The sequence below is a fragment of the Archocentrus centrarchus genome, unplaced genomic scaffold, assembly GCF_007364275.1.
Source record: "Archocentrus centrarchus isolate MPI-CPG fArcCen1 unplaced genomic scaffold, fArcCen1 scaffold_35_ctg1, whole genome shotgun sequence".
Taxonomy (NCBI): Eukaryota; Metazoa; Chordata; class Actinopteri; order Cichliformes; family Cichlidae; genus Archocentrus; species Archocentrus centrarchus.
Genome location: NW_022060262.1, coordinates 1 through 72089, shown reverse-complemented (window position 1 = coordinate 72089; position 72089 = coordinate 1). Strand labels below are relative to the sequence as shown.

Sequence of the window (72089 nt, the reverse complement as noted above, 5' to 3'; positions counted from 1 at the left end):
CATTAACGTAGAATAAAACTATCCAGTTATGATGCTTAACTTTAATTTCAGGCAAACCGATTTGCTCAGGAACAAATGAAACACTGAAACAAACCAAACATCAGCCGTTAGAGATCATCTGAATGAGTTATATCTGTGCTTAACTTCCACTCAGTGGTGAAAGCCAGCGGGGGTTTGAAAAGGATGTGCCGCAGTCGGGCGTTCTCTCTGGCTAAAGCGAGCCTCGATAGCCCGGTCAGCTGACAGCTAGTGCTTTTTACAAATAAGCGATATCTTGATAAAACGAGCTGATATTTGAGGTTTACACATTTACATTCTCACCTCAAAACATCTTAAAAGTTTATTTTATGTCACAGAATCATTTTTCAAACGTTTTGGCCGCTATCCTCCGCTCTGTCCGCCACTCCTGACCAGTAGTGGTGGGCGGATCGATCCAAAATATCGATTGTATTGATACAATGCTGGTATTGGTATTGAACAATACCAGCGTGATAAGATCGATACTTTAGTTTGTTTGTCTCCTATAAGTTCAGTGTGTTTCTCCTGTTCATCAGAGAGTAGATATGTCTGTGCAAACACAGCTCCTCTCATGCAGGCACTCTTTGCTCCGCCCCCTCCTCTCCAAGTCTCTGCACTGCTGTGATTAGCTGTCTGCTGACTCGTGACTCAGCGGCACTGAGCAGTCGTGTCGGCTGCAGCGAGTGAGAAAGCGGAGCGACGTGCAGATGTACTTTACAGCTGGAAATGAAAACAGTGTAAATAGTGATGTGTTTTGGGAGGAAATTCTCTACTGTGCCAACACCATGGACTTATTTAAATACGTGAAAGAGCACGAAAAAGAAAAATATTTGTTCTCGAGGAGCAGGAGGAAGGGTATCGCTCAGACCCAGACCCCGACACGGAGACAGAGCCCACTGTCACAGTCCTTTCAGAGAGGCTAAAAATAACCAGGTAGCTCATATAGTGGTGAAAGTGATGTTTCTGTCATCACTCATGTTGGTTCTTCAGGATTCGTTAATGTTAAAATGTAACTTATCATCTTAGCTGTTACTTCAGCAGACTGATTTCCTATAGACAATATTCAGGCAGTCAGATATATATTCAGCCCATTAAACTATGTTAAATTACTTTATTGAAACTAACCCTTTGTGCGGACTCATCAACTCTGTAACAGACTAAGTCTATGATTTAATTGTTTTAATATTTTATCTTTATTCTCGATCGAGTCTGCAGTAGGAGAATAAAAACTCAAACTGTGGGGAGCAGGTTATCTTCAGAGTTTCACTTTCTAATCAGCTGGAAGCGCCATGATTTGTGTGAAACGCCCCTCTTAGATTGGTTAGATGTGGCCAACACCACCCTTTCATGTTAACCTGTAGGACAAACCTGCTATTAACTAGTTTAACCTAGCCGGTTAACTTAAGATGATAACCATTGTTTATCCTGATCGCCAGTGTTAGGCTAAGTTAATCCTGATAACCAAAAGATACCCTGAGTATGTTGAACTCCCTTCATAGTGCAGGTCCCTGGTTTCCAAAGAAAATCCAGTTTCAAAATACATGAAAAAGCTGAAAGGTGTGATTTATTGTGTTAACGAATTATTGTGGAAAGTGAAAATCAGAGTGATTTAGTGATCATTAAAATGTGTTCAGATTTGGCGAAGTGATGATGATTCATGTCAAATCATGACACAATGCTCTCCCCTACATAAGCAGCCTCTATAAGTCAAAAGTATCGGTATCAATATTGGTATCGTCAATACTGGTCCTGTATTTACTTGTATCGGATCGATACCAAAATTTGCAGTATCGCACACCACTACTGACCAGCGCCGCCCCACAGATAAAACTCCGCCCCCTCATTTGATTATAAGAATGTCAAATAAAAAGAGCTTCAAATAAAAAACAGGGTTAAAAAATAAAAGTCACTGAAATACGTAAAGTAGTTTTACAAAATAAAAGTGTCACAAAATAAAACTCCATAATGAAATAAATGAATAGATAGATAGATAGATAGATAGATAGACAGATAGATAGACAGATAGACAGATAGATAGATAGATAGATAGATAGATAGATAGATAGATAGATAGATAGATAGATAGATAGATAGATAGAAATAAGTTAAAATAAAATAAGATAAAAATTCATTTGAAGAATATTTTGTTTTATTTCATGGGGATATTTATTCATTTCATGGAATATTTATTAATAATTTATCAATAGCAGTATTTATTTATTCATTTATTTATTTATTTCATTTTGAATGAAACGGCTCTCCATATGCAACAGCCAGACATTGTGATGATATCACTTGTAAATCACCTTTAAAGCTGAGCAGTCTTCTTGTTCTTATTGATCTGAATGGAGTAACAGTTCACTTCCGTTGCCAAAATGCGCGCATCCTTTGATGACGTAGGCTGTAAAAGGGTCTATATTAGTGTTTAATTCTAAAGTTATTGTTAGGAAATTTTTTTTTACTGTTATAGCAGTAGTAGTTATAGTATTAATTTAAAGTATAATTTATTAGTAGTAACAGTGGTCACATACACTGGATTGATGGACACTGTATGTTTACAATACTAGTTTATCCATGAGGCCTCATATTCATTTATACACATATCATATTATGTTATATCTCACTCTCCACCTGTATACCTTTTGAAATATGATTAAGCAGACTGACCATGTTTGGATAATGTAAAATATTAGGATGATAAATTAATGATGATAAATTTAATTAGGTGGGTTTTTGTGTAGAAGTTTCAGTGTGTCAGATGTCTTTAACCTGGGGAGCATCACATTGTTTACTGTGCCTGTCAGATTTGTCATAAAGTGAGGGGAACTACGGGGACAGGTGTGTATTTTTAGTGCACTTCAGAAAGCAGCTGGAAATGCCAGAATTTAGTCATTTTGGTGATCAGGTTTCAAAAAGGAACAGAGGACACAAATTGACAGAGGTCAAAGGTCAGTTAGCTTCCTCAATTTCAGCAAATCAGATTCTCTGTGAACGTCGAAAAAAAGGAAATTGGAGTTAGAGCTGAAAAGTTTCCCTGTTCTATTTTCTCTCTCAAAGTAGAGGCGGTTTCTATTGAGATAATTTAATGAATTTACAGCACAGTGCGCTGCTCTCTCTCTCTGCTGACACAAATCAGTGGCGCTCACCCAGCAGTCAGTTTCCCCCCCTCACTTTCTCTCTTTTCTCTCATCATCATCAAATATGACAATATTTAATTATACTTGGATAGCCCATAATGGGCTTCACAATCCACAGCAGGAATAGTAATGAGACACATGCTCGCTTGTAGCAAATAGAAGTGATATTATTAAAAACATAAATTAAGTAACTGTAAGGCCCAGCCTGAATTAGTTTGGCCTGTCTTAAATGCTGCAGGTAAGCCACTCATTGAAAGTGTGATGAAATGTTAGCCTGAAAAATCTTCAGTTTTCTTTTCCGTGACCAAATCTCTCCCATTTAAATAATCCTGGAAATGTCCCCGTGAAAGGAAATGTCCCCATCCCACAATTTGTAGTGTCAACCTGTCTCATTATTAAACATTACAGTGTAATGACTCAGAGTCTCCATCTAAGGTCGGTAAATTGAAGTCATATTTGACTTCAAGCTTTGCTGCTCCAAATAAAACTGAATAATTTCCATGCTGAGCAGCTTCCACAGAGCTGTGTCTGTGCAGGTTCTCAGTCCTCACAGCAGTTTGCAGAACTAACGAAGCCTTTTGGATGATCAGTGAAACGAAAAGAAGTCCAGACACTTTTTTCAAGCTCCAGAGATTACATTATTCTTATTAGACATTATTTACCTCCCCATCATTTTTTAGTTATAGAGGAATAAAAATATGAACATATTCTGTTTCACTCACCTACAGATGCAGCAATTAGAGACAAACAGAGGAGAGCCTCGAGAGAATCCATCTGTGACAGCAGGCTGCAGACGGTGGCTGCAAACTAAACAGAAAGAGTTTTACGGTCACCTGAGGGACGCTTTATGAAGCTGGGGGGAGGGGGGCAAAGAAAGGGAGAACTAGTTTCCTCTGCAACGAAAGGTAAAGTGAAAAAAATCTCACATTTAGCATCAGTTTAGGTTGCACACCACCACAGTGGATTCTAAATGTGTCTGAATTACTTTGAGCTTTGAATCGATCCGCACTGATAATCTGAATGCAGTTACTGAATACTTTTAAATAATTTTACAAAATCCATATATGTTGAGTCTTCATCACTCATGTGAGAGCAGCCTGGCACTTTATGATGAAATGAATCACTTTTAGCAGACAATGCGCTCACTCCTCTCCTACATGTTCTTTGGAGCACTGATGTTTCAGGCTACCCTTTATTTCACTGAGGTCGCTACAATAATCACTATAATCAGTCACTTCCTGTCTGCACATTGATATGATTTGTTGGACTTTATTTCTTTTCTTTTTTTTTTTGCATTCTTTATACTAATTTTTATAGTTATTTTTTGTATGTTTTTCTGTACCATTTTTCTGTTTGTTTTTACACCACTATTTTTGATGGGTTTTAGTGATAATAAGCATACTCTGGATTATTGAAATGTTTGATTACTGAATTAAGACACTACTGATTTGAATGGGCTACTGATTACTAACCTGATTGACTATCGATTTAATTCGGTTTTGATTATACTGTTTGACTTATTCTGACTTATTTTGATTATATTGACAGACAACTGTTGATTTAAGTGGTGTGATTCATGACTGTCTTCAGTTGTATTGTTTGATTGATTTATACTTACTCCTGATAAGTTTATGTTGCACTTAAAAAAAGAGGTTATGTGTGATGGAGTCTCACTCTTGGGTTGATTGCCTGGCAGATCAATGTGCAGGTGGAGGTCATAAATCAAAAGGATTTGACACTTTTCAAAGACTACCTGGAGAAGTTGGGGATTTTCCATGAGATAATACTTTTTACAGATGAGGTAATGGAGCTGTCAACGAAATCCTGAGCAAGCATCACATACACATGTGAGGGGAAAATACCAAGAAGGTCATAATAATAAAAGATTAGACCACCCTTTGAGTGATAAATAGCAGCTCTCAGAAGCCTCGAGAACTTTTCACCTCTGCCTGCGACTTCGACCTGTGGATCTGCTTAAAGCTGCAACCACCAGGGGAGCTTTGCTTTTTCCTCTTTATCTTTTTTTGTGTTTTTGCTGAACTCTTTGTTCAATAAACCGACAGGCAACGATTTTGTGGATTTCTCCTCAAAGTGTTGATTCCAATTGGAACTGAAAAACCTGGGAAGACAGCCTATCGGCCTGAAGGGGGAGGATTTTTCTCATTAAATTTTTGACCCGACAGACTCCAGAATGGACCCTTATTTGAGTTTATAGAAAAGCTTTTATGTTCACTGTGAGGTGACATGAAGCCCAAGTTAGTAAGAGAATGTTTTATTCATGGGAGAGGTAAATATTTTATTGTTGCATGTTTCTACTGCTGGTCAAACTGTGGGTGAGTAATGCCGCCTTCTTAGGTTACACCTTTGTGTCATAGTGAGGTGTGTTTCACACATACACCCTCTGCAAAGTGTTGACTTATTTTGAACCACGCTGGAACCCAGCAATACTTTCCTTATTTAAAAGGTCACGACCTCTACTTCAGAGCCTCTGAAAATGGGGCTCTGTATTAAAATTGCTGTAATTCTTCAACATTTGAAGCTAAATTTTTATAAAACCTCATGAATTAAAGCTGAAAGTCTGCACTTCAGTCACATTATTAATTGGTGGATTTACAATCCAGTGCAGTGGTGTACAGAGGGAAAACTGCAAACCCTGTGTCTTTGTTCAAATAATTATGGAGGACACTGTGAGGACACTGTGAGGACGCTGTGAGGACGCTGTGAGGACACTGTGAGGACACTGTGAGGTCTAATGAGGACAAATTGGTCTCGGACATTTGACAGAACAAAGTCAAGAAAAATGAAGCGAGTGCAGAGATTCAAATCTGACCTGGTTCAAGAATTTTGGTGTAAACTGTGAACATGAAAATAAATGAAATCAAAAACTTTTTATCTTGCAGTCAAATTCAAAGGTCTCTAAATTATCTTCACACAATCACATAAATCTGTTTCTGAATGATATAAAAGTCCAACTCATCTCAGAGGTTCTTGTTGTAAAGTAACTGAAACTTTAACGATGACACTTATTAGACACTGTTTTAGGACACAGAAGGAATCCCGGCTAGAATAAGATCCTGGTGTCCAGGTGGATGTAAAAATGAGTCCCACTCATCCCTCATGGCTATAAGAGCCTTCAGATTTGACCAATAATGCACTTCTTGAGGTTTACACCAGTGAATTATCAGAAAAAAGATCTAACATCCAGAGCACCAATGTTTGTTTCTGTTCATCTTTATCAGACATTTATTAAAGAAGTACAGGTTAAAATATTTTTATATTTAACAGATACACGCTGGGAGGAAGACACCAGACTTCCTGATTAAAAGGTTGAGTTTGGGAAGTTATCAGGTTCAGAGAAACTTCAACTTTTTAGAACATTTCACTCATTTGTCTCTTCTTGTTGTTCAGTAATTGCTTGATGTTCATTTTCTGCCTTTTTTTGTTTCTCTCTCTTTTGTTTTGACAGCATTGCTCAGGTGTCCTCATCTCAGGAAACAGTTATTCTGAGCTGCGGTGAATTTGATCAGCGCAGCTGCATCAACATGAAAGAGACGAGTAAATGTAGCCCCCGGGTACAGAGGGGGAATGGGTGTGTGAGTGTGAAAAGATGCATACATCAAAGATGCACGCATGTAACACCTTTATCTCGTTTCTACAGTTTTGAAAAGTTTCCAACAGTTACAGGAACAATAGAGGTGTGAAAGAAAAAAAAAGGTGATGCACAATTCTGACAGTTTCTATAAGAGAGCAGAGCTATAGATCATGTTTAATGAGTTATCGAGCCTAAAGTCAAAGTTTCTGTCATCACCATTGTAACTTATGCTGAACACATAATCTGGTCATGTTGTCGTTATGTTCAGCATTTTGGTTTAAAATTAGCAGCACTGAGAGATTTAAGTGAACTACAGACTGACTGCTGGGTAAATACTTTGTATACTGTAACATGTTAAACTGTCCTTTACTAACATGACAAATGAAGCCCACCTGTAAAGGTAGAGTAAAGTTCACCTGACCTAAATCCAGTAGATCACCTCTGGGTCATTGTGTGTCAGTCCCTCTGAGCTGCACCTCAGACTGACCAGGAGTTCAGTGACCTCGTGGTCCAGATCTGGGAGGAGATCCCCCAGGACACCAGCAGTCATCTCATTAGGAGCCCTGATGCTGTCAGGCATGCATACAAACACGTGGAGGCCACACAAACCACTGAGTATGACTTTGAGTTGCTGCAATGAGATTTTAGCCTTCTGCATCTTTTTTATCACTTTGATATTCAGGATGTGTTTGAATTCAGCTTCTGTTGATAATTTTCATTTCCATCAAGCGATGTGGTATCCTTTCATTCCTAACAATCACCCAGACATCACCCAGACCATATTAGTATAGAGATGAGCATGATTGTTTTCCGCATTGAGATCTGATGTTAGCTTTGTGTTAGCATGCTAGTAAGTAACTGGATAAGAAATACTTTTTTTCTTAACAGTTTATCAGCATATTTTAACTTCCGTACTGCAGTTTTTCACCGTGTGAACAAACAGGTGGACGGAGCAGCTACAAAGTTCTCTTTTCTTCACCTTAACACTTGCTGATCAGGTGGTTGATGAAGGACCTTTTGCAGAGTTTAAGCGAAGCATCGAAACAGTAAATTTGTGTCAATAATTTTTTAGAATTGAATTATTTGAGTTAATCGATGAATTGTTGCAGCCCTAATTGTTATACATTATTATAGCGCGATGGTGAAATGCAGATTGCACTGAGCAATAAAAATAAAACTAATGCTGATGTCTTCACTCCTCAAAGGTTGTAGTATTTGCCTCGAGGAGCACACACACTCTGACTCTGACACACAGCAGGAACAGAAAGATAACATGACCTAAAATATTTCACAGATGTTAAATGATCAGGATACAGACATTCTTCAGTTCACAGAATAATATGTGCAGGAGCCTAAATGCAGTTCTGTGATATTTAGTTAAAAAGGGTTACCAATAAATAATTAGTTATGTTTTAAAGGACAGTTTAAGTTCACATTAGTATAAGTTAATTGATTTAGAAGGGATTAAGAGGCTTTTTTTTTGTTTTTGTTTTTACAGGTATTTTAGGTTATTTGTGTGTTGTAATAAGTTGATCTCTTAAAAGGGCATTTGAATTGTTCAGTTACATTAGAAGGATATTTATCACCGATAGTGTTCAGTCAGTAAAACTCGGGTCTGTTTGGCTTGAATCTGTGTCCTCAGACCTGAACGCTCTGAGCAGCCTGCAGCAGATCCAGTTTCAGAGCTCTGATGAGCGGCAGCACTGAGAGCGCACAGAGTGCTGCGATTAATACACGAACTCGTTCATTCAAGATATAAACAGTTTCCTGCAGCTCTGCTTTCTTGTCTTGTTTGCAACATAGCGCCGCATTTCTTTACAGGCTCCCCATCAGCTGATCTCTGATCCTGTATCTGCGTGAAGCACTCGTTTATGTGCAGAACAGAAAAACAAACCCTGTGAGCGCGCACAGACAGACTTCAAAAGCCTGCACAGGAAGGCTTTACACAATAAACATGAGCAAAGCTCTTACATGACTGCTGGATTCAGAACAAGTTAAATGCTCACCTGCAGCTCAGCTCCAGCAGCCATTTCCGCCTCATTTTTCTGTTGATGCGAATCTTCAAAGTTTTCTAAATATCCAAAGGATGCTGGGATTCCCGAGGACAGCAGAATATCCAAGATTAAAACCGGACTAGTTTTTAAATAAAGCCGAAAGTCTCCGAGTGTGACAGCAGGTTGTTTACAGCTGCTCGCTCTGATTGTTTTTGTTCTTCCTGAGGGTGGGGCCATAAACACGTGCGCGATAACAAAGGAGCTGAAGTTACTGAAAGAAAAAAGCTTGTCGGGCTCCGTGTTTCAGAGCTGATCACCAACAAACGGATCATGAATCAATCATCAGTCACCTTAAAACCACCCTGAAACTTTTATAGCTCCACTGCAGCGTTTCTATTTCATCTCTCATCCTCATGAGCCTCAAACTGAGACGATGTCTCGGTGCTCTCACAGAGACGGACACACACAGGTGCAGCTTTGAGGTGTGGCTCAGGCTGCAGTGACAGCACATAAATTAATCAATAACTGATCACATGATCAGATTTTAGAAGGCCTCAAACAATAGAGAGCATCTCAGCCTCATCTTTATTCAATTTAATTTTCAATGCAGTTCAATTTTACATCTCGGTGAATAAATATTGCACATTAAGGGTGACAGATGTTGTTCAGTATGAATAATATAAATATTGCACAGAGATGCGGGTATTGCACAGTATGTAATGCTGTAAATTTAAAATAGAATCTAACTTGTAGCTACTGTCAGCTGCTTCCTCTCCAAGACAACAAAGATACTAAAATTGTACAAATTATTTCTCGAAGAAAACAGGAAACAAAAAGCTTTCAGCAGGTAGCAGGAAGTGACTATATAAGGAAATAAGTGCTCGTGTGAATAAAGGACAAAAACATTTATGTTACATTAGTTGTCTGTGTCAGTTTAGATTGACTGTGTGTGAATGTTAGATAGAAAGCACTTAGATGTAGAAAAGTGCTTCTGTGTGAATATGTTGTATAAAGTGCTTTGAGTGCTCAACCAGAGCAGAAAAGTGCTGAATAAGAACTTGTTCATTTAGCAGTTACCTTTTAGCTGCTCCAGGAGCTCTCTTATAGTCCAGTAATAATCACTATCAGTAATAATCACACATCAGCATAGACAGCTTTGATCATCTGGTTACTCTGAGATCATATTAACGTCACTGCACATTTTAGGCCACTAGGTGGCAGCAGAGCAGCTTCACCACAGAAGATACAAAAAGGCAAAATTCATCAAAAAAATCTGTCACACTTTCTAGAAGGCTTTAAAAAAAACTGATTTGTGTCTTTATCTGTTACTGCAGAGAAACAGGAAGTCTGCAGGAGGAGACCTCTGCTCATTTGATGTACAGCATTCCTGCTGTTATGGTACATGCAGGCTGCTGGACCTTTAACATAATTTTGCAAGTATTTCATCACAGTCTCCACTTGAGGTTTAGTAAAGCCAGATAACATAAATCTATCCTGACTGTGGTATATCAGTGAAGTAATATTGGTGACATATCAAAGTATCTATAGATCAGCTGTGATGTATCAAAGTGTTGTATATAGACAGTGGTGTGTGTTTATGGATAAACAGTTACAGGAAAGTGCTTGTGGGACCTGGATATAACTGCGATCGGGTGAGTTGAGTTTATCAATTTTTTAGTCAGGAATAATATATATTTTAAACAGTATTGAGGCTCAGGAGTTTCCACCTTTTTGATTTAAGTTCCCCAGCCTCTCTCACGGGGCTCTGAAGCAGCAGGTACACAGAAACTGAAGTGCCAGTTTGATGCTTCTGATCATGTTTTTGTTTTGTTTTTGTCTTTTTGGTTTCAGAAAACGGGACCTTGTTTGTCTTTTGTCACGTGATGTTCTGATAAACGATACCTGGGCCACAACACAGTTGGTCCCAGCAACTCTTTTTTTCCCCCAAAGTGACTAGCGACAAATTTAGCGTCTTTTTTCCGGTGACTTCGGCGACTTTTCAAGAGCGCAGAAATCTGAAATCCTCGACTGTCGCAGCGTTTTCTGTACAGCCCTCGTACAGCATCCTGTTGGACACTTCGGCAAGGAGGGGGACCCCCTTTAGCAACTTTTGAGGCAGCTGACAGTGTGTTTTCTTTCACAAAACTTGGCAACAGCGGACACTAGTGTGTGATACTGCAAGATTTGGTATCCAATACTGAGTAAATACAGGGCCAATATCACCCATACTGATACTTTTTAATAACTATGAAGAATATTCATAAAGTTTAAGTGTTTTGTGATTTTTTTTTTCTTCCTTTGGATCATTAATTAGTTAAAACTCGGGATAGAATTGGGCAAAGTTTATGGGTAAATAGAAAATACTTTATCAAAATAAAAGTTTTTGTTCTAAAACAATAACAAAACAATTTTCCCCAAGAACAAAGTAAAACTTTTCTCAGGTATTCAGAAAGTATAATACAAAAATCTAATAAAAATATCTCTTAATTAACTAATTTTCTGGATTTTTTTCTTAAATAAACAAGATGTACAAAATTATCACTCCACAACGTTATAAAACATTTAAAGCAATTTTTTCTCAAGTAAAATATGTCACATTTCACGTGATGTATAACATCAAAACACTGTGAGAAGGGGAGGAGCTAAGTTTGTCTGCTCTGTGGTGTAACAGGAGCTCAGCTCAGCTTTGATGGAACTGCAGCAATGCATACAGGAGAGAAACTGAAGCTAAAGTATCGATATCATTACACTGGTATTGATCATATCAATATATCATAATCAACATTATCAATATTTGGATTGATCCCACCACTAGCAGACACAGGCTTCATTTGAAAACGCCCCCTTAGCTCAGGGCTTCAGTATCAGATGGAACAGCACTACCCCGACACAAAGTTGATTCATGGATTGAAATTGAAGCCTGTCAGTAGGTGGCTTGTTGCTGTTGTTGATGTTGTTAATCTGGGTTCTTTTGTGCTCTTGGAGTACTTTTGGTAGGTTGGCCACTCCTGGGAAGGTCCACGTCTGTTCCAAGTTTTCCTCATGTGGGAATAATGGCTCTCACTGGCGTTTGTTGGAGTCACAAAGCCTGAGAATTAACCAGTTCCAGACTGATGCATGTCAGTGATTTTGTTTCCCAGCTGTTTCTTTAGATTTGTGTATGATGTGTGAAATTTAACTCAGCTTTCCAAAAAAAAATGTGGTTAATCACAGTTAATGATTTAACAAGGTGGGGCAATTGCTTGTTCACAGATGGCAGGCTTGGATCAGTTTTTTTCTTTTTAAATTTAATTTTGTATTTTCTCAGGTTATCTTTGTCTAATAAAAATTGTTTGATGAACTGAAACATTTTAGTGTCGTAAATATGCAAAAACAACAACTAAGACTTCAGGGAGTAACTGCTATTCATGCTGTGGTGTGTGCCGTGGGTCATGTGACATATGTGACCCTATAAAAATTAAGTAATAATAAATACATACACAAAGAAGCAGCTACACTGTGTGTGTCTCACTGTGAGGAGAAGATGTGTGGGTGTGAGCTCCACTGTGGGAGTCGCTGCAAGGAAAAAGACTCACCAGCTGTGTCATTCAGGCTCACAGCAGTATTTAATCCAGATCTTTATTCTAACAACAGCCTGTTCTATGTTTCCTCGTCTCTGTCTCACCTGTCTACCTACTTTAAATATCAGCTTTAACCATCAGTTTATCTTTTGTTGGTGAAATCAGCTGCACTGATTATTGAATCTGAGCTCTGAGCTGTGCTTTGTATTTCCTCAGGTTAACTTCCACCTTGTTGGCCTAAGAATCTCATCTCGGCTCTTTGTGGATGATGCGGTTGATTAGCAGTTTTCCGTGTCTGTGTGATGCTCTCAGGCATCCTATGGATGCAGCTTTTTCTTCTTTTGGCTGCTCCTTTTAGGGGTCACAGGTCATCTCCCTCCATCTGACCCTGACCTCCCCTCTATCACACCAACCCTCTAAATGTCTTCCTTCACTACATCCATGAATCTCCTCTGTGGTCTTCCTCTTTACCTCCTGCCTGCTATAGGCCTAGGCTGCTGGGGGTTCCCATAATGCACTGTTTCTTTTCATTCAGCTTATTTACTTTCTTTATACTCCACTCTGCATTTAATCATTAATTGTTATTAATCTCTGGCTCTCTTCCACAGCATGTCTTTTCTCTCCCTTCACCTCCAACCAGTCACAGCAGATGACTGCCCCTCCCTGAGCCTGGTTCTGCTGGAGGTTTCTTCCTGTTAAAAAGGGAATTTTTCCTTCCCAAAGTCACCAAGTGCTGCTCATAGGGGGGTCACTTTGACTGTTGGGTTTTCTCTGTATTATTGTAGGGTCTTTACCCACAATACAAATCACCTTGAGGCGACTGTTTGTTGTGATTTGGCGCTATATAAATAAAATAAAATTGAATTGAATTGAATTGCCTGGCAGCTCCATAGTCAACATATTTTGTCCAGTGTATCCACTCTCCCTCTTCAGCACATGTAATTGCTTGACAGGTAAACAGGTTATTTATGAAGGAAGACACCTGACACACTTTAATTAAAAAAGTAAAACATTTAATATATTCAAGAATCAGGAAAAATACACACATGCATGTGGCGACTCAGAGGAGACAGACCTGTATGTGCTCTCTCTCTCTGAGCTCGTGTTCCTGTCTAATCATAACATTTTTATACTGTCAGCCTCTTCTTATATGAACAATCTCTGGGCGCTACGAGTTGCCCTTCATCACTCAGTCTTGTTCAAGCTGGTTTTCATGACTCAGATTCCTGTACGTCTTCTCTTCTGATGTTTTAATTATGCGTCCTTGTGTCCGGTCCTCAAGATAAGATACACTGAAACAGAGAACTTAGTCTAGTACTGATTACAGTACAATTACTGATGTATTATTTAATTGTTTATTATTTGGTTGATCCACTGTTTGTTAATTAATTTACTGGAGTTTACCTTTAAACATTTGTCCTTTATTCACTGAGTAAAAAAAAATCCCTAACAGACTCCATTCTCCATCCAAGGTCAATAAAAAGTGTTTGAATTTAAAAAAGAAAACATATTTTGGACTATTTGATAGCAAACTTTGCTGCTCCAAATAAAACACTAAATTGAACAATTCATGTTAAAAGATTACATTGAATTTTACTTATAAAAAGTTATTTATCTTGTTTTACTTCTCGGATTTTAGTTTTGGACAAACAAAAACATTTTATTATGAATAAACACATGATTTGTTGAGTGGGCGATAATAGGAGAATTGTCCAAATAATAGATCAAAAGTTTTCATATATTAGGATCATATCAAAATATAATTTGTACATCAAATTTGAGCTCTAACTCAAATATTATAAGCAGGCCTTCTTTCCTATCTGAACTAATATAAAACACATTAAATTAATGCTGCAGATACCCTCACTGGTAAATTAACTAATTATGACAAAACTACAGCATCCCCATTCACTGTAATAGATTACCAGCTTACAGCTTCTCATTACTCTACAGATGCAATCAAGTAACAATATGAATGCACAGAACTTACTGATGAAATGAACATGAACAAACCTTGTGCCACTGTCAGCCAGGTCAGCACACCTCCTTGTTTAGTTTTGGCCTCATTGCATTTAAACAGTATTAGCTGGTAGGCTATTTGGCTTTTAAACTGTAGTGTGGCTATTTAGAGGTCAGGCATTGCTGGACTCAGAGAGTCCTGATTTTTAAATTAATATTTAATTGCACTATAGATTACAAAATGCAGTGCCAGTCAAAAGTCTGAGCAGACTCACATATGAATGGTTGAGCGAGTCTCACAGTGTGACTGGAACAGTATATAATTTTTTCATTATAAATCAATAATATCTGCAGCAGGAAAACGCTTTTGCAGGTAGTTTTCTTTGTAGATAATCCCTTCTTGTAGACTGAAACACTATTGAACTCCGTCGTATTTCCGCTTCCAAAATGCGCGCGCATCGCTACCTACGTCATCATTGTTTACAAACAGTAAAAGGGTCTATAAGACTGCACACCAACCAGGTGAACTAGCATTGTTGTGGAACAGGTAATGTAGAGGCTAATCTATAGTTTCTTTCGATCTTCTGTAATTTCCATTTAACCTCTTCCTTTGAATGACCAATACAGAGCCGGTTTTACGCGTGTGACAACATTCAGCCGCAGCACGGTAAAACTACCGTGTTGCTCCATCGGCCATCTTTATTCTTCTACATCTTCAAATACAACAACATTTTATTCTTCATGGGCCTTAACAACAGAATTGCGCCCTCTGTAGTTCAATCCCATAAAATACATCTTCTTAACAGATGTTCTCAAATCCAAATGTTACAAATGAAATACATTTCCCTTTAACCCCTTAACTGGCAGCAAAAAAATCACCTGACAAAAACTACATAACACCCTCTGGTTATTATTGGCTCTGAACAACCCATTTCATAGCCTATTAACTGGCTGCGTCTGGTCCGCCGGCCGAATGAAGTGCATTTATATGGCAGGCTAGACCCGCCCATTTTGACTGACACCTCATTCGGCCAATCATGTTAAGAAATGGGTTTCCCAGAGCCAATAATACTCAGAGGGCGTCACGTAGCTTTGTCAGGTGATTTGGTGCAGCCAGTTACATGATTGGCCGAATGACGTGTCAATAAAAATGGGAGGGTCTAGCCTGCCATATAAAAGGGACTACAAACGGCCCGTCACCGGGCCCTTGCCAGTTAAGGGGCTACCTTACTTATACAAATATGAAACACAAAAGGAAACTAATATATGACATAAATCAGTTATAAATTTATAAACTCTACAAAATGGTGCTTACAGGTAATGTTTTGTCTCATGTGCTCAGGGTGAATTTGCTGTCATCTGTGAAAAACACAGGCAATTTGTGCCAATTCTGGTATTCTATGGCAAATGCCAGTCAGGCTCCATGGTGCCGGGCAGTGAGCACAGAGCCCACTTCCAGACATTAAGTCCTCAGGCCACCCTCATGAACTCTGTTTCTGATTAGTTGGTCAGAGACATTCACAGCAGTGGCTGCTGGAGGTCATTTTGTAGCTCTGTAGTTCTCATCCATTTCCTCCTTGCACAAAGGAGTGGATTCTGGTCCTGCTGATGGGTTAAGGATCTTCTACAGCCCTGTCCAGATCTCCTACAGCAGGGAACATAAACTGGTGGCCCCCACCAGAGCTTTCCACCTGGACCCCCAAATAGTGCTGCCACAGGTACCATTACTCAATCAATCATGTCGCATCATAACCTGTTAAAACTAGTCTGAATTATCAAAAGCCTTCAACCATAATTTCCCATTGCTCATAAGCCCACCCCCCCCCCCCCCCCCCCCCCCCCCCCCCCCAATATACATCTGTTCCTCAGTTGTCACGAACCCCACGCCTAGTATCTACTGTTTTGTTATTGTTCAAATGAATGTGCTGCCATTTTGTGCCATTGTGGTTGTACTGTGTTAATCTGTGCTGAAATATTTTTATCATAGTCTGATATTTGTCCTCTTTGCCTTCATTCACACTGGGAGGAGGATGAACTGAAGATTTTGCTGCTTTTGCCTCAAAATAAAAACTACCTTCAGACGTTTTGTAAACAACCCCAGCTTCCCATGAAACATTTTTTTCTTGCATCTCCTCTGCTTGACATTGTGCCAGGCACCAACATTACAAAAAAGAAACAACCTGATTGGCTCTCTTGTGAACATTTCAATTGGTTCTCAGATAGAACTTTAGAGTACCAAGTTAAAGCTTGATTTTGTAGATAGAACCTTATTATTTTGTGAATAAAATGGCCAAAATTATATACAATTGAAAAAAAATTCATACATGTTGTAGATAAGCGGTCAGAGAATAGGAATATGACAATAAGTAAATTTCATCAAAAATGTCAGATAGAACCTTATAATTCTAAGGGGACTATTTAACACCTCCTACTAACACAGACACTGTTGTCAGTACAGCTGAAGTTGCCAGGCAATAACAAAGTCCTGCAGACTACAAAGATGGAGGTTTGTACCTACAACATTTGGTTACAGAGTCAGAGCTCTGTTCTCTGTTCAAACAACCAAGTCTGATGGCAGTTATTCACGAAATTGAATCTACTGATTTGTGCTCATGAACAGAAATCAATAGAATAAATTTTGTGACTATTGCATGAACTGCTGTGAGACCGGATTGGTTCAAAACACTTTGATTCAGACTCAAACTGTGCCATAGGCCTCAAATATCCACCCCCTCTCAGCCCTTTTCACAGGGACAGGCTCAGACAGGTTTAACTTGAACTCAGTGTTTCCTGGTTTCCATATTCCATCTCTTTGTACATTCAGAGGCTTCATTCACTCATCAGTGTGGATCATCTTTGGACTGAGTCCAGATTCAAGCTGCATCGACTGGTTTTCGACTGGCTGAGTTTTCGTTCTCTTTACTGACTGCTCATTATTTCATGACAAAGACTCAAAAAGTAATGAACACATCCAACAGTAATTAACATTAAAAACTTTATTCATAAAATAAATAAATAAAATCAAAAGTGCATTTAGAAAATAACAGAAGCACAAAATGAAGACCAATTCAAAGCTGTTTCTCTGGAGGGTCAAAGGACAGCTTTTATAATCCTGTTTAAGCTGAAGTAACAAACAAACTGAGTCTGTTTCATCATCTGTTTGAAAGTAAAACTTAATAATGCTAAAATGTTTCACAGTAAATATGTGACTGCTTCCTCTTTATGAACTCAGAGAAAATTCAGCAGCAGGTTCAAGAGCACAGAAAACACCTCAGGCAGATTTTAGTTACAGAACTTCACTTTTACCACCATCATAATGTTATTTTACTTCACAGACATCAGCTCACATAACTCCTTCAGTGACCTACATCTCTGTGGTTTACAAAGCAGACCCACAGCAGGACTTTATTTCCTGTTACACAACCTGCAGCAGACTTTGTACCTGCACCCAGAGGTGAAGCCTAAAGATCTGAGGAGGCGCTGCAGTCTGATCTGCTCACAAAGTCAGGAATATTTTTCTTGTTGGGTTTATAATCTTTGTCTTTCTGCTTTGATTCAAAAACAGGATTTTCATTAAAAGTAGTGAATTGTTGCTTTCAACAGATATTTATCATGTATTCATTCATGAGTCATGTACAGCCCAGTATGAGCTTAACTGGTACTAAGATTGTTGTCTAATAACCATTTATTTAAATAAATAAAAACACCTCCAAGTTGTTCCTTTCCTTTTAGTGTAATGAACCTTAAAAACACTGAAAATTTTCAGATATAATAAATCATCACTTTGTAAAACTGATGATCAGATAGAAAAGTCCTGAGAAAAATAAGTGCAATTTCAACCTTTTTGTTTGTTTGGTTTTCTCACAGTAAAAACTTCTGCAGTAAATCAGAGAAACCAGTCAGCACAGCTACTCTGGCTTAACCCCACTGTAAGAAGTAAACAATTAACTTGAAGAAAGGTACATGCCACTCAATATTTTGACTTTGTCCCATAATTTAAAGGAATTCAGTTCATTCCCAGATGTTTTTCTTAAACTGAGCCCACTATAAAACAGGAAACTCTCTAATGTTTATCGACTCATCACTGCTTAAGACAAGAACCTAATGTTATCAAATAGACTAATCATATTGAATCTATGACCTATTTATCCAGTTTATCAATTCATTCTGACAGAAGTGGCTCCTCAGCGTCTTTCTGGGAGGAGGAACAAATGTCACACACAGAGGACGGAGATCCAGCATAAACAATCTGGCAAATCAAACATGTGAAGCTGCTGTTGACAGTTTTGGTGAATGAGGGAGCAGCTGAAAGTATCTTTGCATTAATTCTGACAATGATCCAGTCCTCTGGCTCAGATTAAGTTAACAGTTCAGACTCTCAGGATGTTGTGGTGTCTGATTGATCTTTGTGTTAAACTGTGTGTTAAACTGCATCTATGTATAGGTTTTCTCCTTTAGGATTATGGCCTTGAGTTCAAGGGCTGCTTTGATCAGTAAATGGTATGAGAGAGTGTAATCTCTTGTTGCTTTCTCTCCAAAAAGAGAATGACCTCACATACATGCAGGAAATAAGCTATACCTGGTTTTTCAGAAAATACTTTATGTGGTGTTTGTACTGCTATGTTAAAATTCTATGTATGCACATGTGGTCTCTTTCCTTAAAGCCTTTGTTGGTTTGTGCAGAAGGGTAGAAGAAGAAGAAGAAGAAGAAGAAACAGCCTTTATTGTCCCACAGAGGGGAAATTTGGGTGTAACAGCAGCCGCAGTTATTATAAATATAAATAAAGATATAATAATTCACACTATTAAGAAAAGAATATATATAAAATCAACAAACAATATTAACCTTAATACTACTAATAATAATAACACTATATACAATGTACATGATGTGCCTGTGTGTTGAACCTTAACAGGCCGGACTATTACAGTATATTATATATTATCCTACATTGTGTAGGTTATGTGGGGTTTTTGTTGGGAGCAGTGATGGTTATAAAGTCTTACAGCTGCTGGGAGGAAGGATCTGCAGTAACGCTCCTTTGTGCATTTAGGATGCAGCAGTCTGTCACTGAAGGAGCTCTCCAGCTCAGCAACAGTTTCATGCATGGGGTGGGAGACCTTGTCCATCAGTGATGTTATTTTGGTCAGAGTCCTTCTGTCTCCCACCACCTGCACTGAGTCGAGAGGACATCCTAGGACAGAGCTGGCTTTCCTGATGAGCTTGTCTATCCTCTTCCTCTCAGCTGTAGACAAGCTGCTGCTCCAACATACTGCTGCATAGAAGATGGCTGATGCCACCACAGAGTCATAGAAGGTCTTCAGGAGTGTCCCCTGCACTCCAAAAGACCTCAGCCTTCTCAGCAGGTAGAGTCTGCTCTGACCCTTCCTGTAGAGCGCATCAGTGTTATGAGTCCAGTCCAGTTTATTGTTTAGGTGAACACCCAGGTTACTTATAAGAGTCCCACTATCTCAATGTCCACTCCCTGGATGTTCACCGGTGTCCGTGTGGTGGGTCTGCGCCTGCGGAAATCCACCACCAGCTCCTTGGTTTTAGCGGCGTTGATCAGGAGGTGGTTCCGCTGGCACCAGTCCACAAAGTCCTGAGTCCACTGTCTGTACTCTGAGTCATCCTCACCTGTGATGAGGCCAACTATGGCAGAGTCGTCAGAGAACTTCTGCAGATGGCAGCGTGGGGAGTTGATGGAGAAGTCTGCAGTGTAGAGGGTGAAGAGGAACGGTAACTTGAGATGCAGCACAAAGGAATGCATAGAATGTCCTTGTAGGCTCTCTGGCCTTCCATATAAGGGATTGTCCGGATGTCCAGCTATAGGTTAGGAGGCTAGAGCTGTTTCTTAGCCATATATGGAAAGTTAGGATGTGGGGGTTTGCCAACGTTATGGTATATAACCTTTGTCTCTTCTTTTGTTTAGTGGAGTTAGGAAGATTGGAATCTCCTGTCCCCCGATGGCTTTACAAAGCATCGGTTTTGACATTGTCTTTTTTGTAATAAACTCTATGTTATACATTAAGACTGTCGGCGAAGGATTTCTTCAACTACACCATCATGAAACAACATTTTTGGTCACACAAACAACTACAATTTGATCAATCCTTAGAGACAAATGCAGTCAAAAGTTAAATAATTTCACATTTTCAAAACAATCCAATGAGCCAGTTCTGGTCCTCAGACTGTATATTTGGCTCACTTCCAATAGAGCAATGACCTCCCTCATATCAATATTTAAAGCCTAATATTAGCTTCTTTTTTTTTGGTGTTTTTGGAAGGAAAGATTAAATAGAAGATACTATCAAAACATCAAAATTTACTTAAAAAACAACAACTATAGCACGAGGTTTGGTTAACACCTGCACAGTAGCTGTCTCAAGTGTTTCTGTTCCAGTGACTGAAAAAAAGTCAGTGGAACACTGAAAATACATTTAGTTGAAAAATAAGCTGCTGAAGTTGGAAAACTTATTACAGAAGAAGCATTTTATAGTGTTTAGGAAGTCATCTTAAAAGCTAATAAAGTTAATTTGTGAACAGAAACAGATCTGAGCTGGTAATTATTAATGAATGAGATCATACTGAGTTCAGCAATAAAGGTCAGAGGTCAGATAACCACAAAACAAGAACAAATGATTTTAGAGTCGTGCCCATAACTGATTGAATTTGGCATCATTAACTCTGTTCTCAGAACAGCTGTCAGTGAAAGCTGAAGGCTTTCATGCATTTTTTTACTCCTCCTTTTTAGAACGAGGAGCAGGCTGATATCTTCTTGTGGTGTTTCTAGATTTGGAGAGCACCAAACCAACAACACCAACAGCATCAACAAAACCACCAACAACAACACCAAGAACAGCACCAACGACAACAAAAAGACCAAGAACAGCACCAACAACAACAACAGCAACAACAACAACAACAAACCAAACCAGACCACCTATCAGTCTAGCAGATCCGTGCTCCTTTCCTTCTTCCTCCTTCTCTTCACCCTCGTTCCCTCCATCCTTTTTTTGTTCTTCTGTCTGACCTGCAGGTAGAAACAGGTGTGAGGTGTCAGCTGTCAGGTAGGTGATGAGCGAAGAACAGAACAGAATCCATTTCCTCTTCAAACTGCTGTCAGACATTATCTACTGCACTCTGATCACATCACTCAGACCAGCTGCTTTCTACAAAGTCTCATCAACAACATCTTTAGAAACAAATCAACAACCAGGAAGCAGCTTCACCTCTGATCACAGACACACTGGATAGTTCAACTTTTCACTTTTACAGCAGCTACCACACAAACATGTATGACTGCTACAGCTTTAATCCCAGATATTATATCTAAATCTACGTTCAACTAAATTCATCAGTTTAACAAACACAGGGTTCAGACAGCAATATAAAACAGTATGATACAATGTATTGTATATTATTGTCACATTGATAACAAGAAGCGCTAGAACTCACCTGGGTTTTCAACTTTCAGGGTGACACTGCTGAGAAGCTCAGGTTTCTGTGTTTCATGTCCAGCATAACATTCATATGTTCCAGCATCATTTGTGGTGACATGTTTGAGAATCACAGAGAAGTTTCCAGAGTTCTTCCAGTCAGGATCTTTTAGCTCCACTCGACCTTTAAACAGTTCATGCTGGACTTCTTCCTGAAAGTGACCATCTTTGAAGAAGAGGAGATAACTCTCTGACTGCAGCTCAGATTTATCCCAACTTAACATTATAGTGTCAGCATCTCTGTGACCAGAGCACTGCAGAGTGGCATCTGCTCCTCTTCTGACTGTTAACTCTTTTTGGCATAAAAAAGAAAAAAATAGGAAAACAGAAAACAATCATTAGTTCTTAGAGAGAAAGGTTTATACAGTTATTAGAAAATATTAAATTTTCAAATAATTACATAATTCATGTAATATTTATTTAAAACATGTACTGACTCCACACCTTTTTGCCACTATGAAATGTAAGCAGGGAGTACTGCACTGTTGACTCGTTCCTGAACTAACCAACGTACGATCCAGTTCCAAACATTAACCTGTTAGTGGTTTATTTGCATGGTTCAATCCATCCACACTGCAGTCAAGCCCGAGCACAAGTAAGCTACTCCATGGCACTCCATACAAGGCAACTGACACAAAAGGTGTAAAGAAAGCAGTCAGCAAGAAGACACTGTTTCACTCACGATCCTCCGCTACCTATATTATATTTCCTAACACCTCCCATGTGACACACATGCCTACCGTAATCCCAGGAGTAAACATGCAACACCATCTGACTACCACAACACCATTTACATGTGATACTTCAAGCAATGCTGACTTTAAACCAAATTTATCACAAACAGGTGATGCTGAGAGGAAAGTCTGTGTGCAAGTGAAATATTCACATCCAGAATGATAAATAATGAACTCCATTCTGCTTTAAAGACCCAAAAGCTGAGTTTATGGACCCTTATTATCTTCTTGTTTGTAGGCACAGCTGAACTCTTAATGACTTGTGATTAACAGGACTCATGTCTTCAGGACAGGTTTGTCAGTGCAGCATTCACCACCCCAGCTGATAGATGATGTGGAGTTTTGAAGGTGATTATTCTTCCTGACTTTGGACACAAACAGTTTATCAGAACATTTTGCTAAAAGTTCCCCTTAACAGATATGATGAGTTAGGAGACACAATTTGTTGCCATCAGATGTCAGCAAGATGAACCTGTGGTGCAGTGTTACAAATTACACTAAGATACAAATAAAGCACCCAGAGCCTGATGTAAGGAGTCAAACTTATGGTGACTTCGGTTCTGGGGTTCTTAATCTTTCCATAAAGTAGGATTTTAAACTGATACAATTATGATAAACAGAAACGAACACAAACTCCAAAAATCTCTCGCAGTGACTGTTTCTGTCCCTCAGCTCGGTGAACATATTCACACAGGTGCACTCAGCTTACCTGTGCAGTCCAGACGTCCCAGCAAACAGGAGATGAGAAACATCGATAAGGCTGATTGTAACATCCTTTCTTTCTTTGATGCTACACTTTCATCGCTGGAAGTTTCCCGGTTGTTGATAAAGGACAGCAGATAAAGCGGGTTTGCTTGAGAGAGTTTTGTCAGTAGTTTAACTACCTGTAAGACACAACCCACACTGAGCCAGGCAGGAGTCACATGATTTACAGAAAAATCTCCTGAATTCACTCGACCTGTTAGTTTGGTTTCAGGTTAAAATACCGAAAGGAGTAAAACGTCTGTAACTGTGAAAGCAAAGCAAATTAGTAGGATAATGTGTGTATTAACAGCGTGATATCGAGCTGTAATTTTCAAAAATTACTCTGAGTTTTCATCTTACCATAGCTGTGACTACAAGTATATGATCACAGCACACACACATTTAAAAGGCGTCAGCTTTGTGACTAAACAGTGCAGACACACTGTGTATTTTTGCAGCTTTTCTTATTGTTTCAACCACCAGAGAGGTCCAGTTTTTGGTTTGTCTGTTAGCAGGATAACTCAGAAAATGATGAACGGATTTCAATGAAAAGTTCCGCAGTTGTTGGGGATGGTACAAGGTCCAAGTGATTACATTTTTGTGGACACCATCAACACATCAGAAGTCAACGTCACCAAAAAATGTAAACAATTTAAAATATGCCTTGTGCAATTTTAAAATTCATATCTCGATGAATTTTTTTTATCTATTTGGATGAAATTTGATACACAGGTGCAGAAAATGACTGTTGATAATTCATTGTCTGTTTCTATTTTAAATTACAAAACTCACAATGATGCAAAATGAACTACAAACCCTGCACAAAAACACACAATTCAGTGTCAGTAAATGTTTTTCTCTCTTTTTAAGGTTCTTTGGAGGATGCAACACTTTGTTAGGAGAACAAACTTAACTCTGAGAATCATGTCTCATTTTGTGTTGCTGAGGTTTTTCTGCTCAGAGTGTTTAGTTCTAATGAGACTGGATGAGTGTGTAATTGTGGCAGGTGGACGGTTCAAAGCTGTGAGTTCAGTACTAAAACTCTGGTTCTGTCCTGTAACTCTTCACTGAGTCCTGACTCTGAGTGTTTAGAGCTGAGCCCCTTATATTTCTGCTCGTCAGGAATGTCGGGATTTTGATGAAACTGAACAGAACTAAACATGGAGCATCAGAGGGAGGCTGAAGAGAATCCCAACAGAAGACAAAGATGAGTCTTGTTGTGCAGCCAAGTTCTCTTTAAAGTGAAAGCTTTTCAGGTCGACTCAGAGATCAGAACATAATGCAAACATCTCTGCATGTCTTCTCAGCAGGACGAACACACAGAGCAGCTTTCATGGTTCTTTTCTCTGTTACTTCCCTCAATATTGACCATCAGTCAAAATGCAGGTATTAACTGGTTTGTTAGTGTTTCAGGTTAAGCAATCACTCTGATTTGGCCTTCTTCTTGTTAATATAAGACTGCACACAAACCAGTTGAACTAGCATTGTTGTGGAGCAGGTAATGTTTCTGCAGATTATCACATGCAATGACTGGAGCAAGGTAAGTTTCTCTTTCATCAGTTCAAAGGCTTTCTGGTAAGTAATAGTCCAGCAGCCACTAAAAGGCTCCTGAAGGTTGAGATATTATTATGTGTTACAAGAAGCATAATGTTCTCCATGGCTTCACTGACCCTTTCACATCTGTCTCATGTGCTCAGTGGGAACCTGCTCTCATCTGTGAAAAACACAGGGACCAGTGGTGGATGTGCCAATTCTGGTATTCTATGGCAAAAGCCAGTCAGGCTCCATGGTGCCGGGCAGTGAGCACAGAGCCCACTTCCAGACGTCGAGCCCTCAGGCCACCCTCATGAACTCTGTTTCTGATTAGTTGGTCAGAGACATTCACAGCAGTGGCTGCTGGAGGTCATTTTGTAGCTCTGTAGTTCTCATCCATTTCCTCCTTGCACAAAGGAGTGGATTCTGGTCCTGCTGATGGATTAAGGATCTTCTACAGCCCTGTCCAGATCTCCTAGAGCAGGGAACACAACTGGTGGCCCCCACCAGAGCTTTCCACCTGGCTCCCCAAATAGTACTGCCATAGGTACCATTACTCAATCAATCATGTCGCATCATAACCCGTTAAAACTAGTCTGAATTATCAAAAGCCTTCAACCGTGATTTCCTATTGCTCATAAGCTTCGCGTCTCAGCGTGTACCCTCATGCGGTCAATGTTTACACTGTCATGGTTATTTCTGTGATTATGTTTATTAGTTCTATTTTGTATTCCTGTTTTTTTCTAGTCTATTGTGTTTCCCTGTGTCAAGTCTGTGTGTACCTTGTCTAGTCACTTCCTGTTTTATTTTGACAGTCATGTGCTCCCCGTGCTTTGTGTTTAGTTTTTTTTCCCCTGTTATTAGTTTCATTGGCTTCACCTGCTGTGCCCTGCTCTTTCCTCTTGCCCAGATTACCTGATGTGTATTTAAGCCCTCAGTTTTCAGTTGTTCTTTGTCGTGTTGTAGTCTTTTTTTTTCCAAATGAACTGCCTTTAAGTTCTATTTTGTCTGAGTCTGCATCCTGGGGTCCAATCCTGCCTGCCACACAACAAGCTATGACATGCAGACAATTCAGTTCACCATTGCAGTGGAGGAATGTGAACATATCAACCTGCTCTGGAGTGATGCTTTCTCTCTCCTTTGGAAGATTTTCCCAGCTGCTAAGAAGAGATGCTCAGAGAGAGTAGATGTATCAGGATTACACAAGAGTGATGTTGCCAATGCAGCAAGAGTGGGACACCTCAGCTTGTTCAACTTCCAACAAGACTTTGTCTTTGAGATACATGTTTCCCCAAAGTACATTAGCACCTGCCATGAAGCGATGACGTGTACCATTTGATTTTAAATAATATGTACCATTCCTATTTCAATAATAAAAATAAATACATCTCACTTCATTAGTGATCATCTGGTTGTGTTGTAAGGACAAGGCTAATTATAAAGTGACAAGTGCTGCCAAGATATGGCTTTGTGGAAACACTGGTCCAGGCAATAGCTGTCAGGACAATCTTGATCCTGGATGTAACGTGCATGGAAAATGTTGATCAACTGTTTAAATTCCTTATCTTCAACCATGTATATTGGTCTCATATCATTGACAACCATGCTGAGGATGCTAAACGTCAGGGGTGTCAAACTCAATCATAAGATGGGCCAAAATTGAAGACCCCATCTCAGTCGTGGGCCGAACAGGATTAAAAATAATTTTAATCAGCAATATAAATTTGAATGGCCAGAATACAGCAATATTTTCCTCAACACATTAAATAAAATATAGAATTATAGTTTTTCTTCAACAATAACATCTGGAAAAATCAAAATATTTCATTTTTAACATTTTTAATTTTCATTTAATACTTCAAGTAATGCTGACTTTAAACTGAATTTATCACAAACAGGTGATGGTGAGAGGAAAGTTTGTGTGAGTTTACAAGTGAATAAAAAAGTTTAACTGGTGAAATATCAACATCCAGAATGATAAAAAATGAACTCCATTCTGCTTTAAAGACCTGAAACCTGAGTTTATGGGTTTTTTTTTTACTTTGTTTGTAGCCCCAGTTGAACTCTTCATTTACTTTGTGGAGAAAACAGCATGTAACAGATCACTGTCATGCCTATAATTACAGGTAAGTATTAAGAAATTTGTTTTGGTGCATGTGAGGGATTTGGGTTTTCTCAAGTGACAAACATCAGTGAAAGCAGGCTGTTAATGAGCAGTGTAACTGCAGCCTGTCTGTACCAAAAACCAAAACCAAAAACATTTCTGTACTAAACTGTTTATTTTATGGATCAACTTCATGATTCTCTGTTTGAAGAAACTGCTGCACCTCAACATGCCCAGACAACATGCTCTGCCCACTGCAGCTGTAACAATATGAATTTCCCAATTCTGGGATGACTAAAACTCTTATCTTATCTTAATGACTTGTGATTAACAGGACCCATGTCTTCTGGTTGGAGGATGCTCTTTCAGCTCTCAAGTGGCTCCTCAGATACAGATACAATTATGATGAATAGAAACACTGAACACAAACTTCTCCTTATTTCAAAGTCCAGGAAAAATTCTTGAATAAGACAGATTTGAATACCTGACAGGCTGAACATTAACAGCTCAATAATGAAAACTACTGTTTTAGATTTCTCACTCCTGAGTACGCTTTTTAGTGTAACACTAATGCACGTGCTTTTTTCTACAATGAACAAACAAATCTGCCTCCCCCAAACAAACAAACAAACAAACAAACAGAGTTCATGTAAAATGAAGCTTGATCATTATTCAGCTCACCTGCAGAGCGCTGTAATGGCTCCGCATCCTAATTAAGACGACACAACACAGAAACACCCTCCCTGTAGTTTACATACTGACTTACACTCTTTTTGTCTGACTCTGTGTTAACAAAGAAAAAGAAGAGAGAAAACAAATCTTAATAAAAGAATATATTCTATGACTAAATACGCACTATTGTTAAACATTTATCAGGCACAGCAGCTCCACACCTGGTTTTCATGCGCACTCCTCTCACAGGTGAGGTTTGCGTCACTGCCATTACACGAAGATCACGTCTAAGTTAAAATGAAACTAAACTGAAAAAGGCCTATGTGACTAAGAATATATGATCACAGCACACACACATTTAAAAGGCATCAGCTTTGTGACTAAACAGTGCAGACACACTGTGTATTTTTGCACCTTTTTTTATTGCTTCAACCACCAGTGGGCAGAGAGGTCATGTTTTTGGTTTGTCTGTTTGCAGGATAACTTGGAAAATGATGAACGGATTTCAATGAAAAATTCTGTAGTTGTTGGGGATGGTACAAGTCCAAGTGATTACATTTTCTTGGTCAGCATCAACACATCAAAGGTCAAGGTCACCAAGAAATTTCAGCAATTTAAAAAGATGGCTTGTGCAATTTTAAAATTCATATCTCAGTGAATTTTTTTTTTAATCTATTTGGATGAAATTTGATATTATCTTTGATGGTGACCCATCTTGACCAACATGCAGTCTCCTTTGAAGCAGCACCTGGAGGTCTGCACAGGGGTGATAGCATTGGCAGTGTGGGTTGAGTTAAAAGCCCTCTGCTCAGAGGCAGGGCAGAGACTGTCACATAGCTTTCACCACTCAAGCATATTCAAAGGTCTGGGTAGTTTTAGCCAGTTCCTCTAACAGGGTCCACTGATCAGCCCTGAGGTCTTGGTGCTGTTTCCCTCTCTGTGTTACTGACCGGTTGACGTCAGTTGCCATCTCTGTTCCAGCAGGTGAGTTATCATATAATAGCTGTTGTTCCACCTGGTAGAAACATCGAGACCTGTGTGCTTCTCAGCCCTCGAGGTCGAAGACGTGGAAGACGCCTACATATTTGGCCATCTGGTAGCGGTATCTTTTCTGTTTGGGCTCGGAGGATACCTGATTTACCGTGAAATTAAGAAAATCTGGGCGGCAGTTCAACATCTGCAGAGGCTGCCAACCCAGGTGGATGGGCTGTCCAGAGCCATACAGACTCAGACTCAAAGCCTGTTGGACCTGAGCCGTAGAGTTGGTGAGTAGAACGTGCTCGCAGGCGAGAGGGGTTCCATCTGGAGATAAGGTTCGGTTCTGAACGGCGAGGACGGTAACTAAGGAATTTGGAATATTGGATTTACTGAATGGGTTCCCCAGTGAGACTGAAGGCTGTTGGAAAAAAACAAGCAGCCTGTTCCAAAACAACATTTGCATTATCAGGAATTCGGCTCCCTAGCCGGCCTTGGCTGGTAATCATATCTCTCCAGGGCTATGTGTGATGGTCGCTCTCCCCCTCAGCCCTCTCTGTGATTTGTGAAGCTGGATCTGGTGTACCACGGCCGCTGATGAACTTCCATCACTATCAGCAAACTGTTTTGGCTAGGAGCTGGCATCTGGTCTCCACAATGCCCCCACCCCTCGTCTCCGTCTGCACTCCTCCCCCCCCCACACACACACACACACCCGACCCTACCCACCATACTGCTATCCTGGCTTTATATGTGCAAATATGCTTTTGCTGAGGTGTTTTTTGGAACCTCGTAAAGTGTTCCTTATGAACACAGTATGAGATGATTTTTTTGAACCTAATTATCCCAGTGTATCTCTTTCTGTTCTTCTACTAAAGGTAGCGCCATTAAGAAACGGATGCATGACCTCAGACATCTGTCTCCCCCCTGTCTGTATTGTGTTTGTTTGGATGGGTGTTCTGTTAACTGCAATTTCCCCATTGTGGGACTAATAAAGGCCTTCTTGATTCTTGATTCTTGATTGATATTGGTCTCATATCACTGACAACCATGTTAAGGATGCTATATGTCAAGACTTCAGCCATTTGATGAGTGTATGAGCCTCTATTTGGGACAAACTCATCTGCATACCTTTGCTTAGTACTACTAAGAATGAAAAACACTGAACCAGAAAGGTGTTACTGTCACAAATTGTCCTTTATTTACTGTTTTATACCAGTTAAACAATTTAACTGATTAGACATTTAATGGATTATTGATATGCTCCAATCCACAGATTAATGACCTAACATGAGGTGGAAGAGGTTTACTATTCAGAATGAACTTGAATATTAATCCAAGAATAAAAAACAAAACTTGGAGCCAGCTACTCCCATTCACTGATTTAATGATTTTTTAATTATTGTCTAAATAAACAAAATAATTGAAAAATAAATTTGTAAATTTATTAATGCCTATTACATAATACATTATTAAATAATAAAAAGCTTTATTTCAATGTGCGTGATACTCCTGGTCCTCCATACTTGAGTGGTACAATAGCTAATTTTGAAATGTGTAACATCATGTAGCAGCTTCAATTGGTCACCAGGGAGCACAAGCCTTAGAGGTCACGGGTGAGGGAGGGGTAAGTAGAGCTACAAGAAACTCACAGTTTTCCAACCATGTGTGGCTTTCTGTGCTGTTGCTCATTTGTGTGTATTTTTTTTCTTTTTTCATTGAACCCTGGAAGAAATTTTCACTTTTCTTTCTTTACTGCACATTTTATATTAGAGGACTGCATTAAATCAGCCTTCATATTTGAGTGACACAGAGAGGTCTGCTACACCTGCTGCCTGGACACTTAACCACCTCCCACTAACACAGACACTGTTGTCAGTACAGCTGAAGCTGCCAGGCAATAACAAAGTCCTGCAGACTACAAAGATGGAGGTTTGTACCTACGACATTTGGTTACAGAGTCAGAGCTCTGTTCTCTGTTCAAAGAACCAAGTCTCACGGCAGTTCGTGCAATATTCACGAAATTGAATCTACTGATTTGTGCTCATGAACACGAATCAACAGATTAAATTTTGTGACTATTGCATGAACTGGACAGTTTCTCTGATCACAACATTGGTGTATCTGTACCCACAGTTTTACACATAACTTTATAAGTTCACAAGATAATAATACTGATTTTACTCTAGAAACAGATTCTTTTAAGAACTAAAACACAGTGTTATCTTGAATTTAGCCTTCTTAAAATAAACTCCAGACATGTTACACTTTAGCAGAACACACCAAACACAAGCCTTGCTTTAAAACACATAACAGGCATATCGAGTCCAAAGACTTTAATCATGACTCAGTAACTGGGTCTGCACTAATACACAGCCACCACATTCTTTAACCCCTTAACTGGCAGCAAAAAAATCACCTGACAAAAACTACATAACGCCTTCTGGTTATTACTGGCTCTGAAAAACCCATTTCATAGCCTATTAACTGGCCGCGTCTGGTCCGCCGGCCGAATAAAGTGCATTTTATATGGCAGGTTAGACCCTCCTATTTTTGATTGACACCTCATTCGGCCAATCATGTTAAGAAATGGGTTTGCTAGAGCCAGTGATACTCAGAGGGCGTCACGTAGCTTTGTCAGGTGATTTGGTGCAGCCAGTTAAATGATTGGCCGAATGAGGTGTCAATTAAAAATGGGAGGGTCTAGCCTGCCATATACAAGGGACTACAAACGCCCCGTCACCGGGCCCTGGCGAGTTAAGGGGCTACAATATCGCCACTCGTCTGCCCACTGCTTCCTGCTCCTCAGTTTTATTTACATTTTAAACACTGAGGGCCTTGGGGGGGCAGTTTGAATGGGCGCTGTTTTTCAGTGCTCATATTACATCTGTCCTTCCAATTTTAATAGCACCATAGCTTTCACACAGTCATAAACATTCTTCTCATTACATACACTCACATCACCCCCCACACGTTGGGTGGGAGGAGAGGGTGGGTGGGTCTTCTCACAACCCAGTTTCTTGCACCCTGCCTGGGGTGGGGACTGGTTAGTTGTTCGGGGCTGGGTTGGCTGCTTCCCTGGGTTACCGCTGGCTCTGTGCTGGTACCTGCTCTCACACACTAGGGGACATGTATGGAATCCGTGTGTGTTTGCATGCATGTGGTGTGTGCCTGTGTGTGTGTGTGCGAGCGTGTGTGTGTGTGCAAGCCTGTGTGTGTGTGTGTGAGCGTGTGTGCGAGCGTGTGTGTGTGTGTGTGTGTGCAAACGTGTGTCTGTGTGTGTGTGTGTGTGTGTGTGTGTGAACGTGTGTGTGTGTGTGAAGGATACTTATGAGTTTGGTCAGCCAGGTTTCGAACCCAGGGGGTAAGTCAGATTTCCACAGTTTCAAAATACACCTCTTTGCAATCATCATACAAAGAATTAGAGCAATATGTGTGTTACAATCCAGGTTTTTCAGAGTATTAGAATATCCCAACAGAGCAATTCCAGGATCAGGCAGGCACAACAATGATATTAAAGACAGTAGAAAACCATTGAAAAATAAGAGACCAAAAGTTATGTAATTTTGGGCAAAACCAAAAAAGATGTGCTAGTGTTCCTTCCGCTGCCTGACATCTGTTGCACAGTGAAGAGAGATTAGGGAAGATTTTACTTAATCTAATTTTTGAATAATGTAACCTATGAACTACCTTGTACTGAATCAGTTGAAGCCTAGCATTAATTGAACAGTGCTTGATGTTCGTTAATATTTCATCCCACGTTTCCTCTTCGATCTTGATAGTAAGCTCACCTTCCCAGGCTAGTTTTATTTTAATCGTAGATGAGTCCAAGGTTTTTGAGAAAAAGCGGACCATCGTTGAGATCAAATGTTTTGCTTCAGGGGGACCTAGGAGGGATTTTAACAATGCATTAAACTCCGACGGCAATTTGTACGACTTCATAGTCTGACGGATATAGTGTCTCAGTTGTAAATACCTAAAAAACTGAGATTTTGAAATGGAGAATTTGGACTGCAACTGCTCAAAAGAGCCCAGTTGTCCATCGATATAAAGGTCCACTAAGCTGACAACACCTGCACGGCTCCACTCCAAAAAGGCTGTGTCTGTAAGTGATGGTAAGAAATCATGGTTCTGCCAGATTGGAGCTTGAACCGACGTGTGTGGGAGTGCACAGTGTTTCCTAATTTGATTCCAGATCCTCTGGGTGCTTGACAGAATGAAATGGTCCTTCCTATAGACCGCAGGGGGCCTTGGGGTCGAGAAGAGAAGCGCGGGGAGGGAAGTGTTATGGGCTAGCCCTTTTTCGATGATTAGCCAAGGAGGCGGAGTGTGCCCATCTCCCCTCTCAAAGCCATATTGCCAGTACGTCAGAACTCTGACATTGGCAGCCCAGTAGTAATGCAAAAAACATGGCAAACCCAAACCCCCACTGTCTCTTGGTTTTTGGAGGTGGCTTTTGGCAATCCTATGTATTTTGTACCCCCAAACAAATGGCATGATAATAGAGTCTAAAAGCTTAAAAAAAGATTTAGGAATAAAGACAGGAATGTTCTGAAATAAATACAAAAATTGTGGCAATGAAACCATCTTAATAGCATTTACACGTCCAATCAGGGATAAAGGTAGTGTTCTCCATTTTTCTATATTCTCCTTGAGTTTGGTCAGTTTCTCTGTGAAATTTAATTTAAAAAGGTCACTTGCCTTTTTTGAAATTTTTATGCCCAAATATTTCACATAATCAGAAGTTATTTTAAAGGGTGTAGTTGTCATAAATAGTGGATCCAAGTCATTCGCCACTGGTATAAGTTCACTCTTCTGCCAATTAATGGTATAACCGGATACCTTTCCAAAGGAATTAACAAGCTGGAGCAAATGTGGTATTGACTTCTCTGGGTCAGAGACAAAAAGGACCACATCATCTGCATATAAAGAAATTTTGTGATCAGCTCCCCCTAAAGTTATAGGTTTAATGAGGGCATGCTCTCTCACGCTAATTGCCAACGGTTCGATAGATAAAGCAAAAAGAAGTGGCGAGAGGGGGCACCCCTGCCGAGTCCCTCTTTTTAAAAAAAAGGAGGGAGACCTGTCTGAGTTTGTAATAACTGATGCTGTAGGCTGAGAATATACCATGCGCACCCAGGAGACAAAAGACGAACCAAGTCCAAATTTCTCCAATACCCTCAAAAGATACCGCCATTCCACCTGGTCGAAAGCCTTCTCTGCGTCCAAACACAGGATGGCTTGCTTAGAGGTTTTATCAAAGGGATAATACATAATATCCATCACACGTCTAACATTAAAAAAAGAAAATCGCTTTGGGATGAAGCCTGTCTGGTCAGTGTGAATAACCGATTCTATACATTTATTTAACCTTTTTGCAAGTATTTTAGTGAATATCTTAAAATCTAAGTTAAGCATGGAAATTGGACGATATGATGAGGGCTCTGTTTCATCCCTTTCCGGTCTGAGTAGGAGCGAGATATTTGCATCATATGGGGTTGGAGGGAGATTTTCAGATCCCATTGAGTGTAAAAACATCCTGTGTAGAATTGGGGTTAATTGATTTGCAAATTTCTTATAAAATTCAATGCCAATTCCGTCCGGTCCAGGGCTTTTTCCGCTTTGCAGTGATCTGATAGAATTCAGAACTTCTGTTGGGGATATTTCCGCATTGAGGGCTTAACGAGAAGCTTCATCTAGCTTCGGTATATTTAGATTTTTTAACCAGTTATCCACATCACCCGAGGAATTAGATCTGTAAAGCTCTTCATAATATTCTTTAAAGCGGGCATTTATCAGTTTTGGGTCCGTTAGGATTTCTCCTGAGCGAGACTTTATTTTGTGGATGGCTCTACTGGCCTGTTGTCCCCTCAGTTGGCGAGCTAAGAGTGTATGAGGTTTGTCCCCAAGTTCAAAATACTGTCTCCTAAGTCGCAGGATCTGATCACTAACCTGGCGTGATAAAATTTTGTTATACTCGTATTTAAGGTTGAGAATATTTGTAGTGTTTGAGAGTTGCCTGTGCTTCTATATAAAGGTTCTAGTTGTGAGATCTGAGAGTCGATTTCCTCTAAGCGAATTTTGCTTGATTTTTTCAAAGCCGCTCATATGCAATAATTTGGCCCCTCATAACAGCTTTAAGCGCTTCCCACAAGACTGAATCTGAGACATCTGAAGTATCATTAATCTCAAGATATTCTGTAATTTTTTTAGACATATGTCTACAAAAATTTTCATCTGCCAAGAGAGATGGGCGGAAATGCCACGAGAAGTGCTGTCTGGGTTTGTTGAAATTGAGAGTCATGGCTGTGGGGGCGTGGTCGGAGATCAAAATATTATGATATTTGGTATCTATAACATTTGGTATAAGTTTGGCATCTAATAAGAAAAAATCAATACGAGAGTATGATTTGTGTTTACTAGAAAAAAAAGAGTATTCTCTGTCTGTTGGATGTTGGAGCCGCCAAATGTCAACTAAATTAGTAGTGGCGATAAGATTATTTAAAACCATAGAAGCATTAGAGGGACTGAATTTTTACTAGCTGATCTGTCAAGATGGGGGTCGAGTATTACATTATGATCCCCGGCAAATATTAAGTTAGTAGCTGAAAGATCAAAAAGCTTTCCAAAGGTTTTTCTGAAAAATGTTGGGTCATCAATATTAGGCCCGTAGATATTCAACAGTGTTACATGAATCGAATAAAGATAACCTGTAACAATGATATACCGGCCGTTCGGGTCCGCTGATGTAGAAATGTGTTTAAAAGGTATGTTTTTCCGAATAACAATCGCAACCCCGCGAGCCTTGCTAGAAAATGTAGATTGATATATTTTGTCTGCCCAGCTACAACGCAGAGACTTCTGTTCAGAAGGTCTAATGTGAGTCTCTTGAAGGAACAACACATCGGCTGTCAGAGATTTGAGGTGTGCAAAAACCTTAGCACGTTTAATTGAATGGCCTAGGCCACGAACATTCCAGCTGACCAAGTTGATGCCCCTATCCCACCTATAAGTGACATAAGAAATTGAAAGTTGAATTATATGAGCGGTGACACAATGAATTGCCCAAGATATGAGTAAAGTACATAAAAAATAAAAAAAAAAAAAATAAAAAAAAAAAAAAAGAGAGGATTTAAGGAAAACACATAAAGCGAACTTACATTTACCCACCCCAATCTCCCACTTTCCAAAACGAAGCGAGAGACAAAGTCCTAACATTCTGTCCACAGGGGTCATATACTGGTTAAACCTAACCAGTGGTATCGCTAGTTATCCAACTTTTAACAAAACAAACCAAACAACAACAAAAAGTATATATAGCGTCCCTCCTGGTGACTGACCATAAGCGTTATTATTTTAACATTGCAGTGATGAAAATCAGGAGAATCCTGGTTTTGTTATAAGAACTAAAAAGAATAGTACAAATTGATTAACACCATACACATCTGACTATTATTAAACCACACTAAAGAGGTAGGCATCTAAACAAATTAACCTCTGGCAGAGAAGGATAAAAAACGAAAGAAAAAAAAAAAAAAAAAAAAAAAAAACCTATCCCTCTCTATATATTTTTTCCTTCTCTAATTTTCGAGGCATGCTGGTGAGAAACCAATGACTTAATAACCCAGAACTCAACACCCCCAACAGTGCTATGCCTCTATAGTCGTAGCCAAGTGAAGGTCTATTAATCAAATTGTCTTATTAACATTTGGCCGATGCATACCAGACAGACCGGTGCTCAGCGATCATCACTCCCGGGTGGCCCGGTAACTGAGCAGAAAGCGATCAGCATCCTCTGGGGTGTTGAAAACCTTATCAATGTCGGCACCTTTGGTGACTCGGAGTCGCGCCGGGTAGAGGAAACCAGTACGCATCCCGGCTTCCTTGAATTTTTTCCTCACCTCTTCAAACGGTTGGCGCCGCTTCAGGGTCTCAGCCGGAAAGTCTGGAAATATGTGGATCCGTCTCCCGTCATATGTCAGAGGTGTGTTCTCACGTGCCAGCCGCAGTATTTTTTCCTTGACTCGAAAACTATGAATTCGGGCTATCATGACACGGGGACGCCCTCCGACATCAGATGGCTGTCCCAGTCTGTGAGCTCTGTCGACCTCTATCGGGGTAGGAAAGTGAGCAGGGCCCAGCAAATCACGCAGAAAACTGACACAAAAGTCTACAGGGTTGTTACCCTCAGCTTTTTCTGGCAAGCCCACCACTTTTATATTTTGTCGCCGAGAGCGCGCCTCGAGGTCGATAACCTTGTGTTGGAGTAGTTTGTGGTTCTCCTCCAACTGCCGCCATTGTTGTTTTAGCTGGGTGAGCTTAGCATCATGGTTGCTGCCAGCTGCCTCCAAAGTAGAGATCCGATCATCGTGATCAGTCAGAGTAGCTTGCATAGTTTGCAGGGATGTCTCCAAGTTGTTGAATCGATCATCCATCTTCTTACTCAAATCGGTTATAGCGGCAAGTATGGCGGATGTTTCCGTGTTTGCCTCCATCGGCGGTGTTGGCTCTGGGGAGTTATCTGTGTCTTCGATGCTAATGCTAGCTTTAGCCTCTCGCCCCGAGTTTGCACAGAGAGCTTTCTTGTAGTTATTCTGCTGTTTTTGTTCTCTCCTGGTAGCCATAAGTGCATAAACACAATATGGACGTAATGCCCAACTTTCTAGCAGGTACAACTGAATCAGAAATGTTGTATTGCTTGAATAATAACGAACCAGAAGGGAGCTCAGAAAAAATGCGTCTATACCATAGCGTGCACTCTAGCGCCCCCCGTCTGCACACCGGATCTTGACGGATACGTTTTTAGATTTCTCCGTAAATGGACAAGATTGGACCCTGAAAGAATCAAACTCTGAATGACATCTGTTACATATCTGGAAAATATCCATTAAAACATCTGTGACAGATCAGATCATCCTGTATTCTCTCTGGAAACATTACGGATACGTGACAGATTCATAATTTTGGATCTGCCATGGATCATTCCGGAGCATTCCGGATCTTTCCGGATACAGGCCCTTTTTGTCCAGTCATAAAGCACCTCAAAGTGACTGTTTGTTGTGATTTGGTACTATATAAATTTTATTTTGAATTGAATTGATTTGAATTGAATTGAACTGAAACGAAAGAGCAATTCAGAAGACCCGTATGAAAGAGGCATCAAGGGAACTGTTTACCCTGCCCGGATAGGATTACTGGGGCCCCACCCTGGAGCCTGGTCTGAGGAGGCGGCTCAAGGGAGCGTGTCTGGTGGCTGTGCATTAGGCCGGGTGGTGCCTGGCCTGGCGCAGTCCAAAGAGAATACATGGACCCACCCTCCTGTAGGCCCAACACCTGCAGGAGGTGTCGTAGGGGTTGGGTGCAGTGTGTGTCAGGTAGTGGCCAAGGGCAAAGGCCCTGGCAGAACGATCCCCGGCTATCGAGACTGGCTATTGGGACATGGAATGTCACCTCTCTGGTGGGGAAGGAGCCTGAGCTAGTGTGTGAGGTTGAGGCATAGATATAGTCAGACTCACCTCAACACATGGCCTGGGTTCTGGAACCAGTCTTCTGGAGACAGTCTGGACTCGGTTCCAGTCTGGAGTTGCCCTCCGTGAGAGGTGGCAAGCTGGGGTGGGTATTATTGTATTCCCTCAGCTTGCTGCCTGTACGCTGGAGTTTTCACCAGTAGGCGAGAGGGTTGCTTCCCGGCGCCTTTGGGCTGGGGAACAGGTCCTGACTGTTGTTTGCACATTGCGCTTATGCTCCAAATGACAGTTCAGAGTACCCACCATTCTTGGAGTTGCTAGGCAGGGATGGAGGACCTTAGAGCACTAGGATACTCCATCCAGTGACTCCATTGTCCTGCTGGAAGGAGTCAATGGTCACGTAGGCAATGACAGTGAGACCTGGAGGGGCATGATTTGGAGGAAAAGTCTGCCTGATTGGAACCTGAATGGTTGTTATTGGACTTCTGTGCAAAACACAGTTTGTCCATAACGATCACCATGTTCAAATATAAGGTAAGTGTACGTGGCACAGGACACCCTAGGTCGCAGGACGATGATTGGTTTTGTAATTGTATCATCAGATCTGCAGCAGCTGTATGTTCAGGGCACTTGGGTGAAGAGAGGAGCTGAGCTGTCAACTGATCACCACCTGGTGGGGAGTTGAATTAGGTAGCGAGAGGATGCTGGACATACTTGGTGCACCTAAACATATTGTGAGGGTGCACCTGGCAGAGACCCTATTCCACGAGATCTTCAGCTTCCACTTCTGGCAGAACTTCAACAACATTCTGAGGGAGGCTTACAACACTGAGTCTGAATGGACAATGTTCTGCACCTCCATGGTTGAGGCTGCTGCTCAGAGCTGTGGCTGCAAGGTGGTTGGAGCCTGTCGTTGTGGTAACCCCCAAACTAGATGGTGGTCACCAGACGTGAAGGGAGCCATCAAGCTGAAGAAGGAGTCCTATCAGGCTTGGTTAGCTTGTGGGACATCGGAGGCAGCTGATGGGTGGTGGCAGGCCAAATGAAATGTGACTCGAGCGGTGGCCGAATCAAAAACTCAGGTGTGGGAGGAGTTCGGTGAGGCTATGGAAAAAGACTTTTGGATGCCCTTGAAGTGATTCTGGCAAACCATCAGGCAACTCAGGACAGGGAAAAGGTGCTCTACTCACACGGTCTATTGTGTGGGTGGGGTTCTGCTGAGGCTATAGTCGGATGCTTGAAGGAATACTTCGAGGACCATTTTAATCCCATTGACATGCCTTCTGTAGCGGAAGCAGAGTCTGGGGATGAAAGGGATGACTCGCCCCCACTTGGGGGTGAGGTCACTGAGGTGGTTAAACAACTACTTGTTTACAGGGCCCCTGGGGTGGATGAGATTTGCCCTGAGGTCCTGAAGGCTGTGGATGTTGTAGGTGGCATGCCTCTGCAACATTGCATGGGGCCGGAGGGTGTGCTCCAAATTTTGGGGATCAGTCTTCAGCCTCCTCGGTAAGGTCTATGACAGGATGCTGGAAAGGAGGGTCCATCCATTAGTCAAATCTTGGATTCAAGAGGAAGAATGTGGTTTTTGTCCTGTGACGGAACACTGGTCCAGCTCTTTATCCTCTCAAGGATATTCAGCTGTGTGTGGGAGTTTGCCCATCCAGTCTACATGTGTTTTGTGGACTTGGAGAAGTCATTCAACCACATCCCTCAGGGTATCCTGTGGGAAGTGCTGTGGGAGTATGGGGTGTCTGACCTGTTACTGCGGACCATTCAGTCCCTGTACAGCGAGAGCTTGGTCTGTATTGCCAACAAGCTGGACTTGTTTCCTGTGGGTGCTGGACTTTGCCAGGGCTGTAGCCACGTGGCGGAAGGCTTCCACCTTGTTGGCCTAAGAATCTCATCTCGGCTCTTTGTGGATGATGCAGTTGATTAGCAGTTATCCCTGTCTGTTTGACGCTCTCAGGCATCCTATGGATGCAGCTTCTTCTTCTTTTGGCTGCTCCTTTTAGGGGTCGCAGATCACCTCCCTCCCTCCATCCGACCCTGACCTCCCCCTCTATCAACCAACCCTCTGAATGTCTTCGTTCACTACATCCATGAATCTTCTCTGTGGTCTTCCTCTTTTCCTCCTGCCTGGCAGCTCCATAGTCAACATATTTTGTCCAGTATATCCACTCTCCCTCTTCAGCACATGTAATGACTCCTGATTCTCCATTCAAGGTCAATAAAAAGTGTTTGGCGTTAAAAAATAAAACATATTTTGGACTATTTGATAGCAAACTTTGCTGCTCCAAATAAAACATAAATTTGAACATTTCACGTTAAAAGATTACATGGAATTTTACTTATAAAAAGTTATTTATCTTGTTTTACTTCTGGACAAACAAAAACAAAAACATATTCCATTTCACTCATCTGTAGATGCAGAAATTAGAGACAAACACAGGAAGGCCCTGAAGGAATCCATCTGTGACAGTGGGCTGCAGACTAAAAGAAAGTCAACTGAGAACCCATTTTTTAAGCAAGAGAAAGGGAAACATGAAAGGTCTGCCTGCAGCTTAAGAAGAGCTGCATGATGAGGCAATGCGGCACAGGTGTGGAGTAGTGATGCCAAACACCTGCCCAGGAAGGAGGAGCCTCAAGAGACCGCCTCCCAGACGGCCATGAACCTGTCCCCAAGCACGCCCATACCATGGAGGAGAGAAAGAAAGAGAAAAACACACACACACCCACACACCAAAACCCCAGGACATGACAACCCTCACTGAAATATGATGTTCAGCAGTAATGTTCTTCTATAAGCAGCTCTGAAAGAAACCGCTCAGTTTAGAAAAGAGCTTCAAGGGTTTCTCCCAGTAGGTTTTCAAGGGGTAAAGACATGGAAAATGAAACAGTGTAACAATGTCCATCATGCATGGATGGATACTCTTAATTGCTTTGATAAATTTTTGTATGTAAGAAAAATTAGCTCATCTCTCGCTGTGTTTTTAATGCCTCTTTGTACAAATTTGAATGCTAAATTTTTTGACATAGTAGGACTTTTACTTAAATACTTCTTTCACCATTCTGTCAAATAAACATTAAACACAAAGTCTTTAATAATCCCTCAGTGTCAGGACTGCACTTCTTCACTGCATGTATTTATCAGGGATCATCTTACTGTCACACTGGCAGATATCTGCCACTTTTTTAAATTAATAGTAGCATTATTTTATAATATGTTTATGATTTTTTCAAAGCACCAAATATGCAATTATATTATTACCCCCTCTCTGTCTGGGTCACTTGGCCATGTTGGATCTAGGCTAACTACATGTGTTATTAACAAATGTCACCAGATCAGGTTTTCTGTACATTTCATGTTTTTGGTAAATGAATTACAGTGAAACTGAGCTTGAAGGGGAGAGAAGAGAATCTGCATCAATGCCATAAGAGAGAGACTGTGAGAGAGGAATAGAAAGATTCAAGAGGAAAAAATTCAAGATGGAGGATTATTTAATTTAGAGAATTAAAGATTAAGACTTAAAGAGAAAGAATTGAAAGAGAAAGAATTAAAAGAGAAGGGAAAGAATGAAGATAAAGAGGTCAAGATAGAGAGTGCTGTGATAGATAGTTAACCTTTTCAGGATATACGCTTCCTCTATGATGGCTGGGACAGGGTTCAGCCCCCCCCCCCCCCCCCCCCCCCCCCCCCCCCCCCCCCCCCCCCCCCCCCCCCCCCCCCCCCCCCCCCCCCCCCCTCACAGGTACAGATGTGAGATAGAAAGTGGTCAGTCAGAGGCACCTTTTTTCCACCTCGTTAGAAACAGTCTCCTTGTATTCATATTTTATTAAAATACCTGATAATACCAACATGAAGCTTTGTCTTCATGTTGGGCTCCAGGACAGACAGTGTTACAGAGGAGTTTCTACTAAGCACAGATTCACAGTAAAGCATGAAGCTGTACCTAAAAACAAAGATGGGTCCTTAATATGTCAACATTCAATAATATCATATCAATCAATTAAAAGTTTTTTCTTTTGTTGTATCTAAAAAAATGCTAAAAAAATCTGAAAATAAAACCTGAGATGGAAAAAATAAGGCTTTAATAAAATCAATCTCCTCTAATATCCACCTTTAATCACTTAATGTTAACATTTAGATGGAATCAGTAAATATGTGTAAGTATTGTCTCTGATGTGTCATAAATATTCTTATATGAAGTTTATTTTATTAAATTGAAGTCAAAACAGACGTCTTTACACCATTTTACATGATATATTTAATGAGCAGTATAATTTTGTGTGCAGATTATAAAACAGCCTCGTGCTCAGTATGTTTTCAAAGCAGCAGCTGACCCGGGGTCAGAAACTTCACAGATCTTTAATGCTGAATTACACTTAATTTTACAGGAAACAGCAACATCTGTCAGGAAACTGCAACATCTGCATTCATGATGGTTCACATTAAACTGGATAATAAAACATCAAACAGAGACTTCTGATGACAGTACAAAAACAAATTAAACAATTATTGGACAAATCAACAGGTCTTATAATTAAAATAACACGAATCACCGTTTTGAGCATCGATCTGAACTATTACAGGTTTTTTTTAATAACTTTATGATCATTTAACTTTTTTCCAGTTTAGTTTCCAGAGTGGGTTTCCTCACTTATAGTTTTAACAATGTTTGCCTTTAATTTTACTTTAATTAGTTCTACAGTTCATTTTAAAGTGCTATTATTATTATATTTTATTATTATTATTATTATTATTACTATTATTATTATATGTTTAATGAGGAAAAGATTTAGAAACACATTTTAAGTGACAGGCTACAAATTGACAGTGAAAATCAGAATGAGGAGATATAATTAATGAATCTGTCAAATAATCATAAAGATAACAATACCACCAATTATTACTACTATTACTAATATTATGGGTCTGCATGTCTGCTACAATGGACAAGTCTCTCTAGAAAAACATCAATGCAATATTATTTTATTTACATAGGTAAAAAACTAAGTAAATACAATAAAACTAAGCAGAAATATCCATTTACAAAAGACAATAAATAAATATTTCAACAGTTATCTGTTTCTCAGTATATTTAAATTAATTCAATTTTATTTATATAGCACCAAATAACAAAGAGTCGCCTCAAGACGCTTTGTATTGTGGGTAAAGACCCTACAATATTACAGAGAAAACCCAACAGTCATAATGCCCCCCTATGAGCAGCACTTGGTGACAGTGGGAAGGAAAAACTCCCTTTTAACAGGAAGAAACCTCCAGCAGAACCAGGCTCAGGGAGGGGGGGTCATCTGCTGTGACCGGTTGGGGCTATTCATGCACTGATATTGCACATGAACAGACCCTGTTATAAATTAGATTTTTTTTTTTTTTTTTTACTTGTAAAATTTCACAACACATTCAGCAACACACAAATACACATGAATGTAAAGTATGGATGTGCATTCACCAGTAATTCGGCTCAGTGTGATCCACTTAGTTCTAGCTGATAACAGATCATCTCAAGGGTTTTATATTTGTCAGTAAAGACTCTGCAAACTGAGAGAAAAGGCTCCAAAGATCACATGAGCCTCTACAAGCAGCACATGGTTAAAGTGGGGAGGAAGAACTTCCTTTGAACAGGAAGAAACTTTCATCAGCACCAGTTACAAAACACACACTTTCACACCTGCATTTGGTTATAAAGAGAAAAAAAAGACATTTCTCATGTTTAGAAACACTTTAATTTAACCTAATTTAACAATGAATTCTTGATTATTGACTGATTATTTTCCTGTTTTCTAAGAGCTCATCACAGTGTAGCTGACTCCAGTTCCACCCCTTCACTTCACTGTCCTGACTCAAACTCCTCTCAGCTTTGAGCCAAGTGAGGCGGCTTTGTAATAAAAGAGCTTTGAGTATTAGCATTAGAGCAGCCATCCTTTTATTATTTACCCTCTTTGTTTGTTTTTAATTTTCTGACGTCTGATTCTTCATTAGTGACGATTCCAACGTTAATCCAAACCTTAAACCATTAGAACATGGGATTTTTTTTTTGTGATTAAATCAATCTTTTCTTTATGTTTGAACAAAAACAAAACATCTCACTCTGTGTGATGCTGTCCCATATAAAGTGTCTGACAGTGCATACGTTTATTTGATATAGCAGTTACTACAGGACAGCAGAGAGGCTCTTTGGTTTGGTGAATTTGATAAATGTATTCACTGTAATGTCGCTGTTAAATTTTTCTTTAACACTTACATACAGTTCAGGTCCCGTTCTGACATTTAACAAAAATGAATGAAGGTCACATCAGATCCAACAGCTGCCTGACATCCAGTGCAGAAAAACAGATTCTGTAACAGCTTCACCCCCTAATCTCCAGTCTCTGCACCCCCCTCCAGTCTCGCATGTATGTGCAATAACGCTGTGCTATTGACTACAAACAACAGTTTAAATATTCACTAAATATTGACTGTTGTCTTCTTGCATTCTTACGTTTACTTGCACTTTTTTTTCTTTTTGTTTTTTACATTTTTTAAGATATTTTATAATTTACATCTTATGCGTATTGCATAGTAATACTACATCTATGCACATACAGCATAGACCTGTGGATAGTTAAGTCACAGTAAAAGTCTGTTCTATTCTATTCTATTCTATTCTATTCTATTCTATTCTATTCTATTCTATTCATAATTCTGTGAGCCTGAAATCTGATATATTGAAGTGACCCAGTGCATTTAAATTTTTGTGCCCTTTGACAGATGTTACAGTTTTTGGTGTGGCTCAAAGTAAAGTACGTGGCACCTCTCTGAGAGGACTTTGACACCGTGATGAGAACTAACTGTTCCCACCACTTCTGTCCAGGTTCCCACAGAGAAACATACCTGCCGATCTCCAAAGTCTCCAAACAGTGTTATAGTAAAACAGCAGAGAAGGGATCGTATATGGTGCGCATAAGGAGCAAAGGTCACTCAGAGGTCACAGAGTGCCCAAATCAAAATTTTTCTGATCTGAGATTAAGAAAACATCTAAAGAGGGACTGAGATGGTCACAAGTCACCTGTGGTGTAATTTCAGCATGTGCGTGTTTCCTACCACTGCTTTGAATGCACACACTAATTTTAATAACCAAGGATTGTTATGTAAGAGTTAATTGATATTTAATTATTATTTATAGTTTTAAGTAATGCTATGAGAAAATGTTAATGCTAGAGAAGTGGGGACAGTGTTTAAAGGCTGCAGTGATTACACAGTTATATAATTAAATCCTAATGTTTTATTGTCTCAGGTAAAACACGTTTCAGGTGTTTTTTCTGATAAAAATAATTATAACTACTGTCTGAAATATTTAATTTTTAATCATCAATCCATCAATTTATACACTCTAAATTAATCTGTAGTTCAAATTTGTTGTTGAGAGAATTTTTGGCCTGGGACAGAAATTAAGCTGAACCATGAGATATGAGCAGTATATAAATATATATAAGTATATATATGTATATAAGTATATATAAGGTGAGCAAAGCTTTCACATTTCTGCTCCATCAGCAGGATGTTTCAGACCAGATTATTCCTCAGTAGGAAGCAAACTCAGATGCTTCTTATTTCTTTTAAGGAGCAAAACTAACAAAACAGCCACAGCAGCTACAACAGTGACAGCAGCAGCAGCAGCAGCAACAGCAGCAACAACCAGCGGGGCAGTCGGAGTTCCAACCTGCTCAACATCAGTGTTTCCATCAGCATCTTCTCTTTCCATGATGAGCTTCTCCAACGTGTCTTTGTTTGTTTCACCTGCAGAGGAAAGATCAGCTGTCAGAGCAGAACCCTTCAGACAAAGCAGCAGCAAAGAGTCCTGCAGGTCAAAGGACGAGGAGAGCAGCTTCATCTCCACGTCAGAAAACATGAAAACATCTGTTATAGGGACGTTTTTAACTTAGATAAAATACGTTTGGCTGCTGAGCGTCCACAGGAGCACTTTTAGCCTCCGTGTTAGCAGCATGCTGTGACTTTAACATTCAACAGTGTTAGCTTAATGCCTGTTTGTTATCTGTGTTACTCATAGCACAGTGAGTCACTCCACAGGTTTCACACCAGGCGACCTTCCTGATGCCACAGGGGATTCATGTGAATGTGTTAACCACTACACTGTGGAGGCATCGCATTTTTGTGACAAAGGCAGAAATATCAAACTGAATTGTAAAGGAGGCGGTTCTCAGGGGGAGCCCACTCACCTGTGACTGTGAGCTCGATGAAGTGGCTGATCTCAGTGTGAGCTCTCTTACTTCTCACAGGGTTCCTCACTGCTATGTGACACTCATATATCCCAGCGTCATTAAATGTGACGTTTTTCAGGATCAGAGAAAAGTCTCCGTCCTTCATCTCCGGGTTCCTCAGCTTCACTCGCCCGTGGAAAGATGGATGCTGGTAGTTTTCATAGGAGCGGCTGTTCCTGTAGAAGTAGACGTAGCCGTCTGTGTTCAGGTCAGGTCTGCTCCACTTCAGCACTGAGATGGTTTCATGTTTGGAGATCTGACACTGAAGAGTGACGTCCTCTCCGAGCTTCACCTGCACATCCTGCTGCAGAGCTGAAGACAAGAATCATCAGTTATCATTAGTTTCACGCCAAAGTTTGTTTTTTTTAAGACATGAAACTCATTTTAAAATGTCTGATATATATATATCAAATCAAACACTGCAGTTTACACAGGTGTTGGTCTAAAACCTGAAGAGAACCCTGCACAATGTCAAATGATCCTCATTTCCATAAAAATTTTTAATTTAGCACAATTGGTTTTTATTCTGTGGAATAAAACAAGGAAAGAATGAGGAAACGAAAGCAGGAATGTGATGAGCTCATGCTTATATGTAAATTGCGGCAATGCGATTTACAGAAAAGGGAAGAGCTTGTTTCAGAGAAATCATTACCAATTCACACACATTCAGTTTCACACTGACACTCTGATGAGTCAGCATTCAGCATCTTGCCACACAACACAGCCCAGCAGGACCACTTTGCCACTGTTGGGTTTGTTACTCATAAAAAAGTACTTGTTACTTTTCTTAAAAATAATGCAGTACATTAATTAATTAGTTACACTACTTGGTACATTACATTCCTCTTACGTCATAAAATGACCTGAAAAGCATCGTCACATAATTACCAGTTATAAACTAAGTGATTATAAGTTACTTTATTAGTTACTTTCAACAGCGGCCGGTCTTGTGCCAAAAAGTGATTGTCTGCCACAGGGTTATAATAGTTTTGGATTTTACATTATCGGTTAGTTTTAGTTAGTTTTTACTTTTTTTTTCTTTAATTCATTTAGTTTTAATTAGTTTTCAGAGTGGTTTTGCTCGTTTTTATTTTTTGTTTATTGCTTAGTTTTAGTTTAGTTTCGTTAGTTTCAGTATTAGTTTTAATTTTTCATACTTTGTCAGGTGCAAGATTCAAAGTACAAGAGTAACTCTTGTGTAATAAAAACTCAACAAAAGATACCGTTTAAAGAAATTTATTCAACAACCAAGTGTTCAAAAGACAGCAGCACTACGTGCTAAATGTGTGTAAAAAATGTGTTTCCGTAGCTGCCTTGTGTGCGCTTCTCAGGGTGTTGTTGATATTGGTGTTTTTTCCTCACCGAGACGTGTTCCTATGGAGCTAAATTGGGGCCATAAAGTTTGTTCGAAAAAAAATAAATTGAAACTGAAAAATTATTTTGAACGTTTTGCAACCAAAAAAAAATAGTTTGAAAATGAAAAAAAGTTTTGCAACTGAAAAAAAAAGATGTGAAACTTAAAAAATTTATTTCAAAACTACATTTCAGATTCAAGTTTTTTTTTTTTCCACTTTCAGATTTTTTTTCGCAGTTTAAATTTTTTTTTCGAGTTCAAAGTTTTGGCCCTGTTTTGGGTTGGGGGGCGGAGCCTCAGATGAGGGGGGTGTGGAATCATGACAATGGCAATGGCAGTTTTACCTTGATTAAATATATATATATAAAATTCACTTTGCCAGAAACTGATTGCAGCTTGTACCTTGTGATAGAAATGCTGTTTCTCTCTCAGATATCATTCAGAGAATGTTTGACACGTTTCACAGATTATAGGTCAACAAGTCATTTACAGCAGTTTAAATACAGGCGATCACTTGTCGGCAAATATCGAAAATCACTTTTTGGCACAACACCGGCAGCACCCCCGCTGCCTCAACATAAAAATGACAACCAGGAAACGAGGGCGAGTCAGCCGTGTTTAAGGGCAGCATTTCCTCTGCTACATACTGTCCGACCATCATCCACTTACTAGTTTGTACCAAAGTCCAGATTTCGTTGTTTGGGTGCTGGGGGGCTCCTGCATTAGCCGCAGCTCTGCTTCGCTCCACCTGGTGGGACTCGCTCTGTAAGTGTGACTGCTCCGTGACTCCAGATGTTTCTTCAAATCTGACTTAATGTATTTGAACCTAGACAGCACTTTGTCGCCAGCACAGAGCGCACAGCTAACCTTGATATTGTCATCTTTAGCTGACACAGACTCACAATAGTGCCTGTATTTTAGCTAGAAACGCGCATCTCTCTCCTCCCTGCATTGTTTATGTTTGTGTCGCTGTGCTGTTATTGTCCTCATGCTGCAAAGGGGACGCAATTGTCCCATCGGCCAGCGGTCACTCCCCGAGACTCAAGAAGAAAGCAAAAGTATATCTTTGTACTGAGGAAAATGACAAAAAAGTAACGCACAGGGACCTGGATAAGTAACTTTAATTTAATGGACTGCAAATACTAACGCGTTAGATTACTCGTTACCGAGAAAAAGTAGTCAGAGTAGAGTAAGGCGGGATGTCAGTGATGTCAGTAACGCACTTAGTAATGAGTTACTGACATCACTGGTGGTTTGAGAAAAAATAACAAAGTTGCTGGACTCACCTGTAGACAGAGAAATTAGTGACAAAAACAGCAGAAATTTGACCGAAGCCATCTGTGACAGCAGGGTGGAGAGGGGAGCAGAAGCCTGACCTGAACAGAGTGAAGAACATTTACAGTACAGAGCAGCTATTTCACAGAAAGGCTGGGGATGAGGGAGGGAACACAGAACAGAAACTGAAACTATGTTTATTCAAATGTAAAAGCACGTGAGATTAAAATTCTGTGTCCAAGCAGAACTGTAAACAGCAGCGCATACAGCACACAGCAGGGACAGCAGCGCTAAATGATCCCCAACGCCCAAATTATTCAGTTCCACAACATTTTAGTGAGAACATCTCAGGAAGAGGATGTTAAAAAAATGGTAATGTGATGAGTATATGTATGATATCATTGCCCAGGTGGTTCTCAGCTCGAAACCGGAACAAATTAAATGATCTGTTTGTTTGTTTAAGGCACTCTCACAGTCAAAGTATCCATGTGCTGAATTCAACATATGAATAATACCGATCGAGTGCTTCAAAGTTTCTGTTTTCTATTAATCAGAACAGAAACAGAACATCTGCCCTTTCATACAAACCCTCTACCTCAAGATAAATAATAATAATAATAATGCATTAGTCTTATATAGCGCTTTTCTAGACACCTTTACAATTTCATGCACTATTCATTCATTCTTGCCTCTGTTTTACTTTACAGTTCTAATTTAATTCTGCTGTAGAATAAACGAGTGTCGGGATCAACACGAATAAAATGTTATTTAAAGCTATGGAAAAGTATCAACATACAGTTTAATCCAAAAGTGAAACTAATTTCAGGTTCAGCCAGCCGTGATAAGATTTTAATCTGGTGACGGTGTGCTCAGACTGAAACCAAAACTTCTCTGTGTGCAATTTCCTTAGATTTAATTTTAGAACAGAAACTATTTGATTTGGCTGCTTTAAGCGTGATACAGAGGCTCTGCTGACCGAGCCGGTTTATATCTGCAGCTTTTTTAATCTAGAGCCTGGTGGGACTCGTGTGAATGGAGCCCAGCGGTAGAGCCACAGCGCTGTTTCTCTGCAGCTTGCATGTATCCAGGGGAGTGGTGGCCATCGGGAGGTTTCCCGAACTGCCGGTCGTGTCCAGGTCGAACCGGCCGGTGAACAGATTATGTTTTATTTTACCCAATGAAGCACAGCAGCGCGCTGCAGATCTCGCGGCCACGCGCCCGGACTGAATTTCAACCCCAGCCCTGCATATCTCCAGCTGGTGATGCAGAAAGTGTATAAATGTGTTTGTTTTGTTCCGATGCTGCTGAGGCTCTTTAACGTCGCTGGAACTGCAGCTGCTAACACGGATTAGAGACTGTTCAGTTACATTAGCAGGATATTTATCACCGATAATGTTCAGTCAGTAAAGCTCGGGTCTGTTTGGCTTCAAACTGTCCTCACACTGACTCAGAGTCAGACCTGAACGCACGGAGCAGCCTGCAGTTATATCACAGTAATGTCTCTGAGAGAGGCGGCGCTCAAATAGAGGCGCGCAGAAGAAGAAACAAACAAAACGACCCGTGCGTGAGCGCGCACAGACAGACGCAGACGTTTTTAACCATCCTTCTGCTTTAGGTTTTTTTGGAACCATCGAAAACCAATAAAACACATTCAACCCGCTCCGTAGTCGCAGCACTGTGTTTCTGTAACTGTAACTGTGTATCTGCAGTGAGCGCTGCGTGGGTTATTAAAGGCCCATTTACATGATAAATATGAGCAAAGCTCTTATTTGACTGCTGGATTCAGAACAAGTTAAAGCTCACCTGCAGCTCAGCTCCAGCAGTCATTTCCGCCTCATTGTTCTGCTGGTGCGACTCTTCAAAGTTTTCCAAATATCCAAAGGATGCTGGGATTCCCGAGGATAGCAGAATATCCGAGTTTAAAACCTGACGAGATGTTAAAGAAAGCCGAAAGTCTCCGAGTGTGAGAGCAGGTTGTTTACAGCAGCTCGCTCTGACTGTTAGTGTTCTTCCTCGTGACCTACTGGGGGTGGGGTCATAAACACGTGCGCAATAACAAAGGAGCTGAAGTTACTGAAAGAAAAAAAAAAGTTTATCCTGCTCCGAGCTGATCACAAACAAACGGATCATAACTCAATTAACTGTCACTTAAAACCCACCACGGAAGCTGTTAGAATGAAACTGATTCATGCTCAGCTTTATTCTGTTCATCTGGGACTTTTTCTATTTTTGATCTCTCGTCCTCAGGAGCCTCAAACTGAGACGATGTCTCTTTGCTCACACAGTCGAGCACACACTGGTGCAGCTTTGAGTTGTGTCTCCTTTCTAAGGCTGTAGTCACCGTAATAAATTTACAGACATTAATCAATAACTGATCACATGATCAGATCTTAGAAGCACTCACTCAATAGGTCACAAGCCTCTCAGCCTCATCTTCATCTCAGCTTGTATCTTCATCACATCTTTCTCGCATCTGTCTGCTCCACCTGGATGTGTTGTCTTCTTCTTTACCTGCAGGACTGCCCCCCCCCCTGTCACTGACTCTCTGCTGTCCTCCAATAATATCCATCCATCCATCCATCCATCCATCCATCCATCCATCCATCCTCTTCCACTTATGTGGAGCCTATCCCAGCTGTCATAGGGCAAGAGGCAGAGTACACCCTGTACAGGTCACATCCACACTCACATTCACACCTATGGGCAATTTAGAATCACCAATGAACCTAACCCCAGTACTGCATGTCTTTGGACTGTGGGAGGAAACCCACGCAGACACGAGGAGAACATGCAAACTCCACACAGAGAGACCAGAGCCAAGCTGGAGTCAAACCCAGGCCTTCTAGCTTTGAGGCAACAGTGCAGGAGGAACTTTAATAAAACACAGCATCACAGGTCACTCAGAGTGAAACTGAAGGAGCTTCATTCAAATCTGATCCAGGGTCAGTTTGAAGTAAGACTGAAACAATAAATGAAATCCAAATCAGAGCGTTTATTTAAACACAAAAGCAGAAATATATCCAAATGATCTTCACACAGTCAGACAACTCGGGGTGTTTGTCAATTCAGGATGTGTTGAGCCAGGGTGGGTCAGTGGGGTGGGGGTTTCCTGTTAAACTGGCATACTGCTTGGAGAGCTGATCCGGCACATTTAAAGTCAGTCTGTGTCGTCCCCACAGAAATCATTTCCTCAGCTGGCGCCCATCCAACAAGGTCAGTTTTTACTCTCAGCCTGAACCTCTGTGCAGGTTTGAAGTTTGTAAAACATGTAAATCAGGTTCCATCTACCAGGTCCTGGCTCAGCTGCCTCGTGTGTTCCAGATGTTTCCTCTGATGGCTTCACTGACCACGATGCTCTTCTTTAGTTCTCCATGGACTAAGTGTGCTGCAGGGATTTGGGCATGTCCCACACTGTGATCCACACCGATGCTAAAGCATTCCTTTGGTTTGTTGGGATTGTTAACTGGTCACTGATAAGATTAAAAAGCTGTATGTACATTATTACAAAGTCCAAAAAATATAAAAGTCAGCGGACAGAAATAATAACTTGGCAGGCAGGAACTACACAACAAAACAAACTGATGCTGGAAAGTCAAAAGTAAAGTCAAAGTACAAAGTAAAAGTGGAAATAAAAAAAAAAATAAATAAACAAATACAAAGGCAGGAAACTCCCACTGAACAAAAATGCTAGGGGAACTCTGTGCGTGTGTGGGCGTGTGTGGGTGTGGGTGTGTGTGGGTGGGGGGGGGGGTTACCAGCAAAGCACAATGAATAGATAACAGTGATGTGCAGTCAGGTGAGGCAGTGCCTCCCGTCATCATGACAAGTAGAATAGAATAGAATACAATGCCTTTATTGTCATTATACAGGATGTACAATGCGATTGGAGGGCCACTCCTGTTCAGTGCCATGCAACAGAAAATCAAACTCTCTAAAATAAAAATAAAAATATTATAATCTAGTATAATCAAGAAATATACAGAAAATAAACAATGTATAAAATATACAAAAATAGAATGTATAGAAATATATACATACATTAAACATACGTAAACATACATAAAATATTAACAATGATGAGAAAATACATTTGACCACTTCACTGTTCAATAAAACTGTTTTCTGAATTATTTCAACACTTTAATGGTCAAAATCGCGGAATTTACACATCGCCTGTTCAAACACATGAAGAAATGCGGGGAGAGGCAGTGCAGTGCAGTGGTTCACCTCTGGTGGCGCTGTGTCACATACAACAAATGAAGCAGGCGGTTGGCGCATGCCCATTGCTGTCTCTCTTTATATCACTAATATACATGTTTGATTACACATGTGCTGCACATGCTGATGTTCCACAGTCTGTGTAACAAACTGAAAGAATGTGTGTGACGTGTTTATTCTTTATGATCGGTCATAAATTCATGGTGAAAATAAGCAGGGGGAGGCAGGAAGTACCGTGTCGCACCAATAGGGGGCAGTGCTGTCCATTATTCAAGAAAAATTTTAAATTCTATTTAAAAGGAAGCCAAGGAAGAGGAGCCAGTATGGGAGAACTCTGCTCTCTTGATCACAAATCACAGAGATTTAAGACTGTGTGCTGGAAGAGTGTGACCTTTCTCCACTTGTCTCAATTTATTTGGAATGTTAAAGATGTTAAAAAACTACACAGATTACCAGTTAACGAATTAGCCTCTTAATTCTAAATGAGCTCAATGAACTCAGAGATGACCTGGAATCTACAAATTTGAAGGAGTTTCCATTAGTACATGGTACCAGGTAGCAGATACTTTATTTTAGTACTCACTCAGCCGGAGTTCCAAGTGATCTGAGGAGATCCTAAACTGTGATGTGGAAGAACAGCAAATTCACAGTTCTGGACATTTCAGACCACACTCAAAAAAAGGAATTTAGGTTGTCATTACATTAAAAAAATAGTAACATGTTTTTTAACAAAATAATTTCATGTTTCAAAGGCAACGTGATAAAATCATGTCAGATAAGCATGAAATTTAACAACCTAACGTTCATGAAATTCAGTCATGTTGAGATAACATGATTCAATGGAGTCAGAATGATCTTGCGCCGAAGACGGAGCAGCGAGATCACGGGAGATCACGCGAGATCACGCGAGATGACATACCATTTGGTGTGCCCGGGAAATTTCGAATGGCAGTTATCAAGCGAAGAAGGAAGTTGGCTGGCGTGCATCATAAAAGGTAAGATTCAGTCTTTTTTTTTTCTCGTCCGTCTAAATGCAAATGATAATATGTGAATCAAATCATCAGCAGACTTTTAATCATTTTCCGTAATATTTGGTCGCGTAACATGTTTGTTAGCTAAAGTGACGATAGTTAGCTGGCAATTATTCGTGCTTCTCTACCATTTGCGCCAATGTTTTGCCTGTTCCATGCTTGTATATGGCACATTATTTTATGTTGTGTGGATTAAATAGGTTAATTTTAGGCACAAACAATGCTTCGTTTTAACTCTGCAGCTCCTGGAGCGATGTCGCTCGCGCTCCATTCATTTTTTCCTATAGAACTTGTGTGATGAGGCCACCGTGGCTTCACACAAGTTCCATAGGAAATGAATGGAGAGGGAGTGACGGATTTCCATCATATGGACAAAACGACCCTTTAACACGAGTGGATCATCGCGTACAAGTTTTTCCACGCCTCCACAGCTCTGTGCTGTGAGCGTGCATGCGTGTGTTGTGCTCGCTGTGCAGAGGTCAGCTGTTATTTTTTCTTTACGTCAGCTGAAGCCACCGTTAGCAGCCATCGTTCAGTGTTGGTCTTGTGCGAAATTCTGTTCCCGTGTGAAAATCTGTTCCCCCTGTGTTGGGAGCACGCACTGCAGCCAGAGAGGCGGATCGAACTGTCTTCAGCAAACCTCATTTGGTATTTTCCCCAGTGATTTATGTACAACCTTCCCTACCACCCCTAACGTGCCCTATATTTCCAGTTGTATTATCATGTTGCATTCCAGAGACCTATACCAAAAGTTTGAATACATGTATAGATGCACCTCTGCTCAGGATGAATTAAATATTTTAATGGTTGAAAATTTATCTGATCTCTTTCAGAACATCACTTGTCTGTTGTTCATCTGCATGAGTACCAGTGAAGGGGGTCATCGGCCATCAAGTTTTTGATTTCAGTGGTTAATAGTAAGTTTTACCAGATCTGAAGTGACTGATTCTAATGTTGGAGTGCTTATAAAGCTAAACCTGCATGTGAAGAAGCCAAAAAAAGCAGAAGTAAATTACTGCCCCAGCTATCCAGCCAGTGAAACAGCAGAGACACTGGAAGAGTTGAGAGTGACGCTCCTCTCAGAAGTAAAAAGAGAAACAATCATCAGAAGTTGGCAGAAATGATGGACAAGACCTTTGCACTCAGAAGGCAAGAATGTATTTGGAGAGGCCCCCATGATAGCAACAAGGTGGCGAGCTCTCTTCCATGTTGTGACATAAGTGGATGAATGCATAAAAGAACAAGCCCCACTGCATGCAATGTGTCACAATACTATTGGCAGACTCCGAGAAGTTACTCATACTGATGTGGATTTACTGAAGGCCAGCAACTGTAGCCTAAGGCTACATTCACACTGCAGCCTGAAGTGACCCAAATCTTTTTTTTTTTTTTTTGCCCTTATGTGACCTGTATCTGATCTTTTCATGTCAGTCTGAACAACATTGGATTTCACAAAAAATCGGAATTGAGCATTAAGGCCTGCACTGTGAATGTAGCTTTAGTTGGCCTTCTGACAAAGAAAGTTCATGTATAGATAAATACATGTTTTATGCATTTACATTTCTTAAACAGAACTGCTATCTCAAACGATTACCAAAGGTGACGGTACAGTGCCAAACTAAGTTTTGTCTACTTTTTGGTTTTTTTTTGTAGGTGAGTGCAGAGTTCGAGAGAATCACAACAATCCATTTGCAGTCAACATTCTTCTCCAGGCTTGATGTTCAATCTGCAAACCTAATGAAGGCGTATGCCAAGAAAGGAGGCGTTCAAGGGAGAAAAATCAAGACCATCCTGGCACCCATAACCCAGGTATGATACCAGTGTAAAAGTGACATTACTGAAAACTTGTCTATTGTAGAAATGACTGAGCACCACATCCTTTGTTAAACTAGAAGGATGTAAACTGTTTTGGAGTGGTCTACTTTTCACATATTTCAGGCATAAATATTTCTTAGATGACATCTTCAACTAGGTGGTAAATAAAATGTTAAAATAATTCATTTTAATCATGGCGTGATGAAAGGAAAACACAAAGTAGTAAAATAGTTAAGTAATGGATTCTTAAAGATCTTTTAAACAGACTATCCCTGATCAAACAATCTAAGCTGTATAAAATGTTAGCCACTGATCACTTTTATATTATGACTTCCTTTGAATTTAGTTAAGTTTCCAAGTGTGTGAACCTACACTGCTGGATTGTTGAAATTGTGTTTTCACTGTTTTCTTCTTTTTCTGATCTGCATATTAAGAATGAAACTATTGAAGTCAGAAGAGAATACATCCTCAAAGGTCTCTGCATGTACCTGAATGAAGACCCAGAGAAGCTGGTGAAGGAATACCTGGTATGTTAATTTACCTATGTGTTTATGATAGGGATGATCAGAGTTGGAGTTAATTGGGCTTCCTGTGTATTCCTATTAGATTTAAAATTATGTTAAGAGAAGGTCATTAAAACTCTTCTTTTTCTTCTTTCTCTTGGTTAAATTTCCAGTTCCAATTTATTTATAATGTTCATTTAAAAATAACAAAAATTTGACCAGACATTTAAAAACATGCACCATACTTTGGCACAATCACAAACCACCCTTACCTACTAGACATTTACAACCCATTGTTACTCTAAATTGAATCACATGCTGTCGTTGAGGGTCACTTGAAGAAGGGGGAAGGTATAAGCACTGACTTGTGGGACGTCTTTACTAGGGCTGGGTGGTATATCGAGTTTTTAAGAAATCTCGATATATATTTTTATATGCGATATAAGATGAGACAATATCATTTATATCGATATAGTCATGTTACAGTCATACTTGTTTGTCTCTGAAAAACTTCACACTGCCTCACCTTTCTCCCTCACCGCTTCACCCATAAATAATGCAGGAAGCGACAGCATGGCAGTGTTGCCAACTTAGCGAATTTGTCACTAGATTCAGTGGCTTTTCAGACCCCGCTGGTGACTTTTTTTTTTTTAACCAAAAAGCACCTCGCGACCAATGTAGCGACTTTTCCCGGTGATGTTGCCGATTTTTGGAGAGTTTTGGAAACCTGAAATCCGCCGCTGTCGCTGTGTTTTGTGTACATACAGCCTTCTACTGTGTCCATTTATATGCTTTGGCATTGCCTGGACCCCAAGAGTCCCTGGCCATACCACAACTAGATAGCATAATTTGGTTTGTACTGTAAGTCATGTGACCTTAAAAGCGGAGGTGGGTCTTTTTGTGTGCATGCATTGTCATGGCATTTACTCCATCATGGGAACAAGACAGGTTCTGCACATGGAAGATGTTTGGTTTGTATATAGAGTTGCTATGAGGGCTTTGTACTCGCCCATAAGTATGACTGGTTTGGAATGACAGGCAATGTGGCAGACCCTCCAAGCAAACTTGCAAATTGAGGGTGACTGGCCATGGAATACTGGGCCTGTTTGGGATTCACCCTCTGTCCTTGTCTTTCTGACAATAACAAACACACATACCCTACTTAGCTCCTAGTTTTTCCTGTAATGAGAAATATACCTTTTCCAAATTGGAAAATCTAACGCTGGACTCACGATTACCACAGACAGGCCTATGGTGGAGCTTAGTTGTTGGAAGTATTTCACCATGACTCAGTCAAATTTTTATGTTAATTGGTTATTTGATTACATGTGTTTTGTTATGAATATGGATTAGGGTAGTGAAAGCTGTTTTACATACTGTAAAGATTGTGTACTGTAAATATGAATGCAGTGCAAATCAATTTAAGAAATCTTTATTCTTTTTTGCAGGATGTCAATGAAGGTGCTCAAACGGCCATAGCAGAGACTGCGTTTGAAATCTTTGTCCTTCAAGCAGAAGGTGCAGAGCCTGGTGATGACCCCATGGATGTTGGGAGTGGAAGTGATGAGTAACTTGGACAGTGTATCTTTTGCTGTAGAGAAGTTGCTGGGTCTTGTCTATGTGCTAAGAGAGGCAAGAGGTTTATTCCTTGTTTAGTAGTCAGCAAGCATCTGCACTGCCCATGTAAAAGTAAATGCATTACATTTTTGGAAATACATTTTTAGAAATACAATTCTATTGTATTTTTTCTAATTTGTTGTGTATTCTTTCCACCCTTTCAACCAGTACTGTTAAAACACTTAATTTATTAACACTAAAAAACTATTCTTTAAGGTAACGTAATTCAATCATGGAAAGTATTTCCACAAGATTAAATTGCTTTCTTTCAGCATAAAGCAAATTTGTTAGGCTAACTTAATTTCCATGAATTGGATCAACTTAATTAAGTAGTGTAGTTATACCACTGTAAAATAAGTTGAATTCAACTAAATTTGAATTCATCTGAAACAAGTAAATTCATTTAGTTGGTCCAAAACATTACAAATTAGTTGGGCTGGCTCTATTAAATTAAATTGGGCCCAACTATAGTAAATAGGTTGAATCAACCTTAATAAATTAAGTTGAACCAACACAGGTGCTTTAAATTGGAGCAACAGAATTACATAATGCTGAAATAAAGTAAAGTAATCATGTGGAAATCTTTTCCATGATTTTTTATGTTAATCCAAAGAGTTATTTTTTTGAGTGCAACTGCTGGTTATGTGCCTCAGTGGGCTGCTTCTTCTTCCTTTTAAATCTCCACAGAACTACAGAACCAGCTACAGCAGCAGAGCAGCCCAGCAACAACAACAACAACAACAACAACAACAGCAGGAAGAACCATCAGGACAGTCGGAGTTTCCTCTTCTACCACCAAGCGTGTTTTCATCTTCACGTTCTCCTTCTGTGACGTTCGTCTCCATCATGTTTCCATGTGTTTCACCTGCAGAGGAAACATTAACAATCAGAGCAGAAACACTGAGACACCAAAGCAGCAGTGAACCAACAGGTGTGTGTTCAACAGGTGAAACTGCAGAGACAGCAGCTTCAGCTGCTCATCAGAAAAAAGCTATTTGAGAGCAGCTTCAGCAGTAAAGAGGACTGTGGCTGAGTTTTAGCTCAGCACCACGTTACAAATGGAGAAAATTATAACTGGCTCATAAAGCTGTGCAGTTTTAGATTCTCACAGTTTTTAATTTTACACTTAAAATTTATTTTCTTTTTCCACGTTTTTATGATATGAGACCTGAGTGTGAGCTCCACAGACTCACCTGTGACTGTGAGGTTGATGAAGTGGCTGATCTCAGTGTGAGCTCTGTTCTGCTCCCAGTTTCCTCACTGCTATGTGACACTCATATATCCCAGTGTCATTAAACGTCACGTTCTCCAGGATCAGAGAAACGTCTCCGTCCTTCATCTCCGGGTTCCTCAGCTTCACTCGGCCGTGGAAAGATGGATGCTGGTAGTTTTCATAGGAGCGCCTGTTCCTGTAGAAGTAGACGTAGCCGTCTGTGTTCAGGTCAGCTCTGCTCCACTTCAGCACTGAGATGGTTTCATGTTTGGAGATCTGACACTGAAGAGTGACGTTCTCTCCAAGCTTCACCTGCACATCCTGCTGCAGAGCTGAAGGAAAGAGAGGAATCATCAGTTTCTCTCCCTTCACTGTTATTTTAACAGATAAAGCTGCTGAATAGCCGGGAAAAAAAAAAATGGCTGAACAAACTTCGGGGAAACGTTTAATCATTCAAACCTGAATCCAGTTTCCAGTCAAGTGAACAAACTTCTACGTGTGAAAAGTGAAGTCAGACCTCTGACTCAGTGGATTGCAGAACCACTTTTAGCTACAATAACTCAAAGTAATCATTTTCTCCAGAACTTCATGAGTCTCTCACAGCTCTTCAGACTCATCTATAAAATTAGGCATAAAATTAGGAACATGGATGATTAACAGACACCAAAACAAATGTAGCCTCTAGCTCTCTGCAGCCTAACTTCAGCTAATTAGAGTCCCTGAACAAGACTGTTGTGTTTGTGCTGTTGGAGCATTTTTAATGCAAATAGCTGACATTTATTATGGCTGCTGTGCAGTTAATTAGCTAACAGACCATCCAAGAAGTCTGCTCCTGACCTGAGCAGCTGTGATCACAGCTGTCCTGTAAGGCTGTCAGGTGGTCTTCACCTGTGCACCTGAACACACATATTTGACGATGTGTTCAGTGTCCAGCTGGTGGTCCTGCTCTGCTTAAACCACCAAATGTAAATCAGTGACTTCTGACTGATGCTAATTCAATTTTATTTATAGCTCCAATTCACAACAACTGTCACCTCAAGCTGCTTTTTAATGCAGGCTACAGACCCCCTGTGAGCAGCACATGGTGACAGTGGGAAGGAAAAACTCCCTTTTAACAGGAAAAAGCCTCCAGCAGAACCAGGCTCAGGGAGGGGCAGTCATCTGCCGCGATGGGTTGGGGCCCCAGCAGCCTAGGCCTATAGCAGCATAACTAGGGGAGGGTTCAGGGTCACCTGATCCAGCCTTAACTAAGTCCTGCTGGACTTTCATTGATGTCACATTTGTGTGGATGGCCGTTTATGGTCACAGAGGAGGTTAAGGGATTAACTGCTTCACATTTTTAATCTATGACCAAACGTCAGGAAGCAGAAAGGGAAAAAGAGTCGGCCCTGAAGCTGCAAGGGGATCAGGTGGAGGAAGGCCAACCATTGGAGCAGGAAGCTCAGAGGACCTGCCAGCTTTAGATAAGCCTGAGCAGAGATGCTGTGACGGCACCTATGATCCATAACAAGAAACACGCACAACCACGCACACACAACCACACACATGCACACCCACACACAGAAATTAGGTTGAAATTGTTTTTTAGCATGAAAATAGGACAACACTGCCCACAACCACCAGATGTTCCACTGAGGACATGATACAGAAAATAGACAACCTAGTTTTGGAAAGAATTAGAGCACACACACACACACACACACACACGCACACGCACACACGCACACGCACACACTTCTGTTGCTGTCAGAGCTCAGTCAGAGTTCAAATGCACAGTTTACAATGTTAAACCCTTTAAAGGACAAACGTCTCCATCTGCTCCAAACCTCTCCAACATCTCCCGGGGTGCCAGGTAACAGCATTCCTGCATCTCACTGCAACCATTCCAGATGCTTCCAGAAGAGCTGCCATTGAACTCCATCAGACTGGATGAGTCAGTCGGGACAGCATCAAGTCCTGACTGAGCATCAGCATTTGTGAAAATGGATTGATCAGCTATAACGAGTGATGACACATTTGGCAGCTGTAGATACCGATATGTTTCCCACCTCAGAGCTTTCTGCTCAGGTTTCTGCTTGTTCTCATCATGCAGCAATTCCCTGCTGACAGTTTACAATCCAGCATTGAGACATCACAGTTTATTTTACACCTTTACCAGTGGGGGCATCCAAAGGGGGGGCTGAGTGCTCTGACAGATTTCTGATAGGATAGTTAATGAGCAGTGATGTCAGTAACGCGCTACTTAGTAACGCGTTACTCTAATCTGACTACTTTGTCTCGGTAACGAGTAATCTAACGTGTTACTATTTGCAGTCGAGTAATCAGATTAAAGTTACTTATCCAAGTAACTGTGCGTTACTATTTTTGTCATTTTCCTCAGTACAAAGATATATTTTTGCTTTCTTCTTGCGTCTCGGAGAGTGACGTCTGGCAGATGCGACAGTTAAGTCCCGTTTTCGGCATGAGGACAATAACAGCACAGCGACACAAATGTAAACAATGAAGGGAGGAGAGAGATGCACGTTTTCTAGCTGAAATACAGACACTATTGTGAGTCTGTGTCAGCTAAAGATGACATCAAGGTTAGTTGTTCGCTCTGTGCTGCGACAAAGTGCTGTCTAGCTTCAAAAACACTACGTCAGATATGAGGAAACATCTGGAGTCACGGCGCAGTCACACTTACAGAGCGAGTCGCAACAGGTGGAGCGAAGCAGAGCTGCGACTAATGCAGGAGCCCCCCAGCACCCAAACAGCAAAAGCTGGACTCCGGTACAAACCAGTAAATGGGGGGGGGCTGAAAAAGTTGAAAAGCCCTCTACTTTAGTATGTAGTAGAGGCTGGTATTGTGCAAAAAGTGATCGTCTGCCAAAAAGAAATTTTCGGTATTTGCCAGAAAAAAATCATTCCCTGTATTTAAACAGCTGTAAATGACTTGTTGACCTATAATCTGTGAAGCATATATCAAACATATCTCTCCTGAATGATATCAGGTTATTCTGAGTGAGAAACAGCATTTCTAGCACAAGGTAGAAGCTGCACTCAGTTTTTTGAAAAAGTGACTTTTATATATAGATTTTTTTTTTTTCAAGGTAAAAACTGTCTGACATTAAAAATGTCTTTTTAAACAGAAATCTGGCTCACAAAGCTGCAGAAATCACAACAAATATAACATCACAGTTATATAAAGATATTTGAAGTGGCCAAAAAGCTCTGGATTGATTATAATGTAGGTACAATAACACAGACTCCTAAAGATTGTTGAAAAACATCTTCTGCATTTTATGAAGGCTTACTTCATAAATCAGGCTGACTGAACTCTGTTTACCAATATAAGCAAAGATATACACATAAAAACACACAGAAACATCAGAATCACTTTATGACAGACGATCACTTTTTGGCACAAGACCGGCAGCTGTTGAAAGTAACTAATAAAGTAACTGTAATCTAACTTAGTTACTTCTAAAATTAAGTAATCAGTAAAGTAACTAAGTTACTTTTTACTTTTTTTCAAGGTAACTATACCATCACTGTTAATGAGTACTTTTACTTTTTCTCTGAAACTTTGGTACTCTTACTTAAGTAAAGAGTCTAAAAAATTCATTTCAACAGTTTGTGAAACAACTCTAAACTCTGGAGATTATTAGTGATCAGTCTGTATGAGGGCTGAACTTGAGCCTGAGAATCAGAGTTTAATTTAGTTTAGCTTTAAATAATCCTGGAAACACTGCTGTGACAGCAGACACCCCCATCCCACAATCTGTAGTGTCAACATCATCTGTGGTCTCATTATTAGTCATTACAGTGCAATAAATAATCTGTTTCACTCACCTGTAGATGCAGAAATTAGAGACAAACACAGGAGCAGCTTGAAGGAGTCCATCAGTGACAGCAGAGAGAATGCAGACTGAACAGAAAGAGATTTGCAGTCAGGGCAAAACCTTTATGTAGAGGGAGGGGATTTTACCACAAAAACAAAACCAGAAAAAAAACCACCCCACAAATCATGTTACAACAGAAAATGAAATTCCAGAAGTATTCAATCACTTTCTCTCTCACACACACACACACACACACACACACACACACACACACACACACACACACACACACACACACACACACCCAAAATTTTTATATGATATTCAGGATTATTTTTCAAACAAAAGAACTAAGCAAAAATCAGAAAAAGGAATAAAAAAACTGAAAATGCATTAAAAAAAATAAGTATATGATATTCTCTAAAAACAATGAACTCCTGACTGCCCCCCCCCCCTTTTTTTTTGATTTTGCACTTTTATGTCCTTCAATGGGAGACAACAGTCACTTTGTATCCCTGAGCGCTCTTGACCCCCACTCCCTAACTCTACCATCCATACCAAAAAACAAACAAATGCAAAAAGGGGAGAAAAACAAGCCACACACACTGACTCAGATACACACACACTGACTCAGATACACACACACTGACTCAGATACACACACATAGACAGATACACACGCAGACACGTTTCCTTTTACTATGCGATTCAGCATATGCGAGTTTTTCCCAGATTCCTGACCTTTTGTTTTCAGGTGCACAATTTAAAACAAAGAATTGAACCAAACTTTTGCTTTATCTAATATCTGAGCGTCTCCCTCATAATTGTTTACATTTACTGCAACCTTGATATTTGTCCTCTGGACTTTATTCACCCTTAATTTGTTTTACCGGTTTCTTTAGGATTTCATCCCCCTTTTTTTTTTTTTTTCCTTTTTTCACTGCAGTATCAGCCCACTTGTTCTCACACACACACACAGATACACACATACACACAGGCCTCCTCATTCACACTTTTAGTTGCAACTTTTACTAACAATTTCATGCCAGTTTATTAGTCTATTTATTCATACAACACTTCTGTTACAATTTTTACTTACTGCCAACGTTTACCATGAGAGATCGCCCGAACTATTGGTTATGTTCAATTTTATCTAAAACAGATATGAGTCTATTCTACGAGCAAGTCATTATTTTAAGTCTAATCTGATTACAATGCCACCAGTCAGGCTTGACCTCTAGAACAGCTCTAATTAATGTTTTAGTGATTTCAGCACGCCACCACCCTAGCTATAAGTCTTTAATCCGGTTACTCGAACATTTAGATTAGCTCTATTAATGTTTTAGTGATTTCAGCACGCCACCACTACGGCGCGACATTAGCTATTGAGTCTTTAATCTGGTTACTCAAGCCACCGGTCAGGGCCCGGACATTTAGATTAGTTCTATTAATGTCTTAGTGACTCAAAAAAACCCAAAACACAATACTCTTTAGACTTTGCTGCACACACGTCACTACTCGTCATCTTTCATGTATAAAAACCAGTTCTCACACTCCATACTTAATGCTGTGGATTACAGGAGTTATTTCTATTCAGTAGAACTTTTTGGTTTAAATAAATTTAAACTATAGCCTACTGCTATAGGGCAGTTTTACATTTCCAGTATCTCACAATCCTTTTCTCACTTATTTCAACTCTTATAAATTTGTTCTCTCGAGACCTTACCTCCTCCTCACTCACAAAATTTCAACATCCAATTCTGCAGGATTCGGTTATTTAAAAACAGGTTTCTGTTTACCTTATTTATGAGGCGCCCCCCGTGAGTGTTTTGAGTTAAAGTCCCAAGGTGAGTCCTGGAGGAAATATTCCCCTTTGTCCTCTTTTGTCAATCATCCTCCTTCACAAATTACGTGTTATTACCTGTTATCAGTCCTTATCACATCGGGGTCACCATCTGACAGGTAACCAGATTGTTTATGAAGGAAGACACCTGAAACACTTTAATTAAAACAGTAAAACATTTAATATATTCAAGAATCAGTAAAATACACACATGCATGTGGGGACTCAGGAGAGACAGGCCTGTGTGTGTCCTCTCTCTCTCTGAGCCCGTGTTCCTGTCTAACCACATTTTTATGCTGAACGCCTCCTCCTATCTATACAAACAATCTCTGGGCGCTACGAGTTGACCTTCGTCACTCAGTCTTGTTCAAGCTGGTTTTCTCATGATTCCTCAGCTGTGGAGTCATGAAGCACATCATCTTCCTGATGTTTTAATTAAGCGTCCTTGTGGCCAGTCTTCAAGATAAGATGCACTGAAACAGAGAAGTTAGTCTAGTACTTTCTGATCAGTTGCTCTGTCTAATGTATTATTTAATTGTTTATTATCTGGTTGATCCACTGTTAATTATTTAATTTACTGGAGTTTACCTTTAAACATTTGTCCTTTATTCACTGAGTAAAAAATAATCCCTAACAAATCCCTGCCTCCACAAGAGCCTGTTTCAAACCAGCCTTAACAGAATCCTTCATCTTTTTATCAGATATGTCAATTTTGAACTGTTCCTCAGTACACAGTTCCAGTGCCAATTCTGAAGGAGCCTGAACAAAACTCTGCAAAACAGAAGCCATTTTCAACAAATTCCACAACCATTAAATTCACAAAAAGCAACCCACCTGCTGCCAGACTGGGTCTAGGACAGGAGACACACCCCACTATACCGCAAAACAGCTAACTGCACCCTAGGCTTCATGCACTCACATGTGGGGGGGGGTCTTAAGCATACAAACACAATGGAATGAAAAAAGTAACCAAAACCGGTCACCCTCCCCATCCATGGAGGTGCTCCCGAGCTGATGTCAGGGAAAAAGGGAACAGGGAAGCTCTACCCACGTTCACTGCCACCTAAAAAACAAAACACACCACGAGCGTCCTAATGACACTCGCTGATTAACCTCAAACGGGGAGGACTCCCACCAAACACAAACCCAGTATAGGCCCAAAGTGAGTCACAAAACCAACTAGCAAATGCTAACCAAACAAAAGGAACAGAAGGGCCGTGACAACTGGAATAATAATGTTGCAAATCACAATATTTCCCCTGTAAATTACCATAAAGGGGCAACATGGTGGGTTGCTTTATTGTACAGCATCCATTTCCACCAAGGACAAAAAACAACACAGTAATGATTTTGGCCTGATACAGCCATATTTTTGATAAATACCACAGCTCTGGTTTAAATCACTCATACATAGTGTTGGTAAAAGTCATCAAAAAAAAAGGAAGCTTTTGCTTCACCATATAGCAAGTGTTTTATATTTTAAAACAAACAAAAAGGAAAACAAATGTACCTTTTTGTAAATATAAAGTGATTTTTAAATATTTAATTTCAATTGATACAGTTTCGCTGTCTTGTTTTCATGTAAAAACACTGTCATTCACATCGGTAATTCCTTATTGTGCTTTAAAATGCACACTTCTTAACTAATTCTTTAATGTCATCTGTTCATTACTTTTACTTGTAACCAATAAGCATTTTATTGAACCCTGTACGGACCAAATACTCACTGGAATTTATGAGCTGCATTCAGATAGTGTTTGAATATAGCAAATTATTGTACAAATTAAGTACATTATCAGTTCAAAAGTCCAAAAAAGAAACATGACTGAAATAAGAGAGCTGGTGGTTTGTAAAGATCAACAAAAAAAACACCAAACCCTTTTTAAGTTTTGAAAGGCATCATTTAAAACCAAGCCACTGCTTTTTGTTAGGCTTATAAGTGTATCAAATAAAGAAGCTGCTCAGTATAAAATAGCATCACCGAAGTCATGACCTTTTTTTAGTCGCTGCTAGAGCATTTCAGATTAGGGTCGTGTATCTGGTGCCACATGAGATACATGTGAGCTGAAAGGAATCTGTGAACGAGCAGAGTTCCTCTATAAAAGCAAGGATCATAGCCGTCAGCTTTGCTGGAAGCAAGATAAAGTCCAGTTAACTTCACACCAGCGTGGGACTCAGGTCGAAGTCTTGCTTTGAGCAGACACATTCCAAAGTAAACATCATCAATGGGATGAAGGGTGATAGATTGGGACACATTGTATATAATCAAAGCTGTGTAACCAGATAAAAGGAAACCCCCACCACTACAGTAAGGGGGATAAGAGTTTGACTCCTGCACCTGAACTGGAATATAATACTTACTGTTTTGATATCGAACGGGGCCAGTATTTTCGAACAGGTAGCCAGTAAAGAGGTGCTTCTGTCTAACATTGTTGTCAAAGTATTGGAGATATTCTACCATGTTATCTGTGTTGGCAAAGACATCATCATCACCATTTAGCAGGAAGTGAACATGTGGACAGTTTCTTTCCATCCATTCGAGGAAGAGTGTTTGCTTCAAGGTGAGGTTGTAAAATGTGTCACTAAAGTCCCACTGGAGAATATCATTGTTCTCACGTTGCTCTATTTCAAGCAGTTTGTTCAGTCTCTCTTTCTCAAAACCAGCACCCGTTGTCCCTGAGATGAAGAGGGTTCGGATCCACACACCATTATGTAATCTCTCCTCAGCCCAGGTTTTGCGCAGTACTTCTCGACGGTCGTAGTTCAAAGGATGGCTTTTAATGACCAGTAGAAGAAAGACTCCTGCAGATCCATCGGGTCCTCCACACTTATCAGGAATGTCCAGTAGCATGGGGAAATGTCGACAGTGGCGATAGTACAGAAAGTCTTTTATATGACCAGGGAGAGAGCTGAAATTCGTGATGTTGGCAGCAGACGTGTTTTGTTGACACTTTGGCCAGGAATAAATGTAAGGTGAAGTTGTGGGGGGCAGCTTTGTTTGAATGACATCATTTCTCAGGATTCCTTGTAGTAGTGTATTATTATGGAGAAAAGTCACAACCAGGATGACAACTGTTGTAACCAGGAAAGCGACTTTTTTTGAGAGGTTCATCCTCAAAAATCTGTGGTGACAAGAAAGTTTTCACATTAGAAATTAGAAACCTTTTAAAACCCAGCAGTCTATCTGGCTTTTTCAGAGTTCTGAAGTTTTGCATTAACAGTGGTCTTTCACTGCAGGGACTACATCACAGGTACTCTAGAGCAGTGGTCCCCAACCTTTTTTGAACCACGGACTGGTTTAGGGTTAGAAAACATTTCCACGGACCAGCCTTTAAGGTGTGGCGGATAAATATGTCAAAATAAATGATACGACAGTAATAAAAAGTGTGGTATTTTCAGTATAATAATATAATAATTATATAAATAGTATAATAATTTTAAGTATAATAATAAATGTGAATCCTCTGTGTATTCCTATGCAACTCTATCAGCAGCATCCTCGTAATATCGTGCCAAAACATGAATAACATCCTCTCTACCCACAATGCTCTCTCGTCGCCATGGTGACGTTTAAACACGCCTTCAAAATAAGATACACCGCAAAAACAAATACAGTAGAAATCGCCTCAGTCAGATTCAAATGGTCCAGTTTGGGGTCTAATATCGAGTTTCGCTGCAATGGTTTCTGCTTCATGTCTGGATTTGCTTCTGCAAATTTTAGAACCTCATATTTTTGCTCATAAGTGCGATTTTGTAGATTACGCTTGCCTCCTGCGCTTCCCATGATTGTCTACGGTGAAATGAACTGATGTAGACACTAAAGCCAGGCGTTCTTAGTGTGTGTAGTTGTGTGCGAACGAGCCGATGCATGGAAGTGGATGAGGTAGGTGAATATCCCACTGATTTAGGAGACGATTATAGTGGGATTAATGTTAGGAAAACTCAGGACCTGCAGAAGCCATCGACTAGATGTGCGACTACGACTTAGGTGATTTTTACTGTATAAAGCGCATGAAAAATACAACTCACCATAACGCTGAATCAGTGTGAGCCCTGAGCTTGATTCTCTGATAACCGTTTTTGCTAGCTTGTGGGCTGGCTGGGTTCCGCACACACAATTACAAGCTTTGATTTCACATGGAGAGTCGCTGCAGAGCCGCGGTGTCGAGCACAGGAGAGTGAGCTTGATGCCTAATGTAGGTCAACCAACTGATTTTGTTAGACACAAAGCTTCTGGGTTTGATTTTAACAGTCATGTGACCAGAAAAATCTTGACACATCAAGAGGAAGTCATACAGGGAAGTAACGGAGAGAATCTGCCCATTTTTCAAAACAAAACATCATTGAGACTCAGATAATAAGTAAAGCGGAAATAATGTAAGTTATTTATTCTTTAAGTGCAGCCCGGCACCAAATGACCCACGGCCCGGTACCGCTCTACGGCCCGGGGATCGGGGACCTCTGCTCTAGACAAAAGAAAGAGATGTGTAATGTTAGAGACTGCTATGTGGTTTCTCCACCAGAGGCACTGAAGAGAAATCACACTGGGCTTCGTTTTGGATAAGAAATTTAGGTCACTGTGAGAAAACCTTGATCTGATTCAATTTGACCAGTAAAACCCCCAAAAATTCTTCAAGGACTTTAAAATTTAAAAACTGCACTTCTGTCGCCTCCCTATGTTACATTTGGTGGTTGCTTAGTAAATGTCATAGTAGAACGTGTTGACACTTTGATGCAGCAAAGGCAGTGATCGTCCTTCCGATGATCCCTTTGTCTCTTACTGCATTCATTGAGGTTCCTCATACCTTTTTTAATGTCTTCGAATCTTAAAGTTTGAATATGAATATGTGACCACTCTTCTTGGCACAACTGGAAGAGTTAATTTAATTGGTTGTTTTCCTGGCATGGACCTGGCTTTTAAGCATAGTTCACAAATTTTCAATAAAGTTGAGGCCGGGACTTTGAAGCTGCCCACACAGACAAGCCAAATGTCTTCTAGAGAAAAGTTTTATGGTCAGACGAGCCAAAGATTGAGCTATTTGGCCACAATAGTGGTACTGGTGCATTCCAGACGAAGGTGGACCTCAAAGTTCTTCAACTACATCTCAAAGTGTGGAAAATTTGTTGTTATGCTATTGTATGGCGTGAAAACACTGACTGCTGGAATATTTCGTCAGTGGTGGAAATAGTCTTAACAGTCTTTAAGGAATACAATAAGCTTAACTGACATCTGAAAAAAAGGAGGATTTAGTTTGTTTGATTGGCTATTTAAACTCCTCCTGGAGGGCATTCCAGCTTTTCTTGTTTCACTACATTCAGAGTATCTTTAGTTTGTGTCGTCTTTTCTGAATGTTCCAACAGGGTTGCAAAATAGTTAACAATGTGCTTAAAGCTATTCTCAAAGTAGTGAAAAGTCTAACTTTACTGTCAGCTTGAATGTCATTTAGAGAAATCCTTACACAAAATACAGCTCTGCACAAATATACACACAAATACACGAGTCATCTTGCTTTTGTCTTTGAAGAATTTCAGAATCTGCTGATAGTAATTTAGTCAAATTGCTTAAAAGGAAGAGTATCAAACAATTCTGCTGTCTACAAATTTGGTTCTTGTCACGCAAAGCAAAATTAAAGTAAAAAAACATTGGAGCAACAAGGAGATTATTCAGCAGAGCTTCTAAGTTTCATAACACCCTCGACTTTCGGACTCACTGCACTTTTACACTCTAATGCACTGACTTTTCACAACTACTCAAATAATCCAGACTTTAACCTGTTAACTGGCCACACCCAGTCTACTTTCAGTGATTCCCTCACACACCCAAAATAAATAAATGGTATATCTAAAAAAAGTTTCATGCACTTATATCTGGAATGAGATTCCATATTGCACTGGATCAATAAACCAACATTTACACTTCACAAACATGTATTTCACTGCTGAAAAAACACCTTAAACAACTGACTCAAATCTTACTAGCCACTATCTACTCACTTCACAAGTTCTCTCCTTTGATACACCTATGATGAACTGCATATATATATATATATATATATATATATATATATATATATATATATATATATATATATATACAGACTAAGTTAACATGAATATCTAAAAATATATCTGTTACTATAAACATCAATTTTGTTCAACAGTAATTACCTCAGCACACTGGCAGATCGGTGCAGTTGACAAGTACCCCTCAGGTCAGCTGTGAGAACATGCCTGAAGACAAGTTAAACTGCTTAAACTTAAAGGCTGTTACCAGGAAATACTTTGACTGCGTCCAGTTGATCCGGTACACCAAGGCAAACTATCCTTTTCAAACACTACATTATTCTAATTATTTGACGTAGGAGAAAATGTATTTAAATAAAAAAGATGAAATAATAAATAATACAAAGACAAATACATTTGTCATAGCTTGCTGACATTATTAAGGTGAAAGTTAGTGGCGCAGAAATGCAACCAGTGTACAGTCAACGTTACCTGAGAAGGCAGGACCGCGGTGAGGGCAGGGTGGAGACTGAGGCAAAACTGATGGGGCTGCTGAAATGCTTTCCAAATGGTTTTGTATGGCAGATCAAAAGCAGCATTTCCACACAGAATGACTCAGCACGGGTCGACTCACTCAACACAACACGCCACGGTCGTGTAGTGTTTCCATTGCAGCGCGGGCAGTAGGCTCAATGTCATTTGTATGCGACTCAAAACACTACACAACAATAGATGAGATAGAGGCAAGCTAACAGCTAATGCCAGTTTAATATCATCACCATGCATAAGTCCCCGGTACAATATTTTAATGGATGAAGGTTATCATTAAGTATAACCCTATAGCTCCGAACATGTTATAATCAGCTCAGTGTACTTCAAAAGTGCCACCGCTCGTGGACTTACGGCAACAATTACCATAATAAAACCATAGTAATACCCTATGTAGGTTGTGAAGTGCAGTTTCTCAGCTTTCAGAAACAGCTTGAATTTTTCCGATAGGACAAACGGTCGCGTTATTACGGTAATTCAAATTGCTTTGATCAGCCGCCGCAGGCTCGGCGTTAACCAGCCGTTCGCTTGTAGGGGCAGGAGCGCTCAGCGGCGATTGTCCGGCAGTATCAGGT

General features: G+C 40.2%; 2 protein-coding genes and 2 pseudogenes across 2 annotated transcripts in view; all 4 read right to left on the bottom strand.

Annotated features, from left to right (window-relative positions):
- LOC115776610 (uncharacterized) overlaps positions 1-9096 on the bottom strand; it is a 13847-nt gene extending 4751 nt beyond the window's left edge. The window contains exons 1-2 of the mRNA XM_030724336.1: positions 8754-9096; positions 3878-3962 (exon numbers count right to left, since the gene is read on the bottom strand). Coding sequence (XP_030580196.1) covers positions 3878-3962; positions 8754-8978 — 310 coding nt within the window. The 5' untranslated portion in view covers positions 8979-9096. The remainder of the gene's footprint in view (positions 1-3877; positions 3963-8753) is intronic.
- Positions 9097-45223: 36127 nt separating this feature from the next.
- LOC115776641 (butyrophilin-like protein 8) lies at positions 45224-49011 on the bottom strand. Its single transcript, XM_030724364.1, has 3 exons — positions 48913-49011; positions 46231-46584; positions 45224-45790 (listed from the first exon to the last, which is right to left on the bottom strand). Exons 1-3 carry the CDS (start codon positions 48962-48964, stop codon positions 45567-45569), a joined length of 630 nt encoding a protein of 209 aa, XP_030580224.1. The 5' UTR covers positions 48965-49011; the 3' UTR covers positions 45224-45566.
- A 9723-nt stretch (positions 49012-58734) lies between these two features.
- On the bottom strand, positions 58735-63197 carry LOC115776639 (myelin-oligodendrocyte glycoprotein-like; annotated as a pseudogene).
- Positions 63198-66495: 3298 nt separating this feature from the next.
- Positions 66496-71482, bottom strand: LOC115776637 (N-acetyllactosaminide beta-1,3-N-acetylglucosaminyltransferase 3 pseudogene; annotated as a pseudogene).
- Between the last annotated feature and the right edge of the window lie 607 nt (positions 71483-72089).

Excerpts from the sequence above, each read along its gene's own strand:
- LOC115776641 (XM_030724364.1), bottom strand. The coding sequence starts at position 48,964 with ATGGCTTCGGTCAAATTTCTGCTGTTTTTGTCACTAATTTCTCTGTCT. Across the intron at positions 46,585-48,912 it reads ACTAATTTCTCTGTCTACAG|CTCTGCAGCAGGATGTGCAG; the intron begins GTGAGTCCAGCA and ends TCTTGTCTTCAG. Across the intron at positions 45,791-46,230 it reads CATCGAGCTCACAGTCACAG|GTGAAACAAACAAAGACACG; the intron begins GTGAGTGGGCTC and ends TTTCCTCTGCAG.